The sequence below is a fragment of the Protopterus annectens genome, chromosome 2.part1 (assembly GCF_019279795.1).
Source record: "Protopterus annectens isolate FY-2018-M chromosome 2.part1, PAN1.0, whole genome shotgun sequence".
NCBI classification, from domain to species: Eukaryota; Metazoa; Chordata; order Ceratodontiformes; family Protopteridae; genus Protopterus; species Protopterus annectens.
This window is the reverse complement of record NC_056729.1, coordinates 1,613,109,174-1,613,181,262: the sequence shown is the minus strand read 5'-3', so window position 1 is coordinate 1,613,181,262 and position 72,089 is coordinate 1,613,109,174.

The window sequence follows — 72,089 nt, the reverse complement described above, 5'->3', positions numbered from 1 at the left end:
AAGAACCGTTGGGCAAAGGTGCTGGTACATGAATTGTTTTCCCAGTTAATGGTAGGGTAGTTGAAATCACCCAGTATTAGGGTGTTTGGTTGTATCTTAATATTTTCCAGTATATTTAGAAAGGTGTAGTGAGAATCTTTGGGCATGGTGGGGGGTCTGTAGCAAGCTAAAGTTTGGATTTCAGTCTTACCTAGTGTTAGTTGCACCTGGAGAATTTCAGATGCATTGTGTTGGGAAACTAGCCTGGTGGTGTGAATATCCTTGGTGAATATGGACACTCCTCCACCTTTACTGTTTCGGTCCTGGTTTGGTGGCTGAAAAGTGTGGTAAGAGTTGTAGCCTGGTATTGCAGGGGTGCTCTCTGGAGCCTTGAACAAGGTCTCAGTTACTGCACAGATATCTATGTTCTCTATTTTAGGAGTGCCTTGAGAGAGTGCATTTTGAGGTTTAAACTTCTAGCATTGAGTAGCATTACCTTCAGATTTTGCATGCTTGTACCTGTTACGGTGGTGATTTTGTCCTTTGAACTTTGCCTAAAAAAGGCACTATATGGGGTGGCAAGAGCCTTAGCCAGTAACCAGAATCCCAGGGGTGACAGGTGCAGACCATCTCTGGCAAAGCAATGTGGTCTGTCTATCATGTCGTCCCAGGCAGACAGATACTGGATCCCCTTTGAAAGACACCAGAAGCTTAGCCAATTGTTGAAGTCAATAATTTTGTCTTTATACTGTGGTATCATTCTGGGTGAAGGCAGGATGCTACTCAGGGCTAGGGTCATACCTGCCTGAGCCACATGATCTGAGAGCTCCTCCATGTCTCTTTTTATGTAGTCCAGTGAGGTGGGTCTCAAGTCATTCACTCCAACATGGATAATGACAGAGTCATATTTGTATTTGTTGTGGAGTGACTTGAGTGCATGCGTTAGGTGGCGGATCCTGGCACCCGATAGGTAGCTGACTGTAATTTTCTCCTTGTTCACCCTGGAGGGTGGGACATCAGTGTGCCTGACTATAGAGTCACCTATGACTAAAGTGTTGGGTACGTTGTCTTGCCTCAGGGTCTGTTGTTGGGTGGCACACTGGTGTTGTGACACTTTGGTTGTGATTGGTGTTTGTTTACGTTTCAGCTTTGGAGGTCCTTGTTGCTTGGGCAGGTTACGGTTAAGGGCCTCCACATATGAGAGTTTAGTGTTGCTATGTGAGGGTGTTGATGGTGTGGGTTTAGAAGGGCTGTGTGTTGCTTGAGGTGTAGCGTGGGTGTTAACCTTCTCCTCTTGACTGTCTAGCACAATCTTGGGTGGAGAGAGCTTTGCTTCCAGTTTGGCTATGTAAGTGCATCTCTCACAGATTGTAGTGCTGGGTGGTAGGAGGAGAGGGTTCTCTGTGTACATAAGGCAATTGCTGCATTGCCCCAGTATGCCCAGATTCACCAGGTGAACAGGAGAAATCACCGGAAGCTGACCCTTGGACATGCCTGGTTTGGTGCTTTTTTTTTTTGTAAAGTACAACAGCTGTTCAAGTCCATGCATCCAGTAGGGGTAAAAACTACTGGATCTGGTCCTCACTAACATGCGTGAATGTTGCACTGCCCCTTGTGTAATGCCCTCTCTGGTAGTCAGACCATAAAGCTGTCTGCCTTGAAATAAAAATAAAACCCAGCATTCCAGCTTACTGTGGAACATTTAGGAACTATTCTAAGACAAGTATTAAGTGATAACATGCAACATTTCAAGTCGCCCCCAAACCCTGACAACACTGATGCCAGTTCAGAGTTGTTCACAGGAACACTGTGCAATCATGTTAACAGATGCAAAGAGGTAATGTGCCTTCTAGGAATAAACACAGAACCAGACCAATAAACAAGCCATCCTGGTGGAATCCTAACATCATTAGGTTGTATAACAAAAGGGAGAAAGTTATGGCAAAACTTAGTAAGTGCAATGCCCAGAAGGATAAAAACTCTCTCATCAATATAACCAAGAAACTCAGATGACAAACCGTCTACCAAGGCCAAATTTGAGGTACAAATATCCTCCCAGATCAAGGATAATCATAAGACTTGTTTAACTATGTCTGTAGCCTCAAAGGCACTACACAACAATGTGCAGAACTAATTATAAATACAGTCACCAACACCGATTTGGAAGCTTTAGCAAATCTACTGGCTGACAAATTCAGCTCCAGTTCTACCCTTCACCCTTCTCCCAGCCACCTCTGAGGAAATACCATCAAACATAATTCCCATAACTGTCACTAGGGAGCAAGTCCTCAATGCGCTCTTCAAGGCCAAAAACACTGCACTGAAAGGCCCCATTAATATTACTTATCAGAACCACTAGAGTCACTATTTAACCATAACCTCCAGACAGGCTTCATACCACATGAATGCTGAACTGCAACAGTTATCCCTCTGCACAAGAGTTAGTCATCTATGGACCCCAGTAACTACAGACCTATACGTCTGATTAGTCTCATATGCAAAGCCATGGAAAGAATTATCATGAAAACGATTCACAATGACATAGAAAACCATTAGACTGTAGATCCTTGACAGTTTGGTTTCATCAAGGGCAGCTCACACCTAGTCAACCTGGTGAACTTCTTCAAGTTCACCAAAGAAGTGGACAAGGGCAAAATGCTGCATACAGCCTACCTTGACCTAGCCAAGGCATTTGATACAACTTACCTCATGGTCATTTTAGACAGAGTCACAGAATTAGATATAGACCCCTATGTCACCAACTGGATAGCCAGCTGGCTTAAAGATAGGACCCAAAAAGTTTGAGAAGTCCACCACCACAAAGATGCCAGTTAATAGCGGAGTCACTCAGGGCTCTATGCTGGGTCCACTCCATTTTGGCATCTACTTCTCTGAAGTCAAGACCAATACCAGGGGCCCCTGGCTGACTAAGTTTGCAGATGATTGCAAACTAGATGCAGACATAGCATCCTCAAGACACTAATATCCTCCAAGAAGGGCTGACACAGACAAACAAAATGTGCCAGAGAAAATGGTTTAAAACTTAACATCAAGAAATGCATAATGATATCCTTTGGGAAGTCAAATAGCCTTAGAAAACTACCTCATTGATAAAACAGCCTTAAGAATAGACCTAGTTGTCAACGATTTGAGGACACATATAGACAATAATCTGGCCATCAACCATTATGTAGAAAAATACGTTATTGCATAGACTCCATTTTGCGGTTCTAGCAGGAAACAATCTCAAAAAAATACAAAAAAGCTATTAAAATATTTGGTTTTAGTGCTTTCATTTTAATAAATGCAAAACTTCTTCAGATAAAACAGTAAAAATCTGAATACGTTTGAAATGGACCTTATGTAACATCCTAGGTCACATGAAAACCAAGCCCTCTTTCCTTCATGAAATTTAAAGCTATACACCCCTATTAAAATCTTTACCCCATAGCTTAAATTACATAGGGTTCCATGAGTATTAAGTATTGTAAAAAGATGTAATCTAAACTTAGCTTAACATAACAAACGCTAGACAAATCACGAAAGGCATAATAAAAGCATAAAAACATACAAAAAAACTTGCTCCCAAAATTTTCTATTACACAACAAAAAGATTCAAAGAAATATCCAAAATTATTCATTTAGACCTTCCCACAGCACCACAACTGCACTACTATCATTCACCAACACAGTTAACCACCACAGAAACAAGGGTCTGTTCGTATCTTCTATATTCTTAGATTTTTCAAAAGCCTTTGATATGGTAAATCACAGTATGCTACATGAAACTCTAACTACCCTAAATATAAGTTCCCCCTCTATATCATGGTTCAACAGCTACTTATCAGACCATCAACAAGCAGTCCTCTGGCATGACCAGCTGTCCCCCCTGTTACCAGTAACCATAGGAGTCCCTCAAGGGTCTGTTCTTGGCCCTATGCTATTCTCTCTATTTACTAACCAGATCTGCTTATCCTCACCCTCTGCATCAGTAGTACAATACGCAGATGACACCACCCTTATTTGTGCCACCCCCACCCTAGACGAACTGCAATCCCTACCCCAAAATAACTTCATCCAAGCTGAAACTTGGTTCACAAACATCAAACTTCTTAATCCCAAAAAAAAACAAACTCATTCTTTTTGGCCCAGGCAGACAACCTCCCCTTAATAATAATTTTCATATCAACTCCAAAGTTAACATTCAAATCAGCCCAACCACACACACCAAGCTACTAGGGGTAGTAATAAACAATAACCTGAGATTCGACATCCACATTGCACAGACCATCAAAAAAGTAAACAAAAATACTCGGACTCCTTTACAGGAACAAACATTTAATTACTAAATCTACCAAAGCAACCATTGCAAAGACCCATTTTCTATCCATCCACCTGTATGCCTCTCCCATCTTAACTAATCTCCGACAAACAGATTTAAATAAAATGTAATCTTGCTATAACAAGATCGCCAAGTTTGCTACTGAAGCCTCATATAGGTCCCACCACTGTATATCCCTTAAGGAACTCAACTGGCTGGAATTGCCTCACATCCTACTACTCAACTATCTATAGCACACAAACTTTACTACTTTCCTGATAGAACCCCAGCACTTCGACAACTAATACAACCCCACTTACCTTCCAGAGCCTTATGCACCTCATAACTATCATCAAACATAAAAACAATGCTGGGAAATCTCTTTTTGCCAGTAACATTGCCAACAATTGGAACTCACTACCAAATGAAATAACTTATACCACTTCCACTTCTCACTTCAAAAAACTCCTAAAAACCCACTATCTAAATAACTGGCTATGTTCATGTAACTCCCCAGGATAATCCACGCCAAGAAATAGTTTCAGAACTTCAGCTACATATACATAGTATTACATGGATTACTGTATAACTTGAGAATCTCTGCTACATTGTTTTTACTGCTGTATGTAAAAGCTATTAAGGCTCTCTCCTATAGTATAATGCATTGTATAATATTGTTACTGTTGTTGTTTTGTACTGTATTATATTCAGATTTTTGTATTTCTCTTGGAGCTTTTCTCCCCGGGCCTCTGCTGAAAATGTACCTGTGTCCAGTCGGACTTTCCCAGTAAACAAATGTAAAATAAATAAATAATAATTAAAAAAAAAAACATTTTTTATTTTATCTTTTTAAAGCATTAAGTTTGAATAAACAACCAATAGAAGTGTGATTGTTAAGTCCAGGCCAACTGTTGGCATGGAGATTGAGTTGTCAAAATTGCTCACATTTTTCTAGATACAGCTGCCATGGACCCCTGCATTCATCTTGTGTTATTTTCTCAATGATCACAAATTTGAAAAAATGACCTTGAACATCGGCAGCACGTTTGGCTAAAGCATTTGTTCCCTTGTTAATTCTGATGTCATTTATATGTTCACAGATACAGTCTTTTAATTTAGGTTCAGTTTTACCGATGTAAAATGCTGGACAATTTTGGCACAGAGCAGCATATACAATGCCACTAGTGAGACAGTTAAATGAGCCTTTTAATTTGAAAGTCTGGTTACTGACCTTGAATTCTTCACATACCATTATACATTTGCAAATAGAACAGAAGCCACATTTTGCCATTTTACAATTCTTTGTGGGAAAACAATTTCCAGTACCAAAATGTTCCACTATTTTCTTTAAGTTACGGCCACGCTTATACACTATATTTGGTTTCTCACCAACCTTATTCACTATATTTGTGTCCTCCTTGAACAGAGCCCAGTTCTTCTCCAAAATTCTCTTTATAGTTTCATAGGTGTTTACTAGGCTAATGACCACAAGGTCCTTTTTAAGCCTAGCCATGCATCCCAAATCTCTGAAAAGTTCTGCTACCCTTGATAAGTGTAAGCATGGGCCTGGGAGATGAACCATTTACAAGTTACCTGTGTCCATTAGAGACATAGGTGACAAACCAAGGATGAATTTCCGGTTTCTCATCCAATTGTCCAAGTTGCCATTGAATTGGATTAGGGAGGAACTCTGCTTTACATGGATGGGGGGCCTGATCCATAGACAGGGCAGTCTCTGGAATACATACCTATGTCTCCAGCAGGTCCTATTTATATGACAGGCAAGGTTTAAATCTTTAGAATGGGTAATTCTGGTGCTGTTTTATTTTGTGGATATGCAGGAGGTCCATCAGAGTGGGGTCTGACAATGCCATGTATGCCAGGCATAGATCTCCCCTCAAAAGCCTCTAGCAGACAGAACACAGGGATAGGGCCTTGAGGCAGTCTGCAAAGGACATTGTACTTATGCCATGTATTAATTTAGTGAGGAACCTATGTGGATGTTCCAATTGTTGGATATTCCTTGTTAGGTACATACCAAAGGGGGCATTGTACTCAATGATAGGTCTGATAAATGCCGAATACAGTGGAATAATGACTTTCTTGGACTTGGATGCCATACCTTTATTTATAAGTTGCGCAACATAGAATAATTTCTTTACCACCGTAAGACACGTGATTATCAAAGTCTAGATTACTATCTATGTGTGTCTCTAAGTCCCTGACTACTGGATCGGCTCTAAGGGGTATGTTGTCAATATGATAGTTACCAGGGATAGAGGACTTCCCAAAGGATACTATTATGCATTTCTTGGCCTTTAGGTTTAGTCCATGGGTCTGACACCAGTTGTTTGTCTGTGTCAGCCCCTCCTGTAGAACATTTATGTCAGTATGAGATTCAATGACAGCTCTTAATTTGCAATACTCTGCAAACTTAGTCAGCCAGAGACTGCTGACATTGGCCTTGACTTCTGAGAAGTAAATGTCAAAAAGGAGCAGTACAAGGACTGATCCCTGAGGGACTCCACTTGTGACTGGCCTCTTTGTAGAGGTGGACTCCCCAATTCTAACTTCCTGGGTCCTATCTGTGAACCAGTTGGATATCCACCGGGTGACATATGGGTTTGTACCTAACCTCTTGAGTTTGTCAACAATGCTCGAGGTGGGTATTGTGTCAAATGCCTTGGCCAGGTCAAGGTAGGCAGTGTGAACAATTTTGCCCTCATCCATTGCTTTGGTGACCTTCTCAAAGAAGTCCACCAGATTGAGTAGGCATAATCTGCCCTTGAGGAATCCAAACTGGGTTGAGTCCAGTGTCTGTAGGTTTACTATATCTTTATTGATCATCTCCATGATAATTCTTTTCATGGCTTTACATATAAGACTAGTGAGACTTATGGGAATGTAGTTTCCAGGGTCGGTAGATGGCCCACCTTTGTGCAGAGGGATGACTGTTGCGGTTCGCCATTCATGAGGCATGTAATTCTAGAGGACCTGATAGGTCATGTTTCATGCTATTTAGAAGGCATCCTGGGATATTGTCTGGGCCCATTGATGAAGTGTTATTGATCTTAGAGAGAGCATTAAGGACCTGTTTCCTAGTGATAGCAGGGGGAGCTATATTCAATGATATTTCCTGTATAACTCCATTATCACACTGTATGGGGTAATAAAGGCTTCACTGTAATTGAAGCTTGTAGAACGTATGCCCATACTCCCCCCTCTGCTTCGAGTATGGGAGAGGGGGAAAGAGGTGGTTCTATTGTGGAATGCTGAAGAGCGATATGTGTTATTCTGGGTTCATCATCAATAACAGGTGCAAAAAAGTTCCTCTTACATTAATTGATGACTTCATATATCAACTCATTGACCAGACTAGACAGATAATCTCTGGTCAGGAACATGGACCAGATGTGTTCACATTCGTCCAAAAAATCTTCAAGTTGTGATACTATGCATGCAGCTCTTGCAAACTGACTTTTGTCCACTGTATACTTCTGATATCCTTTAGATGAGCTATACCATACTCAAATCACATCTTTCTCTTTCTTACCTACTATACTTTCCACCCCCTCTCACTCTTCTCATACCTGGCTTTCTTTCACTTTCTTTGCCTCCCCTAAACTTTCCTCCCCACCCCTCTACTTCTACCCTTATTCTTAATTCTCCATTTTTTTCTCTCGCTCTACCAACTTGGTTTAGTTGTTAAAGATGTTTAACAACTTTTTTTCTGATGCCCTAATTGTAATTCTATGTCTTTACTACAAACTTCCACCTCTTCTATTTTTTTAGTTCTGGTTCTTGATTCATTTATACTGCGTTAATTTTTCTACTACCATGTGAACAATATGTTGCTATGTACCAACTTTCATCTATAGCATGAATACATGTAGCTATGTATACATATTCACTTTACTTGTAATGCAAACATTTGCCGCTGTTGTCATTATTATTATTGTATTGTTACTGTTCAATTGTTACTGTTTAATTTTTATTGATGGAGCTTTTCTCCTGTGGTCTCCACTGAAAAGGGGCCACCAGCCCAGTGGACTAACCTGGGTAACAAAGGAAGGATGGACAAATAAATAAATAAATAAATAAACAGATAAAAATGAAAGGGGTGGGAGCTGGAATAATGTAAATAGGTATTGGAAAAAGTTTGCAGTGAATTTTAGATACAAATCTTTTTTTTGTTGGACATCTATGATCAAGGAGATGTCCAAATAAGCAATAGTGGAAACGTTGGTTTCAAAAGTGAATTTAAAATCAGTTGTTTGGTTTAGGTACTCAAAGAATTTTGAGAAATTGTTTAAATCTCCTTCCCATATAAGAAAAATATCATCCAAATAGCGTGTGTACATTTTACAGAAGTTCATGTATTCTGACTTGAAAAGGTATGTTTCTTCGCATTTCAACATAACAGTATTTGCCATGAGCCCACCACACACAAAACCTGTTAGCAACCCCTGTAGATTGCAACAAATACACATGGTCAAACATGAAGTAATTTTTCTTTAAGACGATTTCATTTTTTAGTTCTCTTCTTATAGCCCCTTATTACTATATTTTGCTCTCCATATGAATATTTTTTTGATATTTCTTTGAATCTTTTTGTTGTGTAATAACACAAAATTTGGGGAGCAGGTTGTTTATGTTTTTTATGCTTTTATTATGCCTTTTATGGTTTCCTCTGGGTGCTCCTGTTTCCTCTCACATCCCAAAGACATGCTGTAGGTGGATTGGACACTCTAAATTGGCCCTAGGCATGAGTGCATGCATGTGTGTGCCTTCTGTGGAAGATTGGGCGCCGGGCTGGCAACTCGACACTGTAAAACTCCACTGCCAATCATGAGCGAACAGGTGATCCACTGTGGCGACCCCGTAAGCGGGAAAAGCTGAAAGAAGAAGAAGATTATGCCTTTTATGATTTGTCTATGGTTTGTTATATTAAACTAAGTTTAGGTGAAGTCTTTTTGCAATACTTAATACTCATGGAACACTATGTCATTTAAACTATGGGGTAAAGTTTTTAATAGGGGTGTATAGCTTTAAATTTCATGAATGAAAGAGGGCTTGGTTCTCATGTGATGTAGGATGTTATATAAGATCCATTTCAAATGTGTTTGGATTTTTACTGTTTTATTTTATTTATTTATTATTTATTTAACATTTGTTTACCAGGATAATCCAACTGGATCACTGGTGTCCGTTTTCAGCTGAGTTCTGGAGAGAAAAGCTCCAGATATTACAGAAAGTAAAGTAATGACAATAATTAGTTACAAAGTATAATATAGTATAAAAGAAAATAAAAATAATTTATACAGTAGTATAATAAGAAACATGAAGTTATACAGAAGAAGATTTATCTGAAGACGTTTCTCATTTATTAAAATAAAAGCACTAAAACCAAATGTTTCAGCAGCTTTTGAGTGTTTTTTTGAGATTGTTTCCTGCTGGAACCATGAACTGGAGTATTTGTAGTAACATATTTTTCTTCTTGGTTTGTAAACTTTGTTTTGGAGTCTTCAACCATTATGTGTCTATGGTCATAAGAAAATCATTCTATTTTACACAACGTAAAAGCAACGGTATGACATCTAGGCCCAAGGAAGCCATTGTTCCACTGTATTTATCCCTCATCAGGCAAAATATTACATACAATGTCCCCTTCAATATGTACCTGACCAGACACGAGCAACAACTGGAAAGTCCACAGAGATTCCTCACAAAAATGATAGCGTAAACAGCATGTCCTACACTGATTGCCTCAAAGCCCTGTGATGCCCACTCTGATGGAACTTTTGCACATCTGTAAAACAAGTAGCATCAGAAATACCTGATCCAGAGACTTAGACCTTGCTTGCAACATAAATAGGACATGTTGGGGTCAAATGTATATGTTTCAGTAAATACACCTTCTCTGGAACATGCTTACCAGCCATGTGAAGCAGAGTTCTTCCTTAACCCTATTCAAGCATAACCTGGAGTAGTGGATGAGAAAATTGAAATTCACCCCTTTTCTGGCACCTGCTACTCTAAAGGACAGAGGTGTCCTGTAAATGCTTGACCCACCCAAGCCCTAGCCTACATGTATCCCTTAAAATAACCTTAGGGTACCAAAATGTATCTGATGTATTTGAGATGCATGGATAGGCTTAAAAAGGCCCATGTAGTCATCAGCCTAGTATACACCTATGAATCTGTGACTCAGATAACACAGGTTCATTCAGTGGCCTGGGTGTTGGAGAAAGAGACACAGGGTACATTTGAATGATGAGGTTAGAGACTGTTTTCCTCTGTCAGGAGGTTGGGTGAGGCATACAATATTGTGTTCACTTGAATGCTGGCTTTGTTTGCTGGAGCTCTAGAGCAGAGAAATTGCTATTGCAAGACTAGGAATATAGGTAGAATAGAGTGTGGCATCCTTTGAAGATGTGAGGGTAAGGCCACTGGCCATGTCTCATGACATAGCATACAGTAGTTACATAATATGCCTGCATGTTTGGAGGAAGGGCTACCATACATCAGCTCAATAACTAACTGCAGTGTGATAACTTAATCCTACCCACTCCATATCCGTGGTTGTGAGACAGACTTGATGAGAGGTCATAGTGGGGTAGGCCCCAGAATGTGACGGCTCTACAGATAGATTGATTTATGATAACAAGAAAGAGGACTGCAGTGTATTGTGGCTGACCCCCACATGAACTGAAATAACATCTGAATAAGGAGGCATGGAGCTGCTGTGTGAAATGTGCAGAAAAAAAATACTCAAATGCTGAATTATCTTTTCGAGTTTGCCTAGAAACTTTATTTATTTATTTATTTATATATTTATCTAGCTATCCTTTGTTGACCAGGTCAGTTCTACTAGGCTAGTGGCCTAATACAGGGAGATTTAATTCTACCCAGGTGACTGTCATTCATTTGCCCTCCCAAATGAAATTCAACAGTGCAGTTTTCAGTTTGAGTCCAGGCACAAATAGAAGGCATCTGTTGTCAAAACTGCCTTGTGAAGAATGAAGGAAGGAAATGCTTGGGGCTGATTGTTGAGGTATATGGCAATCAGGTCAACTTTTGTGAGTCTCCATCTCTGATCAGTGCTTTGGAAGATCTACGATTGTAGGTCTATGCCTAACCTATACGGCACTCAGAAATACAGTCCTGATGGAACTGTTACACATTCACAAGACTCAATCTAAGGATCTAAACCTGTTCTGTGACATGAACAAAGCATACTGGAGAAACAGATATGTGTTTCAGAAATGACTCCTTCTGTGGAACAGGCTTCCTATTTTGGTTCATGTTAAATGATCAAACGACTAAAACATTGAATGTCAGTTCACTGAAACGAAAGCATCGAACATTTTAATCATCAAAAGCCGACATCATCAAATCTCAACACATCGAATCACAATAGTTGGCCAAAAGCTGCATGTAAGAGTTAGAAGGAATATAAATATTTACTACCATCACGTTATACATCCCAAAAGTAACTATTTTGAATCGATGCATTGAGGTTCGACGAAGTCAGCTTTCAATGATAAAAATATTAAGTGCTTTCATCTCGAACTGACGTTCAGTGTTTTAGTTGTTTGATCATTTAACATAGAACCTCCTATTCATGTAAAGCTGAGCCCTTCCTTGACCTTCTTCAAATGCAGTTTGGATTAATGGATGAGGAATCATAAATTCACTTCTGGGGTGGTACCCATGTCCCTTATGGACAGGGGAAATCTGTAAAATACTCAAAGGCACAGGCAGAAATGTAACCATACTCAACACTTAGGGATCAAAAATCAGGTAAAATGACTAGGCTTGTAAGGGCTCTTGAGCTGTTCGCCTAGTAATCTCCTACGAATATGAACCTACAGGCCTTATTTTTCACTCTGTGCTGAAGTGATCCTTCTGCTTAAGGAGTTTACTACCTGATTCTGCAAACTGCTGGACACACTGCTGGTAGTTATAGATTGTGATGTCTAGCCGACTTTCAAATACATACTGATTCTTTGCAAAGCTTGAATTATCTGGTTTCCTCTTGCCTGTTTATTACCATTACTATACACTGCCTATTTTGCCTGTATTGGCCAGAATGTAGACTTGGGAAAAGGTTTCTAAAATAAGCTGTTGATGCCCTTGCCTGTATTGGCCAGAATGTAGACTTGGGGAAAGGTTTCTAAAAAAAGCTGTTAATGCCCTGAAGATTGCTTTTACTCTTCAAATTGCTGACGTGTTTTCCCTCAGCCAAATCTGAACCATGTTTTTTCGACATTGCATCTCTGTTGGAGATAATATAGTCATTATTATGGTCTCGTAGTTTAAATCTATCCACTACAGTTATTCTTCTTTGCATATTGGTGAAGAGAAATCAATCTCTGCCTAAGAAATCAGTAGATTGATTCCAGACTGAGACAGCATTTTGTCTGTCATGTGCAGCCTTGTTTAAGAGACTAGATGTAAGATGGCATCTACTAGAGGCCTTTTAGCAAATATGTTGCCACCATAGTTCTCAACTGTCCAGATTTTTGTATCCCATATTTGGTGTGTTCTTCAAAAAAAAAATGTCTTTTTCTGGCAAATCATTGAGGAATGAAGTAACTAAATAATAACAGACATTTGAGTTTCGGACTTCATACCTTTCAGAAAATGCATGCTAATAAAAAACATATTATTCTATCAATGTTTTAAGTTTATAAGAGCAAAATTTAGAAATTGTCCCTATTTGTGAACTTTTGTCCCCCCATAATTTTTGGCTTTGTCCAAAATTGTGCTAAGAGGTTGAAAGGAATGTCTTGCTGCAGTGACCTGTGACTTAGAAAAATCTAATAGGGTTACTTGAATCTCTGTCTGCTTATCCTTAGTAGGAAGTACTTTCATGTGCACAAAGTCTATTCCTTCTAAAAACGTTGCTGATATCGAAGACATCAGCAATGATTTATTATAGCTTACTGTAATGCTCAGAGGCTGTATCAGACTAATGCTCTGACTTTGCATGAAGAAACCTATTGCTTTTAGTGTTATTCTGTCTCCTTAAGCTCATTGTCAGTTAAATGTAAATGACTTCAGTTACCTTAACCTCATTGTTTTATCATATTTCAAGTAGAAAAATACCCACATTCTGTTGGACATTATCAATAGACACTGGAATATACTTCTGGCCAACCACACATTATCACAAATTCTTCAGGATAGATGTCTTTTCACGTATCAGAGAGGCAAAACTCTTGGAGCACACTTCAGCCATTGCAAACATGGGCCTAATAAGACAGTCCTACAATCCCAAACCACTATGACAGGGAATTTTCTGCATGGATGCGTCCCATGTGGACATTGCACACATTGTGTCAGGTTGGTCAAAACCAAACAATTCAGCAGCAGAAACACGGGCATGGTCTATGACATCAAATGTTTAGCTAATTGCAGTACGGAATGTGTCATATATTTGGCAACCTGTTCATGCTCAGCCTTTTACGTTGGACAAACCTCTCAACCTGTCAGACTTCGCATAGCTGAACACATGAGTGACATCAGACACAAAAGAATGAGCAATGCCTTATATAAGCATTCTTTGGTGCACCCAACGGCAAGCTTCAGGTTCACCATTATTGATAAAATCAGTAGTGACGAGTCTAATAAATTTGGTTGGCATAATATCTCAAATAACAAAGAAAAAAGTGGATCATTAAGCTTGGGGGTTTGTTCCCACCAGGGCTTAATGAACAATTGTAGCTAGCCAATCAACAGAAGCTTCTCATTGAGTTTTTGTTATTTAACGGCAATGATGTGTTTTCATTACACTGATGAAGGCTTATTAAATCTGCCGAAACCAGTCTGTTTTGTCATGATTTAAGAATGGTATAGTTTCTATTGGATTTCTACACCACTATGTGCTGGCTTTCATTTTTTCTACTATTTATTATATTTCAAACAAAGCTCCCAAGACTCCATATTATAATCAGTCCCCATGATCCAGATATGAGAAGGAATAAGTGCAGAAATCCTTAGTGGCAACTTGTCTACCAAGTACACTTGTTTACTCAGTCAGACGGCATAGCCTTCTGATAAGAAAAATCTTCTTGATGATGATGGCAGACCAGATCTATTCGAATCAATAAAAAAGAATAGCTGCTGTCATATTGATGTATGCCAACACTACATATGGGTGGAAAATGTAGCCGTCATCTCTCATGATTTTATAACTAGAAGAATAAATAAATGAGGTGTGTGTCACTTTTTGTATCAGGGGATCCTTGTACCACCAAATGTCAGTATCTGACTGGCACAAGACTAGCTTTGACCTTTGCAAAGCATTAGAAAATAGTTATGAAAATTAACCAGTTTAACAGAGCTTTTCTGGTCAGTAGGCTCATGTATTACAATTTCATGCAGTTATCCTTCCAAGAGTAATACATAATATGATACAGAGGCAAGTGGTATATGGTTCTGATTAAAGGCTGGCTAGCCAGATAACCTTGAAAATATATCTAACTTGTCATTAATATCACCAGTGCCCATAGTCCCTTCAGTTACCAATGAATGTTTTTCCTGATTGCCATTATAAGTTATTTTTTATGACTGGCCTGATGGTGCAAACAGACAAATCCCATAAGTGATGCCAATGAGATGGGTTTAGTTAATGATCCAAATACCAGAGGGTTACTTCATAGGGAGGGGTGAGTGACCCCTGACCATATCATCTCTCTTCAAGGTGCATTCAGGTGTTACACTGCCTGTTAACACTAGACAGAAACTCAAGGCCATATAGCAAGCAGCAATACTACATTTCCAGCCGAAACTCGTCTCAGCCAACTAACAAAACAAAAAAGGCACTGCATAGGTAACCAGGATAAAATACTTCAAAGTAGCCGAGGAATCGAAAAGAAGACTTTAATAGCAAAAATACAAGTACCAATATATCCATGAACCACCATGGTTCGTGGAAGTATTGGTACTCGTATTTTTACTATAAAAGTATTCGTTTTGATTCCTGGCTACTTTGAAGTATTTTATTCTGGTTAAATCTGCAGGGAATTTTTTGTCCTATAGCAAGCAGACAACAGAGATTGCAGATTTTATTTATTTATTTATTTATTAACATTTGTTAACCGGGTTTGTCCAGCTGGGCTTGTGGCCCATTTTCAGTGGAGACCCGAGGAGAAAAGCTCCAGTAGTACATTTTTAAACAAGTACAATTTTAAACAATATTGATATAATAGCAGTTGTAGCAAAAAGATTCACATATGTTGGGTTACATGCATAAAGTTAAAGTTGCATTAAAAAGAAGCTTAGTAACAATTTTACATTGATACAGTTCAATAGGGCAACAATAAAATTATGTTGTTTGTATAAAATGATGCAAGTGCATAGTAGACACATTGGAGAGAGAGGTGTAATGGACCTTTTGAGGGTACATAAAGGGAAGGAAGACTAGGTGGGGTCATGGCAAGGGCAGGTCCTGAAATTCAGAAAATAAGCTTTTAGTTCATTTTTAAAGTGTGAGGTGTGGGAGATTGAACGTAAGTCAAAGGGAAGTTTGTTCCAAGCATGGGCAAGGGAATGTTTGTAGAGTAGTTTGCCTACTGACCTTTTTGGGTGGTAGACATCAAGGTCAGTAGTCAGATGCTCACAGAAAGGCAGGCATGTGGACATATGCATTTGCTATACACAATTGAGTCATTGCATATCAAGCTTTGAGGAGGGTACAACAAAACAAAAAATGCCACTTCTCTATGGTGTGGCAGTTCTAGGACCTTCCTTCACTCTCCTTATTTAGGATAAACAACTAAGTACGTAGAGAAACTATAAGAATCCCAGAGGTCTAAATGTAATGGATAAAATCCCCAAAGAAATACAAATAAAATTAACCCGTGACTCACTTTTTAAGCATGTAAAAAACCTCATATAATAAAAAGCAGACTATGTAGTCATTTGCATTCAAAAGTATGCCTGGTTACACCCTTCACTGAGGGAGAACTGTGTAGAGGGATAAAAAGTAGCACCTGTCCTCATCAGTCAGTTACTGATGGTACTTCAGTATCACTGATTTAATGTATCATCTACCCTCTTCCTCTAATGAAACAGGACCCTTGCTAACAAAGGATAAATTATGTGAAGGCAGTAAAAATCTAGACTTACAAGTATATAATATTAATTTTTAAATGGCTTGTAAAAGTTCTTTAAATCATTTCATGGTACTAGAGTAAGTCTGAGTTTCAGAATTTAGTCATGGCGACTGCTTTAAAGACAGGGAAATAAACAGAATTGTTTTCCATAATGAAAATGTGTTTATGCTCCAGCAATACTTCCCTAATGTTTGCTGCATTTATTACTAGTCTTACCTGGACAGTGCATTCAGATAGAAATGACATTGCCTTTTATCCATCACTTTGACTTCAATTACCTGAATTCTTAGCATGAAAGAACATTTTTTCAAGGCTGTGATCATGGGTGCTGCTCCCATGGGCCAAATACCTGTCAGCTGTGCTACTTCTCTGGCCTTACCTGCTGTCATAAACCTGAAGATGTAAGTGTTTCTGTCAGGCCATATTCTTTCTGCTCCAAGCTTGTCAGTTTCAAGGTTGAGTTCATTTAAGGCAGCTGTGACATAAAATCAGTTTTAAGCAGCTGCAAGTGGTTGAATAATTAAAACACAAAGTTTAAATAGATAAAAATATAATGCATTTTCTTATGGTATCTGGGATAAATGGTCATGAACACCTGAGACATTTCTGTGATTGACATTTATGAATAGATTTTTCTCTTGAGTTATTTTGCATGCTGAATTTAAAGTTTTATTACCACTTTTTCCTCAGTTAATGAAATATGTGTTTTGACAGTGAACTTTTTAGGTGTTGTGATGATGTTTTCTGTTTATCCCTTCTACCACAATACTGGAACTTCCTGACTGAATAACTTACATCTAAACAAAATATCAAGAATATTACATCTTTTCATGCTGTTCGTTCATAAATTTCCTAAGGGATTAGCTTTTCTTTCCATCAGTTCTTCAAAAGTTCATCGGCATCCATGGGTCAGAATCACTATAGCTTATACATTAACTGGCAGTGAAGCTAACGATAAAAGTATCAACTTTATGCAAGATAAATACAAGGGGGAATGGAGAAAAGGGGAAATACGTTATAATGCAGCAGCTGTTTTGTAGTTTTCAGACCTATAATAGTGCAAAAGTGAAGTCAAAGTTCTGTGGACATACCCTGCTGTAAGTTAAAAACATTTCATGTTTTCTCAATAGCAGATTATTTCATTTAATGATATTTTCTTCAAGTGTAACAACAGTACATATCAGGAAAGTTATTACATACCTATGTACAACACAACCAGAAGCAAACAAGAGAAGAGCAAACTACTGCTGTAAATCATGCTACAGAATTCATGTATACCAATATGACTGTCCAAACAAATATGACTTATTTCAGCCCAAAAAAGGTCTGTATTATATGCACAGCCTGATAACAGTACATATTTTTAAAAAGCAACAGACATAAAATCAGCTTGAACACAAATGAAATAAAGGTAGAAATCTTTATTAACTAAATAATGTGAAGACTTTCTTGTTAAGTGACTCAAAAGTGTTAATTGGCTCTAATTTGTGTCTTTGCAGTGTACTGTTTTCTTTTGTTTATTTATACTTAACATACAGAATAATCTGTTACAGAGTAACTGCACACCTATTTGTGTGCATGTGTATGCCTGTATGTGTGTGACTGTATATGCACACACACACACACACACACACACACACACACACACACACACACACACACACACACACACACACACACATATATATATATAGATATAGATTGATATATTCTATGTATATATATATATATATATATATATATATATATATATATATATATATATATACACACCCACACACACACACACACACACACACACACACACACACACACACACACACACACACACACACACACACACACACACACACACACACACACTCACACACATACACACACACACATATATAAAAACACAAAAAATAAATATATGACCAAAGGCACTGTTAATGGGGGTGAAGGGGCCCAAAATAAGTACCTCTTGTAATTACTGATATCATCCCCTCCTCGACAATTGATGAGATCTGCCTTGCAACACAATAACCAACACTTGCAAGTCTCATACTCAGGACCCTACACAACATAGCCACAACAAGTTAAAAGTAATCCATCTCAGTTGTACAATGTCAGGATGATATCAATAACATATCATGCAGAACAATCTGTGTACCATAGGGAATGTACAATGTGGAAGCAGTAAACATTCCAATGATACATATACACACACGCACACATATATACAAGTGTATATATATATATATATATATATATATATATATATATATATATACATATATATATATATAAATATATATATATATATATATATACATATATATAGATATATATGTATATACACATGCATCATACACATATACATATATTACTACTTATAGATATGTATAAGAAGATATATACTTAGAGGGTGCACAGCATATCGAACAGCCAGTACTCTTACAGTTGCCACCTTTTAAAATGGCCAGTGTTTGATTCTTTCATACAAAAGACAATTATTGCATGAAACATATACCCACAGACAAGTCAAAGGATATGACACCACACACAAGTATGTATACATATAAATGTTTATTTGTGTACTATTTCAGTTGTATATGCCATTTCATATAGCATTTAGGTGTTTGAAATACATAATATACCCCTATATTGCCTTTTTTAGGCAAAGTTCAAAGGACAAAACCACCACCGTAACAGGTACAAGCATGCAAAATCTGAAGGTAATGCTACTCAATGCTAGAAGTCTAAACCTCAAAATGCACTCTCGAGGCACTCCTAAAAATGGAGCATATCGATATCTGTGCAGTAACTGAGACCTGGTTAAAGGCTCCAGAGAGCACCCCTGCAATACCAGGCTACAACTCTTACCACACTTTTCAGCCACCAAACCAGGATTGAAACACTACAGGTGGAGGAGTATCCATATTCACCAAGGATATTCACACCACTAGGTTAGTTGCCCAACACAATGCGTCTGAAATTCTCCAGGTGCAACTAACACTAGGTAAGACTGCAATCCAAATTGTAGCTTGCTACAGATCCCCCACCATGCTGCAAGATTCTCACTACACCTTTCTAAACATACTGGAAAATATTAATATACAACCAAACACCCTAATACTGGGTGATTTCAACTGCCCTGCCATTAACTGGGAAAACTACTCGTGTACCAACACCTTTGCCCAACGGTTCTTGGAATTCATAAATTCCAATGCCCTGGATCAAACAATCCATAGTCTCACTAGGGGCTCCAATATCCTAGACCTGGTCATTACCAACATGGGAAATCGATGCTCCACACCTATGGTCACCCCCTCGTTGGTCAGGTCAGACCATAAGCTAATCACCATTAACATCCAAATTCCACCCCCACCCCCCAGTAAGGAAACCTCCATAAAAAAACTTCTCCAAAGCCAACTTCATGCTACTCAAGTCAGAAGTTACAAACTTCATGACATCCATGCAGACGTGAACTGAAAGTTCGACTGCTGAGTCCTACACTAAGGCACTGTACGAGGACATCCACTCATGCATGAATCGTGCCATCCCAAACAGAACCAAGATGCTCTCCTCCAAAAAAAAGGAAGCAAATCTGGTGGTCCCCTGCCATAAACAAACTTTACAACAAAAGGAAGAAACTGTTGCAGAAAAGAGGAAAATCCCAGGATGCAAAAACCTCCCTTACCAGCCTAAGTAAGAAGCTGAGATCCCTCATAAAATCCTCCAAAGCTAGTTACAAAAATAAAATTGCCAAAGATTCCAAAGACAACCACAAGGCATTCTATAACTATGTCAAGAATCTAAATGGCAATGCTCAGATCTGCTCTGAGCTACAACAGAATGGCATTAAATATACTGATCCCAAGGATATTGCCAATATCCTGGCAGATTGATTCAGTGCCAACTTCACCCCCGTCTCACCCCCTAAATGGCCCATCTCAATACCGGAAGATTGCCAAATTCCAGTAATAACGGCCACACAGGTAAAAAACGCACTCTCCAAAGCTAAGAATACAGCATCCATGGAACCAGATGACATCCCAGGCTGTGTACTACATGAACTACAAAATGAACTGGCACCTCACCTAAGTGTCATGTTTAATCATACCCTCACCTCAAGCTTTGTGCCTACTGAGTGGCGCACAGCTACAGTTATCCCACTCCACAAGGGGGACCCACCTTGGATCCTGGGAACTACTACCCCATCAGTCTGATGAGCCTGATCTGCAAGGCCATGGAACGTATTATCATGGAACTTATAAACAAAGACATTGGCAACCTTCAAACCCTGGACCCCACCCAGTTTGGGTTCGTGAAGGGCTGATCTTGTCTCCTGAACCTGATTGACTTCTTCGAATCAGTCTCCAGAGCCGTGGACGAGGGAAAGGCAGTCCACACAGCCTATCTGGACCTTGCCAAGGCCTTTGACACCATCCCCCACTCTGGAATCATAGATAAACTTACTAAGCTGGGCATTAATCCCTACATCACTCGATGGGTTGCCAACTGGCTTACTGACAGAACCCACACTGTAAAAGTAGCTGACTCCAAATCCAGCTCCAGATGAGTGACAAGTGGAGTACCTCAGGGTTCAGTCCTGGGACCTCTCTTGTTTGGCATCTACTTATCTGAAGTACATGCCAACACTAAGGGACTCTGGCTAACAAAGTTTGCAGCTGACTGCAAACTGGGAGCCATTATTGAATCCCCAAATGATGTGGATACTCTACAAAAGGGCTTTACAGAAACAGATGCTTGATGCCAGAGCCATGGGCTCAGGCTCAATGCCAAGAAATGTATAGTTATCCCCTTTGGGAAAAAACAAGCACCCATGAATTACCACATAGGTGGCAGTACACTAAACACCGAAAGTGTGATAAGGGACTTAGGGACACAGGTGGACAGTGGTCTCACCTTCAATAACCACATCACCACAACAGTCAGGAAATCCTTCTATGTGGCACACCTCATCACTAAGGGCTTTCATCCAGAAAAAAGGAGGTCATTGTCCCACTGTACTCATCCCTCATTAGACCCATTATAGAATACAATGCCCCATTTGGTATGTACCTCTCAAGACATCTGCAACAACTGGAAAGGCCACAGAAATACCTCACTAAAAGTATCACAGGCCTAAAGCAGATGCCCTATGCTGACTGCCTTAAAAAACTCCAGCTATACTCTGTGGCATATTGTCTACTACGAGGTGATCTCTGCTTAACATACAAGGCCTTGTCAAGCCTAGAGCTGTTGGACATGCTACACTTAAAGAAATCCCAATCCCTCAGAGCCACACACTACAAGGATCTAAACCTTGTCATGACAAAAAACAAAACATGTTGGAGGTATAGGTTCCTGACCCAGAGACTCCGCAGACTCTGGAATAGATTGCCCATACATGTCAAGCAGAGCGCCTCTTTGGCCCTCTTCAAAAGGAACCTTGATGACTGGATGGGAGAAAGGAAATTCACCCCGGGGATCACGTCAGTCGTTCTGCTAGACAGGGGTTCAGGGAAATAAATAGTGTGGGAAGAAATAGCCAGGGAGTTGTTATGGCTAGACTTGTATAGGCCTTAGGGCCGATAGCCTAGTACCAACCTATGATACCTATGAACCTATGAATAACTGAGTAATGCAACTCTCAAATAAAACATTTGCTACAGTAATCTGAAAGCATAACATATGTTGCTGTCCAGGCCAAGGCCTTCAAGTGGTACAACAGTAAAGAAAAACACTTACCTGGAAGATAAGAATCAATCAACACAAATTATTACAGATGTAGTTCAGCAGCCTCCAATTACACTCTGTACTCAACCTCTAGGTGGGAAATAATTATGTTGTCACAATGAAAATGTATCTGTTACATAACAATGCTTAACGTAAAACATCACTATCACACTGACAAGCAGAACTGTCTGTAAGACAATAAGCTCTAGCCCACCACTGTTCCCATGGTTAAATGTATGAAAATTTACAGCCATATACCTTAAGGTAACCACAAATCCAACCACAGAAAACTTGAGCAGTCCAAACACTGGAACTTATGCTGCTCTTTTAGAAAAACTGACAAGTTTATTGCACCAAAACAGTACACATATTAGTGTACTGTTTTGGTGCAATAAACTTGTCAGTTTGTCTAAAAGAACAGCGTAAGTTCCAGTGTTTGGACTGCTCAAGTTTTCCGTGGTTGGATTTGTATATACCTTAAGGTGTCTTACTACTGATATTCCTCACAAGTTGTAACAGCCTAGGTTAAAAACGGTGCATACCCCTCCCTCATAGAATGACTTACAAGAGCATATAACAGTGTTACATACATTGACCTCTGGACTGTACAACATCACACATGTTTTGTCCAACTGTAGCCCTCATATATATGGACCCTACCCCACAATTTGTGTGGGAGTCCACAACATCACTGGAGTGATAGCAGGAATGCCAGCACTAAATAATGATGGGCCACTATGTAACAACCTCTTACTGCATGACATATGGACACAGCCTGCTATATAGGTGGAGGACAGAGGCTGGAACACAGGGCCATATTTGCAATGTTACTGTTATACACTGTGAAAGTTGCTGGTGTTACAGGATTGGTTGCAACATATGCTTACTCAAGAATATGAAGTCAGAAACACAAGTGGATGTAGCCATGCACTGATAGCACTCATCAGAGAGAATGCCACTGATATATCAGAGACAAGACCTGTGTGGTGAACAGACAAAACATAACAGCCAATCCTCTGGCCATCATGTGGATAGGCCCACAGTTGAGAGCTATGCAGACAGTCTGCATTCCCTGCAAAACTAGCATGTAGACACAAACCCTGTAAAACTAGCGGTATTCAATGCATATAACAACAATACTCACACAGTCTGTTGGTCTGGAACCTTATACAAATATGTAGTTGGCCCGTGTCTGCAAGTCCTGTTGTAAGAGGTATTGCTACCTGCTGTCTATAACACTGCTGCCCACACACAGGAAGGATGTCTCCCATACAGGAAAAGTAAAGGGACAATGCCCACATGATGTTGTAATTTATAGTAGTGGGTTGCCATGACAGTGGTAATTGGAAGTACTACACAGCTGGCTACATGCAGTTAGCAAGTGGTGAACACTGATTGGTGCAGAGGCCATCACCTGATCATGAGCATCACCTACAAAATCCATGCTGCAACCTATTCAAAGCAGCTCAATCCCTGTAGTGGAGAGACAGACAGAGAAATTAAAACTACAAATCAAACCAAAACAAAACTATATAACACAAGGGACACATAAAAGTGTACCTAGAAGAGAGGACAATACTACAACAGATATGTGAAACATATATGCATGTAATTGAATGTAGTACTTGGTCTTTAATAATGGGATAGATGATGTGGAAAGATTTATATCTGCCATCAAGACTTGCTGTAATGATGTCCTGCTGAACAACTGCTATGGACATTGCATCTGGTCCTGTGGGCAGTGGGCCATACCTGTCAACTGTGCAGATCAGCAATGAATGACAGGATGTAAGCCATCATAGTGTGTGCTCTGTACCTCAAGACATGTATATTAGTGTGGCAAATAGCTGGTGGTGGAAGTAATGAAGTTATGATAAACACATGAGTTTCAGACCCCACCACCTGCAGGACAGTCATGTTAACATGAAATGTATCATGCACAAACGTCATATGTTTGTAATAGGCTTATCTGCAATCTGTCCCTATATATACCCCCTAATGTTAGGCTGTGTCCACATGTGGCACCCTTCTGTTTTGTAGCAAGGCAGAACAGTGCAGCTATGGAGGAAGGAGAGTTAGAGAGTGTGGACCTGATGTTTGAATGCACTCCATATATATATATATATATATATATATATATATATATATATATATATATATATATATATATATATTTACATGCACACGTGTATGCATACACACACACACATATATATATATATATATATATATATATATATATATATATATATATATATATATATGTGTTTGTATGTGTATATATATGTATATATATATATATATATATATATATATAGTTCCCCTACTATACATATATAGATAGATAGATAGATAGATAGATAGATAGATAGATAGTAGTAAGCAGGTGTGAAATGGACAGTTATGTCTGATGTGAAATCCTTGTTGGGAATACATTGCCCTTGTTTGTGAAGGTGAGATTGGTATGTTGGGGAAGAATAGTAGGTATATTTGGGGAGGTAGGTTGGGTTGGAAGACAGACAAGACAGCATACAGGGGCGGTATATGACACATGTGGTGGGTAAACACCTTGGATGGGGAGTGGTGTTTGGAAAGTGGAAGCCCATGAGCCCCCAAATGGAATCAGTGGACCAAGGTCCCCACCCATGAGCAGTCACAACTGCACCTTCATGGCCCTGAAGGTGCCTGAGCTGGGGGCTGAGCAGGAGGAGCATGCAGACCCTGTAATGGTGAACGGAAGGCCTCAAGATGGTGTAGCACATCCCCCAAGTCTCTGTGGAGCTCCCTATGCACCAGACCCTGGACCTGACTTCAGGTGACAGGATCCTATCAGTGTGTGCTCCCGGGGGGGAATGAACACCATCCCCTGAGGTGGTTCCACCTGAAGGTAGTGCAGGACCAGCAGATGATAAGGTCCTGGGGTAGGTCCCAGATGTGCTTTGGCCTGGTAACATAGCCAGATGAGGTGGGAGAGGTGGTTCTGCTGGGAACAGGCTTCCCAAACATGCTATTGTGTCACAATTATAGAACATATGTGGGTAGTAATAGTCCACACAATCCAGGATTACTTCTAACAGCATGCATAGATATCTCCATTAACACAAAACACCAGATTGGGAGCAGTCACATAGCAAACAGAACACATGCATATATGGAAACATAGTGGCCCTTACAATGGCATGCAGCTGACATTTTTAGCAACAGGCCACCAATGATAGTGTTTCAACATGGAACATGACTAGAAACACATTGCACTATTTGGCGTACAATACGATATATGTCCCAACAGTAGGTTTGCTGTAAACATACCCCTTGAGTTGTGTGTTCAGATTATTATTGCAGATATGGTGGGGGGGAGACAGAAATGTCAATTAGCAACTATTATATCCTTGCAGTATGAGGTCCTCAGACCTTTTTTCCTCTTTATATCTTTCAGGCACCATGTCTAGAGAGCGTTTGCCAGTTATGTCCCAACAGTAGGTTTGCTGAAACATACCCATTGAGTTGTGTGTTCAGATTATCATTGCAGATATGGTGGGGGCGGGGGAGACAGAAATGTCAATTAACAACTATTATATCCTTGCAGTATGAGGTCCTCAGACCTTTCTTCCTCTTTATATCTTTCAGGCACCATGTCTAGAGAGCGTTTGCCAGTTTATTCCCCCCAAGAAAATTATGTCATAATCAACTACCTGGTGCAGCACCACCACCACACCCTCTTTGGCCATACAGCCCATGATCTGCAGGAGAGGATCACCCTGTGGAATGAGCTCATCCACACGGTAAACGATGTTGGTCTGCATAACCCCAGTTATGAGCAGGTCCGACTTTGGTGCACTGACCTCATCTGCCACGCCTGTCAGCATGCTGCTGCAGTTAGGAGGGACCAGCTAGCCACGGGGGGGGGGGTCATGCCATCCAACCCCCCCTGACACATGCTGAGGATCTCCTCGCCAGCCTCGGAGCACCTGCCCACCAGCAAAGACAAGACCCAGCGGATAGCATTGTGGAGGTGGGTGCTACCCACACAATGGATGAGGAGCATGCAGATAAGGCCACAGGGCACATCAGTAGACCACTGTTGCTTATCCATCTGCATCTATAGAGTTTAGTCATGCATATGTGAGATAAAATATATATAGTCTTTTGCTGCATTGTAGTAATGAACAGATGTGCATAATCTGTAGTATTGTGGGTTTGCACTGTTGATGTACTGAAATGCTGCTCCCACCCTGTACCAGTGTCACAGATGTGGCTACTGACATCATATCTCTCACACAATTATGTAGGTCACTCTGGTATACCTCTGAGGCAACAGCCTGTAGCTGGTGAGTATGGTGTTATTTGTTCAGGCTTGCCAATACACCGGCCATGTTATGGCCATGGTATCTGCCATGCACACATTTAACACACCTATCCATAATGCATGCTGTACATGTTCATAGGTTCATAGGTAGGTACTAGGCTATCAGCCCAAGGGCCTACGTAAGCCTAGCCAACAAGGTTCCCTGGCTTACGCCACACAAGAAAGTTATTTTCCTGTGCCACTGTCAAGCAGAGACACAGAAGTGATCCCCGGGGTGTATTTCCTATTTCCCATCCACTCATCAAGATTTTTCTTGAATAGTGCTAATGAAGAACTTTGCTTGACATAGATGGGTAGCCTGTTCCAGAGTACATGCTGGAGGGAATCTATCCCTCCAGCATGTCCTGTTTATTGTGGTGACAAGGTTTAGGTCCCTAGAGTATGTAGCTCGGAGGGATTGGGATTTCTTTAGGTGTAGCATGTCCAACAGCTCTGGATTTGACATAGCTTTATATTTTAGGCAGAGATCACCTCGGAGCAGGCGATATGCTACGATGATATGTTCACTTATTGTTGCTGTTAACTGCACTGCATCACAGTGGTCACCATGGTGGCATATCTGAAGGGTATGTAAGAGTCCTGCAATATAACAAACAACCTGTCATTGCAAGAAGTGTGCACAGAGATTAACATAATGGTGGGACAAATGGCCTACAGTAGGAACAAGTCTGAAACATCACCCTTATACAGTGCTAGATCTGCACAATGGCATATCACAATACCACATTCCACAACCCTTACAACCTGTAATGTGGTCCTAGCATGAGCAATGAATGTGTAATATGGAATCCTATGTTAGGACAGCAAATATGGGGAATACATACCTTAACTCATTCACTTCGGAGCAGCTCAGGAAAAAGCTGCCTGCTTAATTCCACCATAGGAACAACAGTGCAGCCTGAGCTCATTTTCAGAAAATCCTTTTGTAATACCATACAGAAAACAAATGTTTATAACTCTTTAACTATAAGAGCTAGACTAAAAATGTAAATGCGAAAGTTGTTCAGCAGACACTGACCTTTCCAACAGTGTAAATGTTGATAGTGCATATCAAAGTCATTATTAAATATTTGGAAAGGAATGTTGGTATTGTGCATATTTTTTACCTTTTTGGAAAAGCAAAGCACAATATCTTAGTCAATGTACCATGTAGACCCATACAATTTGTATTTAATTTGTTAGTATGAATGTCAGCTTTAAAATTATACCTTAACCATTACTGTGTGATGCTCCTTTATGGAGATAGTCACAGAAATATGATTAATATAATATTTCTCATAATTGATAATTAAACAAAGCATAATATCTCATCACCTGTAATAGACAGAAACTATATATCAGTGTAGAAGTTGTGCGTCTGAATGTCAGCTTCAAAATGATGCATCATTTGTGTCATCACCATGCTCCCTTGCAAAGATATGGGCATAATAATGAGAAGGGTTGGGAGGGTGGCCTAATGGTTAAGATGTTTGTCTTACAAACACAAGGTGCTGGGTTTGAGTCTCACAAGGGATAATTGGCTAGGCTTAAAATGGCTCACAAGGACAGTTAGCCTAGTACTAATCTATGAACCTATGAAGTATTGGAAATGTATAATTTTCATAATCGTACAAGACTAAACAAACTGTGATATCTGTACATGTGTACAGTGCACAGACACAGTTCATTTACCATGTTGTAAGGAGTAACACTGTCTTCAAAATGAGGTATTACTTGACACACTGACATGCTCCCTTGCAAAGTTATTTACCAAAATATGAAAAAATCATAATTTCCATAACCTAACTCCAAAACAAACTTTGATATCTGCACATGTCTACAAGATACAGGCACAATTCTTTAACCATGTTGAAACCAGCAATACTGTCTTCAAAATTAGGTATTACTTAGCACACTCAGATTCTCCCTTGCAAAGTTATTTACCAAAATATGAAAACAATCATAATTTCCATAACCTAAGTCCAAAAGAAAATTTGATATTTGTACATGTGTTCAACGTATAGGCACATTTATTTTACCATGTTGGAACTGTCAATACTGTCTTCAAACTGAGGGATTACTTAGCACATTCAGATTCTCCCTTGCAATTTTTTTTTACCAAAATATGAAAAAAAATCATAATTTCCATAACCTAAGTTCAAAACAAACTGTGATATCTGTACATGTGTACAGCCCAGGGACACAGTTCTTTTACCATGTTGTAAGGACTAACACTGTCTTTAAAATGAGATATTATTTAGCACAATTACTTGCTTCTTAGCAAAGTTATTTACCAAAATATGAAAAAAATCATAAGTTCCATAACCAAAGTCCAGAATTCCATGCAGAAAATTACTACATGATACGATGTTCAATTGCAGTAATTCAGAAAAATATTAAGCATATAACCACAATGTGGACTTTACTATGTATAAAACAAATTGTAAAATGACATAAATAAACTGGTTGGGGGTTTATTGAAATGACTACATGTAGACAAAAACTCACATCTGGCTTGTGCATTCATCAATGTGATAACGACTTCTACTTATGTGAATAACAGTGACAGCTGCTGAGAGTTTTACCTGAAAAGTGATGACTCATTGCTATATTGTAACTGCACTTATTGTTAATGTGACAATGACTTGCAGTACATTACTGCAAAGTTATGCATGCTGAGACACAGGTGATAATTGCTGCACATAACATGTTGAGTAGGCATTCATTATATGACCTTGTGCAGCTGTTATGTAACATAAACCCATTATCATCTGTTAGGAGAAGACCTGAGTAATTCAGTAAAAATAGTATAACAGTTCTATATTATTGAGCCCTTCCTCCCATCTAAATTCCACACATGACTGACAAAGCCAGGAATATTGCCCAAAGTATATGGTAGCTCCCTGCTGATAGTAGACCTTCCATAGGCTCAAGCTTCCTAATCACAGTAGATAATACACACTCAAAATGTCCAAGGTAGTGCATATGAAGAAAATGACAAATAAAACAATACGAGTTTATTAATAATTTGTATATGAAAATAGCTAGATCAGTCATAGATGTTAGAATACAAACACACAAAGTACATTTTCAATCTATAAATAACAGACCATTACATTTTACCATAGGTCAGCATGTGAATACAACAGACTGAATAAGTGACAAATGACAACCCAGGTAATGTTCCAACAACTGGTCTTCAAATGCAGTGTTGATATGGTACATGGTAACTTAGAAAGGCACATAAGCCAGTAATGGGTGTCCCACAAACAGACTGTCGCTCATTGCTAGGCAAATGAGTATAAAAGAAACAGCTGACAAGAAAGTTTATACCACAGAAATAAACTCTGCCACATAGCCCATGTAGCAAAACTAACCTTCTACAACTGTAACCCAAATGGATAGCTGAACAGATCAACTGAGGAAGGATGAATAGCTAATAGAATGTCTAGATGGAAATGATCCACCACTTTATCAGGGATGAAAGATGAAAACTTTGACCTCAGAGGTGTGGACAATGCTGAAGTCTATGTTACACAACAATTGAGCTATATGGGTAGAAACCCAGAATAGAATTACTAAACTGTAGACTGAATGTTCTCTTTTCTATGGTTTATATCGATCCAAAAAATGTGCTCATATCTAATACAGCTGCACGAAAGACACTTTTCATGGAATAAAATTATCTTGAAGAAAATTCTAGTTGAGTTTGGATATTACCCCCTTTTCTGCAGTTCAGTTTGCAGAATGATATGGTATCAGCTTTTATTGTAGTTGATTTCTAAACTCTGACAATTTTTACTATTGGTCTCTGTGTTTAAAATGATAAACATTTTCTTTAGTCCCATTGCAACTTCATTATAAAAAACTTTTTATGTGGCTGGAATGCTTCATGGGTATGTTCTGATGCTCACCAGTTGCATATATAAATGACAAAGAAACATAGGTTCTTAGTGATGGAAAGAGACTCAGAATTATATATTGTGCCCTTTTATTGTGCAGTTAACCTTGTTACAGTCGGTCCTCCTTACTTTCACCTGCCCTCCTTGAATATATATCTGGTAAGGTATTTTATTTCTGAGTGGCAGGAGTTCCATTACTCTACTACCGCTACTGCAAAGAAAGCTGGAATATTATGCTAGCATTAAATAAAAAAGCCTCAAGTTATTTACAAATAGCTGCCCTGCAACTACAGACTATAAGGGTCAAACCTGGATAGTTTTTGGCCTAGTGGTTAAAGCAGTGCCAAATTAAGCTGGCTGTTTACCTTATGAGAGATGAAAGAAAACGAAACACATTCACTTTTTAAATAAACAGATACTTCCAGGACTTTTACTCAAAGTACTAGGCAAAAGAGTATGGTAAACAAGACTGAGGCAATTTGCAGGGTTGAAGATTTCCTGTACTCTACAGTAGTTATGGTACATTTAGAAGGATCGCTCGGCTTTATCAAATGCCGCTACATGGGGTCACAATGAAAACAATGTTAGACTCCAGCCCTTTTCTACAGGCCCTCCAAACACTTGTCATTCTGTCTAGCACATCACTATCTTCCTCTTTTCCCATGTCAAAGGGTACTCCCTCAGGGCTGTTTGTTATCCTCCAGCCTGTTACTTTTGGCCACAGAGCTCTCGCAAAATATATCTGTACAACATTTAAACAATCAGAATTCACAGAAGCTGATACAAAAATGTATCTCTCTGCAGATAACTGCCTGGTTCTGACAGACAATAATCTAGCACATGATCTTAACCATCTAAATGAAATGTTGCACATAACAGAATGCTGGACTGATACTGGGTTAAGGACCAGCAAAGCTTAAAACTGAAATAATGTCAGTAAAGTCTTTTCTCACTTGGCTCCTGGTGTGCGTGCACAAAGTAATGTTTAATGTTAACAGTTTCCACACCCCCCCAGAGCTACGCTACTGCCGAGGATACGATTTGGTACATGTTAGCAATGATCACTATATGCTGATGGTGGATATGATATGACTATAGGGACCACTGATTGTGATTACTTCTTATTTTATGCACCACAGTCCACTCAAGGAACAGAGAACCGCCATGACAAGGACCTTCCTCTGAATTTTGTACCTCTCAGTGCTTTTGATATTTCTCCATGCAATGCGTTACTCAAAAGTAACTGCTTTAGTGCACTTTGGTTATCTCCAACTTCATAATTGCACAGTTTTGTGAGGTAAAATTTTATTTTATTTTTATTTTTTGTTTAAGATTGCAGTCTGTTCTGGGGGTAAACTTGTTTTTGTAAAAAAAAATGTGCAAGGGCAGGATGCATGGCTCTGGTGTTCTGCAAGCGCGGAAGTTTTGGACTGAATTGATAGCTGATTGTATTTTACTTTTTTATGAACCTGTGTTTAGCTGTTTTTTATATGATTTTTGTGTGGAGGCAAGCAGTCTGTTGTAATTATATTGCCTGTTATTTATCCTAAAAGGAAATCGTTCATCTTTTGGGAACATTATTAACAAAAGGTGATAAACCATGTTTCCAAATGAGCTATGTGTGTATGCTTTTATTGGTTCATAGGTTCATAGATTAGTACTAGGCTAAGTGCCCTTGTGGGCCATTTTAAGCCTAGACAATTACCCCATCTGAGAAACCCTGCACCTTAACCATTCTGCCATCCATCCACCCCATCACCACCTGCAGGGGCCAGAGGGCCATTTTTAAAGTGGACTTGCCTCTGAAAGACTTATCTGAAGGATACCCACCATTTCTCAGTCCTTCTGATTAAGCTCTGGAACAGATTTGAAGCGGACATCTTCCTGGCATTAGGCCAGACCAGGAATTTCTCTCTACAGTGGCTGGTTTGAATTGCTACCACTTTATTCCACATCCTGCCCCTCTCCCAGAAGTAGACATAATGTCTGGATTGGTTGTGGCTCTTCATCTGTCAGCTACACTGACACAGATTTGTTTTCAGGCAATGAAATGGGAGCCTTTACTGACATGCATTAAGATCAAGACTGGAACTTTGTCAATGTAAAAACCTGTGGACTTAAAAAGTCTATGCCTGATCTTATAACTCTGTGAATAATATCAAGGCATGCTTCAGTACAGGGAGATCATGCTCCTAAGCACTGCATCTTCAAGGAAAGACATGCTGAACAGGAACAGAATAGAGGTGAAACCAGGTAGACAGATATCAATCAAGGAGAGTCTAAATGTTACATCCACAGACTGTCAGGGGAATCATGATATCCATTCTTTAACTCCAGTGTAGCCACAGTGATTGTATGAAAGTATGTCAAACAACAGTAGCAATTTTCAGTGATATCTGTAATATCAGAGCAAAAACACCAAAGATCAGTCATCATCCTTCATCTCAGAGATAACCAATTCCATCTCTACAGACAAGAAGAGTCTTGACTGGGAATGGGTCCCAAATTCCCCACTACCTCCAGTGACAAGCCAATTGAAATGGAATGAGTTTGTGACAGGCATACATACAGAAGTGGTGAGACAGATTCTGCTCTCAAGAATGCACATTCCAAGGGTGGAATGGATACATGGGAGGCCTATGTGATGGTAGTAATTGTAGGATGTTACACCTGAGTGTCTTCCACAAGCACATGAAACTTTACAGTCATAGTGTTGCTCCACTGTGAAAAAAAAAGTTGAAAAAGTACCTGAACTTTGTCAGTTACTTTCTCACCTTTGTTTTCACAGTGGAGTTATGTGATGCTTATATTTAATAAATTACAAAATCAGTACTGTGCTGTACTGATTTTGTGATGTATTCAGTAGTTTTAACTTCAGGAACGTCACTATTCTAAAAGGGAGAGTTAAGCTTACAAGTTAGGAAGTACAGAAGCAAATAAAAAAAAAAGTTTAGATGCCGAAGATACTTTGAGAATTGGCTTGCTGTGATAAGAAGTGTATAGTGTGCATGGTGAGCCAATTTTCTCCTAAAAGTCAAATATAAACATCACATAACTCCACTGTGAAAACAAAGGTGAGAAAGTAACTGACAAAGTTCAGGTACTTTTTCAACTTTTTTTTTCACAGTGAAGCAACACTATGACTGTAAAGTTTCACGTGCTTGTGGAAGAAACTCGAGTGTAACATCCTACAATTACTACCATCACATAGCACACTCGGGTTTAAGCACAGAGACGCTGTGTGACGGTACTCAGAGTTAATGAGTTAACAGACACTGGAAGCATATGTGTGCACACACTCCAAATAACATATTGTGGAAGCAGCATTTGAGGTACTCACAGCATTCACTCTTCATGAGTATGCACATTCCAGCAAGTACAGGTCCTCAGTGTCACACCAAGAAATGGTCTGCTGTCCAAGACATATGTCCATCACATTTGCCCACTCATCTGCAACAGATGCAGCCATGGCTTGCACACATCTTACAAGCCATGGAATGGATACCATACCCAACAGGTAGCATGCAGGAGTGGGACATGTAGCCTTACCTCACCATTGCATATACCATGGCAAACAGTGCAGTCATGTATGTGACGAGGAAGTATGGGACAACATTAATGTAGAAAATAAACAGATGGCCATCCAAGACAGATAACGACACCTGTTGCAAACTGGTCATGGAGGTTGCCTGGAAACATGCCGCAACACTGAGGGAGTTGCAGAAATGTCTAGCAAGTACTGGCTGTGCAATACCTGTGTCGACAATCACCTGGACTCTGCATAAGTGTGGCCTATGGGTTAGGGTAATCAGATGGGACAGTTGCTCCACAGGAAGCATCAGCCAGGGCTCTCTACAGGTAGCATATGCATAACATCAAAAGTCCCCCAAAGGCATGTGTTGCAATGTGTAATGGTGTACCAAGACCAAGTTCGAAATCTACAGACAGTATCAATTAAGATACATATGCTGCACAAGCAACACCTCACTCCACCTCAAGTCCACCATCCCCATCTGTACCTTGCTGGTGCCAGTGTACACCTGTATGTTTGCCGTTCATTATCAGGGACTAGGCTGGTACACATGGTGTTCTGAATTTGGGACACTACAAAATGACACTCGTGTAGCTCATAGTTGTCAAGCATCTGTAAAAAGGCTAAGGATGGGGAGGGGGTGTCATCCTGAAACACAACAGTGAACTGAAGCAGACATCCAAAGCTCACTAAGAATGGCTGTATCTGCACACAGTCAAGGTCATGAATTGTGGCAGACATAATCCTGACTCCACAGCAATAGTAAAGGCAGTGTGTGACCTCCAAGGGCTGCGCACATGAGTTGACCTTGCAATCTTGCAGAGTTGGGGGACATTTGTAGGGCAGAGTGACCAAATACTGGCAAGTGCAGATGGGCCATGCTAGTATACCCTTTCCAGGAATAGTGACTGATGTAGTACACTTAACACTTTGTGCAACAAACCATCATGTTAAGGGTGTGCACACTTATGCACCCATATATTGTATGCATCTCAATCAGCATCTGCACAGCTAACATATTTGTTCGATACTGCATTTGATTGTACAGGTCATATGTCACATATCAGGTTTGTGTAATGTTAACATATGCAGTATTGTGGCCCCATGGCATATCAGGGAAGAGGGTGCCATGTCAATAAGGGTGTGTACACTCCCCAAGGCCACAGTAAGGTTTGAAGATTGTCAGTGTAATTATATTTTATTGGTCATACATGCACCGCTAATGATGAAATCTGCAAATCAGACATCAGGCATTCACTATTGACATCTGTTCACATATCATCCCAGGTATGTGTCGGACAAGCACATAAGGGCTGTGAGCAGCAGAGCAAACATAACTGACACATATATACACATTCAGCAATGGCGTGTACACCTGTGAGGTATGGTGCACAGTATATGCCAGGGTGCTGAACAGGTGCACAGCAATACTGTGTACATGGGTGTAGTGTGTTCCAGGGGAAGGGGCATCACCTACTAACACAACTCATGCATCACAGAGATGTATAATGTTGGTAACAGGGATTGAGTATAGTTGCAGTGCATGCTGTTGAGTGCCATATGTCATGCATGTTGCCAGATGGGTAATGAGAGGTCTGTGTGTAATATCTTTGTGCAACCTCACCTGTAAGTGTGTGTGTGTGTGTGTGTGTGTGTGTGTGTGTGTGTGTGTGTGTGTGTGTGTGTGTACAGTTAAGCAATGATGTACAGGTCTTAAAGTGCATTTATTGTTTTCCCCTCACAGGTGGCAAGGTGGGTCAGGGTCCCTCCTGCAGGCAAACTGATGTTAGTGTCCATACAGACTCTGACAATGATGATAGGTGGGGTGAGGCACAGACAGGGTTGTCAGGGGCTGAATCTGTGCCATCATTTGACATCCTACTGTTGTCCACCCCATCCCAGCACACAGTCACAATGCCTATACATACCCCATCACCAGTGGCCATAGATGAGGGCAGTTGGCAGGTAGTGGCATGGGACAGGACAGTGTGACTATGGCACATGTGTCTGGACACAGCAGACATAGCCAGATGCCCGGCGAGGTACCACACAGGCAGATGTACAGGGGTGCTCATAGGAGGTCTGCTGGTCATCAAGCCCCTGGCAGAAGTGCCACAGCTGGTGTCACCAAATGCATGTTTCAGGCCGTCATGGAGGCGCAGGCACATATGGAATGTTATACCAGACAGGGTCTGAGGCTCCAGAGGGCTACTCATTCTGTTGTTATTGATGACATCCGTGATCTTGCAGGTGCCCACCATTGTTTTGCAGAGGTCCTGGATAGACAGTTGGTTGAGATGGTGGGTATCCTCGACTGTGGAATGCCTGTGCTTGAGCATATGGTGGGAGTAGTGCGATGGCCACATGGACGTAGGCTAGCAACACCAATAAGTGGAGGTCAATGTGGACGTGCAACAAGTCAGAGCCGCTCCCGTAGTGGCAGTTCCAGCACCAGCACTGCAGGGGGGGTACTGTCCACACCACAACATAGCAGGCCACGTGCACATGGCCCTGGCTAGTCCCAAGAGAGACCCGTATCCAGCGGACATATGTCATCAGGGGAGAGTACCATATCTTGGCTTGTACCTGGTAGTGCCCGTAGAATCACTGGCCTGCACAGTTCTTGTGTCCGTGGCCAGAGATGGTGAACTGCACACCCTGCCAGGTACAGTCTGCAGCTGTCCAACAAACCCCTGTATAGGGCAGCCACATGGCAGAATTGTGTGCTAGGGCAACCTCATACCTATACACACCACATCTGCACAGCCCAATTAATAATGAAACTCCCTAACACACACACATGATGTCAAACAAGTGGCTCAGCCTAGGTCTCTGGCAAACCCACAGCACACCCTGTGCATATGATGATACCTGTGCCACATCCCTGTCATCCATAACACTGATGCAGGGACAGGCAAATATGGTTCTGATGCACAGGGTGACTATACCACAGTGTACCAATGTACTGCTGTATAACATGTTGTCAGCAGTAACATTTAATGCTTACATGTCAGGCTGTGTAGCTGTCCAGCCATGATGCATTATAGCTGTTATTAACACTGAATGATTGTGGTCTCCATAATGTATTCCATTTGTGTTTTAGGTGTCTACGTGTCAGCAGGATGTTGGTCTGCTGTTGTTTCCTACAAGGGGTATGACACTGTGGTGACGCCTTGACTGTGCCATATCCTGGGTACAGCTGAACACAAGTCACAGGTCTGTATAACAATTACTGCATGTGCCACATGCCTGATAGGTCTGAGGGGTGTATACAGGTGAATGCATGGTGGCTGATGTCAGCAGCCCTCCTACAGTGGACATTGGTAAGTGTACTGGGTGGTACACTCCACATATTTGTGTATAACACACACACGCACACACACACACACACACACACACACACACACACACACACACACACACACACACACACACACACACACACACACACACACACAGGCTTTGGTGTAGATGCAATACACAGAGAATACTGTACACATGGATGTATGTACTTTTGCAAGGAACCCATTTTACCCTATGTAATTCCACCAAGACAGAATAGGCACAGCATCACATTAGGAAATAATCAGTCTGCTAGTTTAATGTAATTGACGATGGTACTGGCAGGGTATATGTCCCCTTCCCCAATGTAGTGCAGTCCTCACCTTGGTAAACATAGGTGTGCTGGTGTGGGTGGCACAGCCCTACCCTTTGGAGGGTGTGGGGTGGTGTAGAACCACAGATAGTGTGATTGACAACTACTTAACCTGTTAACATAAACTGTACAGTATTGCAGCCGACTAAGAGGGGGATACACTCAACAATAACAATAACCACAATAATGGTGGCTGTGTCCACAAGATCCACACCCAACTAAATATACCAACCCCAGTATCGCTGTACAGATATACAGTGGGGAAAATGGCATTTACACATCTACTACTAGTTTTGATGGAATGAATTTCCACAAGATGATACCTGTGAAATGTTAGCATTTGTCAGACAGATGATCTCCTGGGACATGTATTTTCTGCAAACTGAAGTAGATCCCTTCACATACACACACAATCTTACTTGGCAATACTGAGACTAGAACCCCTACCTGGGTACTTATTGCTACTAATGTGTGTGGACTTAATTGCATACACCACAAAGCTTTTAGGATGAGGTGTGTCCCAGGTTACTTGTTAAGTGAAGAACATCACCAGGCCTTGTACAATATGGTAATGTGGGATGTACTGGTTGTTTATGAACAATACATAGTGTGACATACTGTCATATACACATTGACAAACAGATAACAGTCATACACACATCTGAGAGACCTGAGTTTATCAGTACTAACTACCTTGTCAGTGTGTCCATTCTGTTACAGATAAGTTGCACACAGCACATGCATCATTGGGCTGGATAGTGTATTCAGTTACCTGTATGGTTGATCGTGACAGTGGTCCCCATACAGTGGACCTTGGGACATGTACTGGGGGTACCATGGTGTGAAGACAGTATACCCAGCACCCACACCCCACATTGGATATTGCACTCACTGAAACCCATGATAATACTCTGACATACCCACCATCACACATTGACCAGGACTGCAATACAACCCCTTGTCTATCTCAAGAGTACTACTACAGGGATATGCATCTATTGCACATGCCACAGGGATAGTAGGGTGATGCTTTGTCATGGCTCTCCTATGGTTAGCAACATCACTATCCCTTATACTGTGTGGCAAGGTGTATTGTATTTGGAGAATGTGGCCTCAGAATGCTGTATCCTACAAATATACATGCTTGCACACATACACACACTTGCCAGGACTCAGAGGGTAACCCATGCCTATCTACCCATTTGTACAACAGTGTTGTGCTGGTACTGCAAGCTCCAGGTAGCCCATAGGGTGAAGAGTGTAACAAGGTACATGTAATGTCCATTACACCAGCAGTCATATCTAACTATGGCAATGGGGGGTGAAGTGGGAGTGAAGGGCCTCAGGGTATTATCAACTACAGGTTTACAAACACACAGACACTGTTATTCTCAGTAATGCACACTGGCACATTTGTCTGTACTGGGGTCCATAGGTGCAGGTGTTCATAGCTGTGTTCCAGGATATTGTCCATGGAGAGATGGGAAGAGGAGGGGATGTGGGTATAGTGGTATCATGCCACCTGCCATTTGCCAGCAGACCATCTATCACCTGATGCCACAGGAGTAATCCTCAGGGTGAAAATTAAATGCAACATCCAATCATCTGGTTTCCTCTTGCAGAGGGCCAGTGGGGTGCTCCAATTGACATATATGCAACATGTATTATATAACATGGTCAGTATCTGTCTTGGAGACCTGTACCCAAGCATGTTCTGTTGACTGTGGTAATGTAGTTGAGGTATCCATGGCATGTGGTGCATACAGGGTGGGGGTTCCTAACTGTGGCATTCATAACACAGCTGGGCAGACATGTCAGTTTCACTGAAACATAGATTGCCTGTAAGCAGCCAAGATGGATACCTGACATCTGCACATCTGTACAGAGGACAGACAGACATCAGCTAGCCATCTGGTTATACATTAGGATGAATGTGTTGACAGATAGATGTCTGACACTGATAGGTATGCCATTACTACATGACAGCAGCCCTCAATGACATGTCCTATATGCACAGTAGTCTACAATTAATATCCACATGTCAGATCAATATCCAGTAGCAAATACTTAATGACACACAGCTCACACACCAAGAACATGATATTGAGGACTCAGAATCCATCTTTGCATGCAGGGGTGTTTGGTTCCAGTACTACAATCTGCAATCTATTCTTACTTGTGAAAGCTGTCAGGGGTGGGAGGTTGGTGTGATGGTTAAGGTACTTGCCTTAGGAACACAAGGTGCAGAGTTTGATTCTCACATGAGGTAATTGGCTAGGCCTAAAAAAATGGCCCATGAGGGCAGTTAGCCTAGTACTAATCTATGATCCTATGATCCTATGAACAGTAGTAACATAATGATACACTACATGCCAGTGTGACTGCATATAACCTAGAACAATACCCATGTATGAAATATATTCAAATGGAAGAGTGTTGTATAAACCATATATACTCAGGTGTCCCAGACAGTAGACTCATACCCCTTACTACTGTAATGACAGCACATAGATGCAAGTTATGCACATGGAATTAAATACACTTATTAAAGATGTCATTACCTTGTTATTTTATCAGATTGGAATGTGATCACTGGTTGCCAGGGCTAAGCTGTGCTTAGCAGGTGTAAGTGTTGCTTAAATGTAAATGCTAAGCACATTTGCACACTGGTAAGCGAAGCAAAAACGGTGTAAGCGTCTATACGTTTAACCATACGTTAGCAGCACTTACCGTCATATAAATCCAATTAAAGCTGCTCAAAACTGCCTTAACCACTCTGTATCCAACAGCCCTTGTTCTGCCTAGCAGCAAAATAAACAGCCCTTTCAGGTCTTGAACCGAGGACCCTGTGCACTATAGTCACAACAGTTAACCACTAAGCCATCCCAACTGTGAAGATGGTTGTTGTTTTTTCCAGTATATCTGTCAGTATACATACTGAATAGTATTGAACAACTGCTTTGATGTCTACAATTGTGTAGTACTTGCTAGTGATATTAGTGTTGAATCAAGTATGTTATATCTAAATCTACATATAGCAGATAAATATGGTGTGATACATCTGGGAAGGTATATACAACAGTCATGTTTACACATAACAAAGATATGGATATATATATATATATATATATATATATATATATATATATATATATATACATATGTAGATATATGTATACATGTACATACACATATATATTTATATATAACTAAGAAATGAACTTCGTCACAATAACAGCATTCAAAGAATAGTAAATCACACCAACTCTTGTAGTACTTTAACGGTTTTGTCTTATTTATTATCAAGACTTCTTCAGAAAGACATGTTTCATAACCAGTTATGTTTTTCTTTTTTTTTTTTCCAATCGAAGTATGACAACTTCGAACTTATGGTTTCGACCGTATCACGTTCAGAGTTGTCATACTTCGACTATGTAATATAGACCCTATATATATATATATATATATATATATATATATATATATTATATATATATTTTTGTATGTATATGTGTGTATATATATATATATATATATATATATATATATATATATATATATATATATATAAATCTATATATGCATGTATATATGTATACGTGTGTGTGTGTGTGTGTGTGTGTGTGTGTGTGTGTGTGTGTGTATATATATATATATATATATATATATATATATATATATGTGTGTGTGTGTGTGTGTGTGTTTGTGTGTGTGCATATACATATATGTATAACATATGTCCGTAACATGTAGTGGAGTCATACTTCAGCACTAATAGTCACAACCTCTTAGTGCAAGGAGATGTCATGTAAGTATTGCAGGTATAAATGTAGACTGTTGCTACTGTAACAGGGGTTGACTTAAAAATGTTGTGTGGGAAGTCACATCTGATATTGACATGCACGCCATCAGTTACTGACAGACATTCTAAGATCATCATAGTGCAGTACCACACAAATCACAGTAATGATCCTGTGGAATACAGCAGAAATATGACCAATAAATGTAGACAGTCTGATACACTCTGTTCAGTTCAGAGGTATACACAGAATCCCTTAGTGCAAGACGTGTGGACCAAGCCTGACAAAGTGGATGTTTACAGCCATGTAAATGGGGATATCATGAAAATACTGGAATAGATAAGTTCACACAGTTTATGCATTCCCATACTCCTGTCTGTCCTGACACATAATAACCGGAGGAGCAGAGGTCACAAGCCCACATACTACCCACTAGTTAGTGACATACATCTGTACAGCATCCCACTGCTTTGTCAGAAATACACAACAGTTATGGTGGCAACAGTACATCTGACAAATATCTGGACATAACATCACACTGGGTAAATACACTGAGCTGCTAGGCATGTCACAAAGCACTGTGCAAACTACAGGCAGACTGCCACAACACTGGCCTACATTTCTTATGGGGGAATACACATGTACCTGCAAATATAGCAGGCTCTACAGGCATGTAACAGCATGGAGTAACAGACACCTGTGTGAAAGTGCATACCCACAACCAATCTGAACACAGCCACAGTTAAATATGGTAAGCGTACTTAATATTACAGTATATGGACTGTGTGAACAACACCATCCTCATATGTGCCACTCACTCACTAATCCTACATGTACTGGGCTAATACACAGTGTATTCCACTGCCTGACTGTGGTATGGGACATGTGTCGGTCTGGCCCTACAAACCTGTATGCCGATAGGGTACCATACACTGGAGCAGCATGCAACATCAGATAAAACAGGACCAAGAACAATGACATCTACCACAGCCTGTACCTAGGCCAAGGTACATATTCACAGTACACACTCTATCAACAATCACCATAAGTACACAGACCTCACTACTGTACACACCACAACAGAATATCCAGGTTTTGTCCTCATATATAAGGCCTACTATACATAACATGTCTAGCAGTCTAATATCTCACTGCCTTGTTATCAGGTATGATGTCAGTAAATGATGTACTGAACATATACACCTCTTACTGCATGACATATGTACAAAGGTTGACAGAGTTGTGGCTGGAGGCACAAACACAGGGCCAATACTGACATGTTGTTGTGATGAACCCATATATTTACTGGTGTAACAGGGTTTGCTGTGACATATGTCTTCTGAGGGATATGAAGTCAGTAACTCACATGGCTGTCACCATGTACTGACTGCAATCCTCAGAGTATGCTACTGCATTTCTAAAGATAGGAAACATGTGAGTAACACAACACATTTAAGATTCCAAACACTGGCCAGTCTGCAGATAGCCCTACAGGTGGGAGTTTCCTCAACCACATAACACTGTCATGACAGATATTAAATCATGTAGAGCAGCCATATCTACACAAACCCTGTTAAACCAACATTATTTCAAATCTAGAAGAGTAATACTTACATTCTGTCTTCATGTCTGGAACATCCCCCTCCTGTTTGTTGGCCTGTCTCCACAGTGTATGTTGTAAGAGGTATATCCAACTACTCTCTGATACTGTTTGTCAAATACCCACATGACGTCCTGGTCACAGTGAAGGAAAAGGGCCAACACCCACATGAAGTGCTTAGTTATAGGAGTATGTTTCCATGCAATTGGCTGTAGGAATGATACCACAGCTGTTCCACATGCAATCAGCTAGTGGGGGACTGCAGTTCGTGCACAGGCCACCAGCTGATCATGAGCATCACTTACAAAACTCAAGCTGCTGCCTAAGCAAAGCAGGTGTACTTTTCCACATCCACCAGAGAGTGAGTGAGAGACAGACAGAGAGAAAGTAAGAAAGGAAGGGAACAGGAGAGTAAGAGCCAAGCATGTTTGTGTATGATCCATGGGTGGAGAGTGGTATCTGGGCATTATGACAGTTGCCTATATTGTGTACTAATCCATACTGTCACATGGTAATTGCACATGGCTGTTCACATGTATGGCCGAGGATTGTCGACAACAATCTCTACAATGTTTGGAAAATGTTGGCCTTGTAATGTTGACAATGGGACGTGCAGCTCCTCAATATAATGATGTGGCAAAACCCACACTGCAATGGACCCTGTCATTACACAATCACCCCAACACCCACACAGGACACACGCACACACGCACACACGCACACATGCACACACACACACACACACACACACACACACACACACACACACACACACACACACACACATACACACTTGCCAGTACTGACATGCATGGTTTCATTGCTTTACAGGTGTGTAGTAGTTGACTGTGCCAGAAGGCTGTACAAGGCTAGGCAAAGGGAATACCTTGGCATCAGGCTACATGACAATGGTCCCCAGTGTGGCTCAGGGGTGTAGGCCCTGGATTGGCCCACACAGGTGGGTATTGTATTCACCATCCACTCATCTGGGTTACTATTGCGGGTGGCCAGTGGTGTGCAATGCTTGCCATGTATGTGATCTATATTCCATAACATGGACAGTGTCTGGGTTGTGCACGTCCCACATGCATGTTCTGTGATGTGTGGAAGTGTACTTGGGGTCTCTGGGGCATGTTGTGTGGACAGATTGTTATCATCTGATGTGGCATTCCTGACCTCATGTGGTCAGACCTGGGTATGGAACTGAGGTCATGCCTGCACCTACATTGACAGCATGATGCAAGTATTCAGTGGAGTTAGTGGCATCTGTCCATACAGGGGATGTATAAGGCATGGTATTCCCTTTGTGGGTTACATTTGCAGACTCTACAGTTGTTGCAGGCGTCCGGTGGGGAACATAGCAAAGGACCACTGTAAGCATTTATTTGCCTATTGTAAGGATGGAACAGGGTGCCATGTCCTTTTACTTGCTAGATAACACACACTCAGTCAGGAGATGTTGCACATCACAGTACATTCTGATGTCAGTGGCAGTGTTGTGGCCAACAGGCATGTAGTCCACTGCAATCACACAGTGGTTGCTATCTGTGGGCAATATGCAGGGAACTACCAATATAGTGGTTGTTGCCTAGACAAGTGTGTTGTGTATGAGACATGCATGGAGAATGTTCTCTGAATAATAGAAGGGTTGTCTATATTGATCACCGATCCATAATGTCACATGTAGGGTATGGATTGTCTACATCAGCCTCTCTGCTGTTTGACAACTGTTGTCCTTGTAAGGTGGACATTGTGACATATAGTAGGTCCTCAATATAATAATTTAGCAAAACCCACTCCACAATGCATCCTTTCATTACACGATCACAGCAACCTCCACATAGGGTACTCAAGAAAAACACACACTTGCCAGTACTGAGATTCAACCCCCTACCTAGCTATGTATTGCTATTACAGTGTACCACATTTATCGCACACGCCACGGACCTTATTGGATGGATGTTGTCCCAAGGTACTTCTAAGGTAAGGAACATCACCAGCCCTTGTAAATACTGGCATTGGGTGATGTAGTGGGTGAGAGATCCCAAAAATAATTTTACCCTAATCACACATTTACCTTTGCCAGGGGTGAGGTTCAAACCTCTATCTAACAACCTTTACGGACCATTATGTTACACATTTACCACATGCACTACTGACCTGATATGGTATAGGTTTTGCAACAGATACTTGTAAGGTGGATGATATCTGCAGGACTGCTAAAGTCAGGCTCTGAGATGTGTACTGGCTGTAAATGGTTCATAGGTTCATAGGTAGGTACTAGGCTATCTGTCCTGGGGCCTATACAAGCCCAGCCAAAAAGGTACCCGGAGTCCATCTTTGCATGCAGGTACTTTTTCTTGAAGAGTGCTAATGAGGAGCTTTGTTTGATATAGATAGGTAGTTTATTCCAGAGTATGGGAAGTCTCTGGGACAGGAATCTATCCCTCTGGCATGTTCTGTTTATTGCGGTGACAAAGTTTAGGTCCCTAGACCGTGTAGCTCGGAGGGATTGGGATTTCTTTAAGTGGAGCATGTCCAACAGCTCTGGGTTTGACATAGCTTTGTATGTTAGGCAGAGATCACCTCTGAGTAGGCGATATGCGATGGAGTAAAGCTGGAGTTTTTTGAGACGGTCTGCGTAGGGCATCTGTTTCAGGCCAGTAATCCTCATTGTGAGGTATTTATGTGGCCTTTCCAGTTGTTGTAGATGTCTTGTGAGGTACATACCAAAAGGGATGCTGTACTCTATAATGGGTCTAATGAGTGATGAGTAGAGGTAAGCAATGACCTCTTTTTTTCTGGATGAGAACCCTTTTGTGATGAGGTGTGCCACATAGAAGGATTTCCTGACTACTGTGGTGATGTGATTATCAAAGGAGAGACTACTGTCCACCTGTGTCCCAAGGTCTCTTATCAGACTTTCAGTGTTAAGTATACTACCGCCTATGTTGTAGTTCATGGGTACAGAGTTTTTACCAAAGGGGATGACAACGCACTTTTTGGCATTGAGCTTGAGGCCATGGCTTTGACACCAGGCATCTGTCTCAGTGAGGCCCTTTTGTAGGATGTCCACATTGTTAGGAGTTTCGATTATGGCTCCTAGTTTGCAGTCATCTGCGAACTTCATTAGCCAAAGACCTTCTGTGTTAGCCTGTACTTCAGGGAAGTAGATATCAAACAGGAGAGGACCCAGGACTGAACCCTGTGGTACTCCACTTGTCACTGGTCCGAAGTTGGATTTGGAGTCTGCTACTTTCACATGGGGACAAAATCTTTGAGGTACACACACAAACACTTGCCACAGATGAGATTCAAACTCACAGCTGTGCACTTACTGCTACTACATTGTTCAGCATTTATGGCATGCACCACGGAGCTTATAGAGCTAGCCCTTCTCCAAAGGTATATTTCAGTGTAGATGACATCAGCAGGTTTGCTAAAGTAGGGGAATGGGAAGTGTAGTGTCTATAAATGGCCTCAAAATCAGTGATCCCTACACACACGAACACAGTTTCCTTGTCTGGGTTTACAACTCCTACCTAACTAGTACATCACACTATAGCATTACACAGTTATTGCACATGCCACACAGCTTACAGGGCTGAATCCTGTCCAAGGAGGTACTTCAAGGTGTCTGACATCTGCAGGCTTGCTAAAGTAGGGCAGTGGGAGGTGTAGTGACTGTAAATGGCATCAAAAGCATTACTCTCTATACACACACTAACACACATGCAAAGAGTTTCACAGTTGCCATGTCTGGGATTAGAACTCCTACCTAAGTAGTATGTTACACTATAGCATTACACAGTTATCACATGTGCCACAGAGCTTATAGGACTAACCCTTATCTAAAGGTGTATTTCAAGGTGAATGACATCAGCAGGCTTGCTAAATTAAGTAATGGGAGGTGTAGTGTCTATAAATGGCCTCAAAATCATTGACCTCTACACACATACACAGAGTTTTACAGTTGCCATGTCTGGGATTAGAACTCCTACCTAGCTAGTACATCACACTATAGCATTACACAGTTATTGCACACACCACAGAGCTTACAGGCATAGACCTTCTCCAAAGGGGTATTTCATGGTGACTGACATCAGCAGGCTAGCTAAACTAGGGCAATGGGGAGTGCAGTGTGTGTGAAGGGGTCATAAACCATTCCTCTGGAAACACACACACAACACAAAGTCACACACAGCTTTACATTTGACAGGACTGTGTATACGACTGCTAGATGAATAATGGCTTGTACTGTCATGTTACACAGTTATCAAAAGCACCACAGACACTATAGTGCTGAGGGCTACCAGAAGCAAATGTTCACAGTGATAGACATTGGCACATCATGTGATACTGGCTGATTGGATGTGTGGTGGGTGGGAAAGGCCTCATGATGGGAAGCTCTTTGTTACTGTCTGTCTCTCTCTTTCCCACATCTCTGTTTGTGCATGTTTTACCTATTATAGTGTGTTGTCCTTGGATATATGTGTGTATTCCAATCCAATGTGTGTGCAAAGCATGACTGGTGTGCAATGTGGTGTGTGTGCACAGACATCTGCGACTGACATATATATATATATATATATATATATATATATATATATATATATATATATATATATATATATATATATATATATAGTCCACTGTTGTTGTCAGACATGGGCTTCATTTCTGTAAGTGTGGGAGCATGCCAGTATGACCTTCTGTACTGAATGTGTGAATCCATTCCAGATAGGTTGTACTCCAGTGCAGGGATTTGTGTTCTACACCTACAGCTAGCAACCTGTTTCTGCAGGATATCTGTAGATAGGTTGACAATATGTTGTCACAATGGGCAAAGGATAGTGGGATACTATAACTGTGTCTGTGCTGCTTCTGCTACATGGTTTTGATGTTAGCAGAGATATTCAGACACATGTACTGTTTTACACTATGATGTTTTATGTCATCAACTACTGACAGGTATACGTATTTGCTCGCAGTAATTTCCTGGGGAACACAGGGTGAATGAAGCTGTGTCCAGTACTCTTGCACAATCATGCCATTCTGGAGGGGGAGCTGCAGACACTTGCTGATGGGTCTATGTAAATGGTTCAGCACCTTGGTACTGTGGTGGCTGAGGATCCCATGCTTGTACAGCTATCGATATGACAGAATGGCCGTATCTTGCTGTGGCCATACCTCTCATCTGTACAGATTCACACAGGTTGCCCAGAGGCAGGGCTCATATATCTGGTAATTTCCCATTCACATTGTGGTTCAGAAGCAGTTTTGTAGCCACCCATTCCTGGGTTTGCAGGCAGGGATAGTATGGGCACACATCAGAGTTTCAGACTTCACACACTCCATTGCGTCCATGCTTCTACCCTCCCCCATTATTCTATCCTCTTCCTAACATTATGCAAGCAATATCTGATAAGTATCCCTATAGTTATCACTTCATCCCAGCAGTATTTAGGGGTTGGTCCACAGTTCATGCAGTAGGACATGGTGGACATGCTACTGGGATTTGTCAACATGGCCTAGCATTTGTGTTTTGTGGACTGTGTTATGTTGTTATTTAGGACTCCATGAGATAACATACATTGGCAGTACAGGTGAGACACAGGGCCTTTGACAGAGGACTGTAGGGCATTTGGTAGTGATGGAAGCCATCTGTAGCAGGCCAGTGCATTCTGTCACTCTTACAGTCCCAGTCTGCAAGCCACTGGATTCCCCTGGGGTGACAGGGTAGTTGTGCAAGGTGTTAATGGCAATAGTTTCTGTCCTTATTAATCCATTGGTGTGGATGCTGGCAGGGTGCTGCTTACAGCTAGGGACACACCTGCATGGGACACCTCTTCAGCATGCTGCATTCTGTGGGTATTGCCATACAGAAGTGGGAGGCATATTGTACTCATTCCCAACAGCAGGGATATGACCTGTGATTAATCTGTGGCTGATGGGGTGAGCTGAGTGCATGTGTGCTATGGAAGCTTCTTGCAGCTGACTCACAGATATACATGGGGCATTCCCCTTATGCTGGGCTTGTGAGTGGACATCATCAGCAGTTTCTCAGTACTTCAGAACTGTGCCTTTTGTGGTCTGCCAATGTTTGGCCAGACTACATCAGTATTCCATACTACACAGACAACTAATGTGCTGCTAACCTGTATGTACAATTCCAAAAGTGTGTCCATTTGACAGTAACATTTTATACACTCTCTGTCTAGCGTACTTCCACCTGTGTACTGTGAGTATGTCTGGGCCCACATTCATGCTATGTCCATCTTTCAGATGGTGACAGAAGATATTACATCCGAACAATTAGTATGGATTACTGCTGGATTGGGTCTTGCTGGATGCATTGTGTTTGGCACTGCAGTTGTCAGAACTTGGCCCTGTCATCAACAGTACTGGCCATAGGCCACCAGGACACAACCCTCCATGCCTACATGCTGACCATTTCCACACAATATACAACACACAACAACCTAACACACAGAGCCCTGCATCATGTAATCTGTGCTCCACTGTTATTATACCCAGACGTACATGTTGCTACATTTCTACATAGGATTGTGGGGGAAGCACACCTGACAACTGTAAACATTTGCTATGACTGTACTGGTATTTCAGGTACTCTGTTGGCTTCAATTTCACTCTATATTCTGACCTATCATGCAGACTAGAGGCATAACAGTGTAGTACAGATCTTAGGTTTTATTGGCCTACATTTCAGTTTCAGACTTCTTACTCTTCAGAACTAACATACAACTGCCTGACCTGTTGTAGCCTATCTGTGTAAGTCTGGAGGGGGGCTGATCTCCATTGTCATCAATCAGAGGCCTTAGCACAGCTTTTTTTTTGTGGTCATCTACACCTGTCCTGCTGGCTGAGGCTGGTGTTAGGTAATGTGAGCCTAACATGCATGTGTGTGTCCTATGGACACACATTTGGCCCACCACGTCCTGCAGTGGGATTTGTCACCTTGTCTAGTACTACCTACTTTGTTGACAGCAGTATTTGTTATGGATTTCATGCTGCCCATGTAGGTGTCTACTATCTGCTGCCATCCCATTCAGCCACCCAATACCCTTGCATGCTCACATCCATACCATAGTTACAGGTAGCAGAACATACTACTACATTCAGCAATTGATAGTGAGAGTGACTTACCTTGTTGCTGTGCCAGTATTGAGGATGTTGCTGAATGGCTGACTATGTCGGATGCACATAGTACACTCCCTATACATGGTTAAGCACAGGTAGTGTCATATTTGGCATCCCTTTTACTGTATGTGTGAGTCAGAGAGATGTGTCATTCCCTGGGTTTCTACCATGTCAGTGTATGTGCTATGAGTTGTCTCTTTGCCAGGACCTGGGCATACTGGGCATGCCTCCTTCTGCCTACAGGGGCAGGCTCAGGTTGCTCCACCTCTGAGTCAGTCTGTGCCTTTGCTGGCCTTGGAAATGGTGGGGAGCTGTGTGTCCCTGCCCCGTGCTGTTCCTGCTGCAGCTGTTTCCACAGGATCATATTGTGTATCATGGCACATACAATGACAATTTGGGTACATGTAGCAAGCCTTCACCAGATATCTCCAGGCATCGTTATTGTGACTTGAGCATCCCAAACACACGCTCTATTATGATTCTGGTTTGTGTGTGTGCCTCATTATGGAGTTCTTGTTTGAGTGTGTGTGCATTTCTGATGGCTGTCATCAGCCACGGCTCCAGTGCGTAACCAGCATCCCCCACTAGGTGCCCATATGGAATGTCCACATTGGCAAATCTCTGGTACAGCTGCATCATATGCCAGATGTGGGCGTCATGATAACTTCCAGGGCTGCCAGCACACACATTCATTATAATGCCCTGGGCATCGCACACAACCTGGCAGTTGATGGACAGGAAGCCCTTGCGGTTTATGTAGACCCTACCCTGCTCGCCAGGTGGTGCTTTGATGTGTATGTGCGTGCAGTCTATAGCACCCACTACCTCAGGGTATTCTGCTGTTTGGTGGAAGAGATGCATATTGCTGGTCAGTGCCTCACAGGTGTTGTGGAAATATATGTGCTCACCGGCATCCAGGAACTGGTGGAGTACCCTGGATGCTGATACCTGTGAGATCCCCATGATATCCCCAGTTGGCCTTTGGAAGGTACCTGTGGCTAGTATTCTTAAGCCTACACATACCTTGGTATCCACTGGGATGGGTTCCCCTCTGTTGGTTCTGTGTGTGAGGCGTGGCCGGCACAGCTCAACAATTTGCTGTAGGAGGTCCCTGTCCACCCTATAGTGTTCCACTATCTCCAGCTCATGTAGCCTGGTAGGTTACCCTGGGTCGGTACACTCTTCTCCTTCTCCTCACTGTGGGTTGGCCATCAGCATTCTCATCCTCACCACCCTCAGCCTCTTCCACATATTGATTTATGAGTGCAAAAGCAGCCCCTATCATTTTGTTGCTTTTGTTAGGTAAAATTTCCCCATTTGTGTACACCGGTGGTGTAGAGTTTGTGGGAAAAAACAGAGGGAAAGGTGTTTGCATAGTTTATAGTAGTGTGCTGGGCTAGGCTGGGCTGCTGCCTGTGTAATTGGCTGATTCTGATACATTTCACCTGCCAGCTATGCTAGTTCTCCTTGATTACCTTTCTACTACTGTTTTTCCTTCCCACTGCCTTCCTGTTTAAGCCCCAAGGCACGCTGCGCAAACACAGTGCTCAGATGTGAATGGACCTATTTCCTGGTTTATTTTATTTTATTTTTTTGTTTAAAACCCAGTGTGCAGCGAGCACACTCGTTTAGGCAATGTAAACACTGCTAGGCAGCCTCAGACACACCCCCTTCCTTAGCTGTGCTTAGCTAAGGGCAAACAAGGGCCACAGAGCTCCAGTAAGCTCACAGCATGCATGACCCACCCCCTTATGAAGTCATCTAGCTCTTAGGCTTACACCATGGTATTACTGGACCTACACGGTTGGGTGAAAGCTAGCACTGAGGGGAAATCTGTGATTCAGTATCATTCCCCTCATTTTCATAGAATTGAATGCTAATGCATGGTTACAAAACCTACACTCAGCCTTCCCCCTTAGCAACCATTATTCCATGGTCTTGTTGTGTTATGCATGCCATTGACTATTATGGCAAAATGATGATTTTTGTTTAAAAGCTTATTTCCAGCTTTTTTTATTATTTTTGGGCCGATCCCTATGCTTAAATGTCCAAAATCAGCCATAAAAAAAGTTATTTTTTTATCATTTTGAAACTAATTTTCATGCCTATGGTCATATATTTGGCCTTTGGCATGCCTAACCCTTATAATACATGCTTTTTATGAGCTGGCATGCTTCCGTTTTGTAGTTTGCAGAAATGTATTCAGCTACTGGCTGAATACATTTCTGCAGTCTACACTATTCCTGCACGGATGCCTGCCTGCTTCCTGGATCACTAATTCACCTCATTTGCATGGTTTTCACCAGCAAATGAGGTAATTAGCATACAGGAGCTGTGTCCATGCAGGAATAGTGCAGGAGCGCTCATGCACATCCCGGGAGCTCATTCCTGGATCGCACGTCAGCCATATTGCCTGCAGCAGCTCTTGCACTATTCCTGCACGCCGTGCAGACCTTGCTGAATCCTGGGGTATGACTATTCAGTTTTTCCTCACATATTTTTTCCAACTCATTTTATTGTTTTTCAGTGCACTCTACTATGAAAAGTATGTTCTATGTTTTTCTCATTACAACATTTTGCACTCTTACATTTTGTAGTGTAACATGATACTTTGTGATTTAAAATATTTGTACTTGATGTTTTGTAATGTAACATGATACTTTGTGATTTGAACTATTTGTACTTGATTTTTGAAAGATTGTGATTGTGGAGCTTTTCTGACCAGACCTCCACAGAAAATGTGCACTTTCTGGCCCTGTTAGACTTTCCCGGTAAACAAATGTCAAGCAAACAAACAAATAAACTAACTAACTAACTAACTAACTAACTAACTAACTAACTAACTAACTAACTAACTAACTAACTAAAAGTGTGCAAGCATCCCAACATGAAGTAGGAGGAAAGTTTGATTGATAACCCACTGGTTTACATCTGCAGATTTCCTTGGCATCCCATATTGTGAAACATGTCAGTGTCCCTCCTCACAGTAATGCAATGTACATGAAGAAATGTATCTAAATGTTAACAGAGAAGTATAATGACACGGAGAAATCATAGTGATTTTACACTGTCCTGTGCACACATATGCATTTGTTGCACAACCTGTTTGCACAGTACCATCTGTTCCAAACACTGGATTTTCAAGAAGTACAGATGTGCTTTTTCACATCCTTATCTTGTTCACTCCAATGGAGCTCAGGAAGATTGCACTGTAACTTCCAGTGGGCACAGCCTAAACCTTTTGACAGAATCAAATGATGTCCTCACATTTCAAACAAATATTCACATCTCTGGAATCATAGGGGGTAGGAAAGAAGTAAAAATGGCAAACCCCTCAGCACAAACTGTTTTTATAGTGGTAGTATTCTTTAGGTTCTAGGCCATAAACAGAATTTTATAAGTCACAGTAAACATGGTAACTATTACATTTGTAACAATTTGTAAACAACTTACAATATCTCAGCAACCACTCAAGTTACACACATACTGTCAGCAGCATTTTATCCATGTAGCTGAGAGCTTTCATATGAGGCTATGGAGTTCTATCTGTGTTACTTGGTTGTTAAGATGTTTAGATAAATATGAAAATTATATCTGTATAAATTAATATCATAAAAACAACAGTTTGTAGGTTCATAGGTAGGTACTAGGCTATCCGCCCAATAGCCTAAGTAAGCCTAGCAAACAAAGTTCCCTGGCTTACGCAAACCCAAGAAAGTTAATTTCCTGTGCCCCTGTCGAGCAGAGCCACAGAAGTGATCCTCGGGGTGTATTTCCTATTTCCCATCCACTCATCAAGATTTTTCTTGAACAGTGTTAATGAGGAACATTGCTTGACATAGATGGGTAGCTTGTTCCAGAGTATGAGAAGTCTCTGGGACAGGAATCTATCCCTCCAGCAAGTCCTGTTTATTGTGGTGATAAGGTTTAGGTCCCTAGAGCATGTAGCTCGGAGGGATTGGGATTTCTTTAGGTGTAGCATGTCCAGCAACTCTGGGTTTGACATAGCTTTATATGTCAGGCAGAGATCAACTCGGAGTAGGCAATATGCTATGGAGTAAAGCTGGAGTTTTTTGAGATGATCAGTGTAGGGCATCTGTTTGAGACCAGTAATTCTCTTTGTGAGGTACTGCTGTGACCTTTCCAGCTGCTGCAGATGTCTTGTGAGGTACATTCCAAAAGGGGCATTGTACTCTATAATGGGTCTAATGAGTGTCGAGTAGAGGGGAACAATTACCTCTTTTTTCCTGGATGAGAACCCTTTTGTGATGAGGTGTGCCATGTAGAAGGATTTCCTGAGTACTGTGGCAATGTGATTATCAAAGGAGAGACTACTATCTACCTGGGTCCCAAGGTCTCTTATCACACATTTGGTGTTAAGAAGACTGCTGCCTATGTGGTAGTTCATGGGTACAGAGTTTTTACCAAAGGAGATAACAATGCACTTTTTGGCATTGAGCTTGAGGCCATGGCTCTGACACCAGGCATCTGTCTCAGTGAGGCCCTTCTGTAGGATGTCCACATCATTTGGGGACTCAACTATAGCTCCTAGTTTGCAGTCATCTGCAAACTTTGTTAGCCAGAGGCCTTCTGTGTTAGCCTGTACTTCAGAGAAGTAGATACCAAACAGGAGAGGTCCCAGGACTGCAGTTAATATCTCTTTACCTGTACCAGACAGAGGCTGAATATTAATGTAGCTGAATTTGCCATTATGTAAGCTTTAAGGTGAAATCTTTTAAAACCTTATACATAGCATGGTTTTGGAATTATTGATGCAAATATGAACAAGCAATATTTGATGCCTAGAGGAGTCTGTAGGAGTTAACTGCAGATGTACCTGGAGGCGTCACTCGGATGTAATGAGTTTAGTCAGTTTTCTTCTGTTGTGCTTGTGACTAATACTGTGCTTTGTAGATTGCATAACTAGATAAGTAGGAGGTTTGATGCTCAACATGAGAAATGTGTGTGTGTGTATGTGTGTGTGTGTGTGTGTGCGTGTGTGTGTGTGTGTGTGTGTGTGTGTGTGTGTGTGTGTGTGTGTGTGTGTGTAAAATGCATGGTGCTGCATCCATTTCAGCTGAGGAGAATGCATTTAAATTTGCACACAGCTCCCTTATCCCACTTTTTACAGGAACATCCATTCTGCAACACACTGATCAGGTCAACCTGACAAAAGTGCACTCTCTCCTCTTAAGAGTTAGACTTCTGTGGTGCTTGTGACTAATACTGTGCACTCTAGATTGCATAACTAGGTAGGTTCGATGCTCAACATGGGAAATGTGTGTGTGTTTGTGTGTGTGTGTGTGTGTGTGTGTGTGTGTGTGTGTGTGTGTGTGTGTGCGCGCGCGCGCGCGCGCGCACGCGCGTGTGTATCACTTGGTGCTGTATTCACTTACCCTGAGGAGAATGCATTTAAATTTGCACAGCTCCATTATCCCGCTTTTTATATAAATATCCTCTCTGCAACTGACTGATGAAATCATCCTGACAAAAGTGGACTCTCTCCCCTTAAAAGTCAAACTTCTCCTTTGGTGCTTGTGACTAATACTGTGGTCTGTATATTGTGTAACTAGATAGGTAGGAAGCTTGAGGCTCAATATGAGGAACTTTTGTGAGGGGAATGAGGTGTTTACAGTTTGGTGAGTAAGTCCACCACGACAGACCTTCTACTCTAGAGAAATGTTTTAAACTGCTAGATAACTTCACAATCCCCCTTATCCCACCTTTCACAACCACAACTTCTTTGTAACACAAGGGTGTAGCTAGGCACACTCATTGTACTCTACAGATTAAACTTTTCTGTACATTTCTTAGAGAACCTGTGGCTTTTCTAGGCTATACTATGTCCACAGATGTCTAAATTAATGCATCTGATAAGAGTTTCACACATTTAAAAAATATCTACTTAATGGTTTTAGAGGGAAAGTGATGCAAGCATTTATTAAATGCTGGGGGGACATTTCAATTTTTTTAAATGGCAGTTAGGTTGGAGGGCAGGAGCAACAGCACACAATTATGAAATTATATTTTCTGGCTACACCCCTGGTGCAACAAACTGATGAGGTCATTATTTCTAAAGTGCACTTTCACAATTTAAATGTCAGACTTATCCTATGGGGCTTGCATTTCTTACACTATTTTCTAGATTATGTAACTAAATAGATATGAGATTTGAATACAGTAGTGCTTAACTTCTACAAGTATGTGTATGTGATTGGAAGTGAATTCAAGATTAGTTTACACACATTTGCAGTGGCAACTTTAACAACCCCAGATGGCTGTAAAAGTCATTTTACCAGACACTTCTCCTTGGTGACTCACTGTTGAGTCACTTCATACCTTCTTTGAAGATGTATGCATAAAATTGTACTCGGCATTCCCTTGTGGCCCTGGTTGCTGATAATGTGCTGTATAGATTGTGTTAACTAGATATTAGGTGGTTCAAGTCCATCCCTGCTTAAATAGTGTGACTACGATTACTGTTATATACCATTGGCAACCTCACCACCACCTTTATATGCACTTCTATTTATGAGATGGATTTACAGTGGCACACTAATACACTAGTAAATCCTGACATCCCCAGGGGAAACACATTTTTGACCACACAGTGATAACATGCTTCTACCATAACTGCAGTATCTCACAGCTGGAGTGCAAATTCTACTGTGTTGTGTAACTTTAATGCCGTGCTGTGTTGTGTATATTGTGTAACTACATGTATAGAATTTTTGAGGTGAGCGATGAGTGTGTCTTTCACCTTCATACTGTGTATACTACTCTTCAATAAACACACAATGTGTAGCTGTACAGTTTTAGTGTGCACTTTGTCCAAATTTTAGAATAAACATCCAGATAATAAACAGTGGTGATATCATCCATTCAACTGTGCACTGTCCCACTTGTATCGCAACATGTCATGTGGCACTTGCAGTTCAGGCATTAATCTGTAGCTTGTGGTCTTAGCTAAGTAGCTCAAATCCAGCCACGACTGCTCAGACTACATTGTGTCAGTCTTATTGTGACTGACATGTTGCTAACCCTTTTGTCTAACACATGGGATGTATACATGTATAGATGTTGATTCCTCTTTCAAAAAGCTATGATAATTTTTCACTTAGCAATGCTTTTATTCAGAGTAATGATCAATTGTATTTATTTATTTATTTTACATTTGTTAACTGGGAAATTCCGACTGGACCAGGTCCATTTTCAGCAGAGGCCCGGGGAGAAAAGCTCCAACATCAAGTTATACAAATACAGTACATCCAGCATAATACACAAAACAGCTTATATCATGTATGCTGAGCATAGTAATATAACAATAAATTAATAAAAACACTCCAGGTAAAAGAAGATATAGAACATGGATAAAAAGAAAAAAACAAACAGGCAGCTGGATGTAGAAAACGTAGGTTTATTTAGAAAAATTATCCTTAAAACCAGTAATACAGGATATCATTCCACCAACAATACCAGAACTTCATCAGATAAATTCAAAGAACCAATACACACCCTTAAATAAAAAGAAAAACAATCAAAAATTCAATTAAAATACACACCTCTTCTTAGGGACCAATCAATAACTAGCCTCATGACACCCCCCCGGTGCACAATCTTCACTTGCAAAGCAACTTGTTTCAGATTTACCTACACAATGTAGCAAAACATGTTTCATTTAAATATTTTGTGCTCTATTCAAAGTAACATGTTGCAAATACGTCTAGCATCTATCTCAAGCAAGCTTTTAATTTTAACAGACATGCCAGAGATTCTGCTTTGTTTAAACCTGGCCAAAAATGTTCTCCAAGTTGGATTTGCAGGCAGAGTTCAGCTTTTTCAAGCAGGAGAGGCCATGCTCCACCTCTACCTGTAATTTGCAGCGAATCCAACACAGTAATTTAAAATAATGTTCATTATTAGCATTAATGTGTCTGGCCAATGCATTTCCTATTTTGTTGTTATGGATGTCACATAAATGTTGGCTAATTCTATATTTAAGCTTGTGCTCTGTCTTGTCCACATAAAAACTTGGGCAGGACTGACACACAGCACAATACACTACTTTTGTAGAATTGCAATCATTTTTACCATAAACAATGATGGTCATGTTGTTTATACATACTTGTCCAATATATCAAATATGTTTACACAAAATGCATGCACCACACTTTCTCATATGTCCTGTATTTTTGTCTGTTTTACTATGCTCTATTAGCTGCTTAAAGTTACAGCCTCTTCTAAAAACTATAACAGGTCTCTCCCCATTTTTTCTCTAATGAAGCTGTCATTCATTAAAACCTTCCAATTCTTTGTTAAAATGTCTTTTAAAACTTTACTGTCAGTATAAAAGGTAGTTATAAAAGCTCTGTTAAAATTCCCAACCACATTAAAGTTGCTTGTCTCTAAATTAAAAACTCCACCATTACCATTGATAGAAAATTCATTAGACATTGTCAAGTGGGGAAGGGCATTAAGTAAAGGTGTAAAATATCCAATTTCTCTTTTATGCCGTACTTCACTGAGAAGCTCATTTACTAACCAAATGGGATAGCCTCTATTAATGAACATATTTTTCTTTAGTTCACATTCTTCCTGAAATCTGTCCCATTTAGTAGTCATATGGGCCACTCGCACCAGCTGACCCTTCACGATAGCTCATTTCTGGGCAAAAGGGTGATTGCTTTCTAAGTGCAAATTTGTGTTAGAAAAAGTTGGTTTGCGAAATATTTCAGCAATAAAACACCCATTTTCCACATCCTTCTTAACCAACACATCTAAGTAGGAAATTTGGTCCTGACTATAAGTGTGAGTAAAACAAAGGAAATCAGTAGTTTGATTAATGAACTCAATAAACAATTATATAGCACCTACAGACCCTGACCAAAGAATAAAAATATCATCCTGAAAACAAAGTTATAAATCACAGTTGGAAAAATGTGTGGAGGAAAATAAGAACTTGTGTTCCCACATTAACATCACAATGTTAGCATACAAAGCCCCACAACAAGAACCCATGGCTATGCCTTCTTTCTGGAGATAAAGCTTTTTCTCAAACCAAATAATGTTTGATTTTAACACTAGGTCTAATAAGAGCTCATAAGTGTTAATCTTTTCCTGCTCAAGACCTTTGAAGGTCAGGTAGTCACAAAACCACTCTTCTCCAATAGCATGTGGTATAACTGTGCATAGATCTTTTATTTCAATTATAATTAACACATTTACCATTATACCCTACACCATTAAGCCTTTTCAAAAAAATCCCACGAATCAATGCAGATGTGTGTTTCTGCAAACACATATTTTTTAAGTTCAATGTCTAACATTTTAGCAACAGGATGTGTAATCGACCCCCTTGCATCCACAATTGGGCACATAGGGGGGTTGATTCACATCCTTATGGATTTTGGGAAGCCCAAAAATGGAGGAGGTGATAGGAAACTCAACTGTAAGGTAATTATACTGATGTATGTCAATTGAAGCCTGGATAAATAAATCATGTAAAAAAATTAATCCTGATTCCTCCATACACAGTATTCATTTCACTTAGTGAACTTTCTTCATATGTGATCGAGTGTAATAAACACTCCATTTTATTGATGTAATCACACTCATCCATTACAATCAAACCCCACCCTTATCAGGCTTAATGAATCTAACACCTGATATTCCTTTCAAAAAATCTAACAATTGTTTTTCATCATAGGTTAGATTATTCACACTAGGCTTCCTAGGGCCAGAATTACATAAAGCTCTAATATCCAGTTCACATATATTCTGAAACACCATTAGAGAATTATGCAATTGTGGATTGTAAGTACTAGCCACTCTCAAAGAATTTTCCACATATACATTATTCAAAAATAATAAAGATTTAATTTTCGTGTATATAATTTCAAATCAATGAGAGTTTCAACCAAATTCATTTTCCTTGCAGGAACAAAAGTTAATCCTTTGGAAAGCAAATCACATAACTCAATTGGAATGTCCAAAGAAGAAAAATTATTTATTTGAAAGTCTTTAGCAGTGTTAAACACAATGTTCAAAGGAGGTAGTAGAAATGTAGGAAGTAGTCTCTCATCACATTCATTATTTATTGAAACCATTGTTTCCCCCTCCATGAATTCTGACCATTCCCCCAAAAGGTCCCCTCTGTTGGCTTGAGGGGGTGCATAGTACCTGGACATTTGGCCTTTCTGGTTGTAATTCTGATTTTTCAGCTGCTCCGAGCACCTGGGCCCATTCCCATTCCCCTGGTCTAAAATATCACCATTGTCAGTTGTAGTTAATACACAGTCAGCATCATTAACGTTCTCTTTCAAAGATTCATCCACATTTATACGCTGATGCCAGTCTTGGGAATTGGGGGTGGGGGTACACTTTGTTGTCTCTATATGCATCAATGTCTCTAGTTAGCTTTTTAAGCTTTCTGGGTTGAATAAATCCCATCTGTTCTTCTATGAAATGTAGAATACACGTGTATTCGAATTTATTATCACTAAAAGAAATGTCCTGAGTGATATTCCTATTTAATGCTACCACTTCTTTGGTAAGAGACTCAATAGTTAGGTTGTGTTTAATAACAACTTTCATGTACTCTATCCCATGTTTGTCGAAAATCTGCAACAATTCAAGGTGAAGATTAGAATTATTAATCAATCCGGTGGGAAAGTACTATACTTGCAAAACTTTAGGCACTATCCCTCTGTTTATGCATTCTCTAAAATAGTCAACATCCTTTTGTAATTTCTTAATCTTTAACAAGCATCGATCAAATTCACTAAGCTTGTCACATAAGCTACTCTTGTCTCTTACTGTATTATTATTAAACACATTACATTTAAACATGTAGTTCAAACATAAACAGTCAGGGGCACTAGGCCCCTTAGTAAAATTAGGGCTAGGATTAGAGACACTTTGTCTCTCACCTGTAGTGGTATTCTTATTTGCAGATAAAATGGGAGATATATTTAAATCATCAGTAGTTCCCCTTCTTGGCTCCTGGGTTGAAGAACTAGGCATGGGGTGCACAGAAAGTTGAGATATATCCAAGGTTTGGGATGAGAATAGTGATTGTTCAATCCTTTCCATTCTTTTATTTAATTGCTGTATTAAGACAGTTAGTTCTCCAATAGACTGTTCAAGTGCATTCGCACAACCCACAGATGTTCCCTCCATTCTCGCTGCTGAATCCAACAAACCAGCAACAGCAAAACACAGCAAACTCAATCAAAAAACAAACAGGTAGCTGGATGTAGAAAATGCAGATTTATTTAGGCAATTATCCTTAAAAATAGTAGTACAGGATTTCGTCCCACCCACAATACTGGAACTTCATCAGATAAATTCAAAGAACCAATACTCACTCTTAAATAAAAAAAAAATCAAAAATTCAATTAAAATGCACACCTCTTCTTACAGACTAATTAGTAACTAGCCTCATGACACACCACCAGTACACAGTCTTCACTCGCAAAGCAACTTGTTTCAAATTTACGTACACAATTTAGCAAAACATAGTTCATTGAAACATTTTGTGTTCTATTCAAAGTAACATGTTGCAAATACACCTAGCATCTATCTCAAGCAAGCTTTTAATTTTAACAGACATGCCAGAGATTCTGCTTCGTTTAAACCTGGCCAAAAATGTGCTCCAAGTCGGATTTACCAGCAGAGTTCAGCTTTTTCAAGCAGGAGCAGCCATGCTCCACCTCTACCTGTAATTTGCAGTGAATCCAACACAATAAATTAAAAATAATGTTCATTATTAGCATTAATGTGTCTGACCAATGCATTTGTTATTTTGTTGTTATGGATGTCACATAAATGTTCACTAATTCTACATTTAAGCTGGCGCTCTGTCTTGCCCACATAAAAACATGGGCAGGACTGACACAGAGCAGAATACACTACTTTTGTAGAATTGCAATCGTTTTTACCATAAACAATGATATTCATCTTGCTTATACATACTTGTCCAACATCTAGAATAGGTTTCACAAAGTGCATGCACCACATTTTCTCATATGTCTTGTATTTTTGTCTATTTTACTATGCTCTATTAGCTGCTTAAAGTTACAGCCTCTTCTAAAAACTATAACAGGTCTCTCCCCATTTTTTCTCTAATGAAGCTGTCATTCATTAAAACTTCCCAATTCTTTGTTAAAATTTATTTTACAACTTTACTATCAGAACAAAAAGTAGTTATTAAAGCTCTATTAAAATTCCCAACCATATTAAAGTTGCTTGTCTCTAAATTAAAAACTCAATCATTACCATTGACAGAGAATTCATTAGACATTGTCAAGTGGGGAAGGGCATTATTAAGTAAAAGTGTAACATATCAAATTTCTCTTTTATGCCGTACTTCACTGAGGTCATATACTAACCATACAGGATAGCCTCTATTAATGAACATATTTTTCTTTAGTTCACATTCTTCCTGAAATCTGTTCCATTTAGTAGTCATACGGGCCACTCGCACCAGCTGACCCTTCACAATAGCCCGTTTCTGGGCAAAAGGGTGATTGCTTTCAAAGTGCAAATATGCGTTAGAAAAAGTTGGTTTGTGAAATATTTCAGCAATAAAACACCCATTTTCCACATCCTTCTTAACCAACACATCTAAATAGGAAATTTGTTCCTGACTATAAGTGTGAATAAAACAAAAGAAATCAGTAGTTTGATTAATGAACTCAATAAACAATTGTATAGCACCTACAGACCCTGACCAAAGAATAAAGATATCATCCTGAAAACAAAGGTATAAATCTCAGTTGGAAAAATGTGTGGAGGAAAATACAAACTTGTGTTCCTACATTAACATCACAATGTTAGCATACAAACCCCCACAACAAGAACCCATGGCTATGCCTTCTTTCTGGAGATAAAGCTTTTTGTCAAACCAAATAAAGTTCGATTTTAACACTAGGTCTAGTAAGAGCTCATAAGTGTTAATCTTTTCCTGCTCAAGACCTTTGAAGGTCAGGTATTTGCAAAACCACTCTTCTCCAATCGCATGTGGTATAACTGTGTATAGCTCTTTTATGTCATTTATAATTAACACATGTTTATTGTTATACCCTACATCATTAAGCCTTTTCAAAAGAATCCCATGAATCAATGCAGATATGTGTTTCTGCAAACACATATTTTTTTAAGTTCAATGTCTAACATTTTAGCAAGAGGATGTGTAATCGACCCCCTTGCGTCCACAGTTGGGCACATAGGGGGTTGATTCACATCCTTATGGATTTTGGGAAGCCCAAAAATGGGGGGGGGGGGTGAGAGGAAATTCAACTGTAGGGTAATTATACTGATGTATGTCAATTGAACCCTGGACAAATAAATCATGTAAAAATCCTGATTCTTCCATACACAGTATTCATTTCACTTAGCAAACTTTCTTCATATGTGGTCGAGTGTAATAAACACTCCATTTTATTGATGTAATCACACTCATCCATCGCAATCAAACCCCCACCCTTATCAGGCTTAATGAATCTACCACCTGATATTCCTTTCAAAAAATCTAACACTTGTTTATCATCATAGGTTACATTATTCACACTAGGCTTCCTATGGCCAGAATTATATAAAGCTCTAATATCCAGTTCACATATATTCTGAAACACCATTAGAGAATTATGCAATGGTGGATTATAAGTACTAGCCACTCTCAAAGAATTTTCCACATAAAAAGCTGCGGTGGTACAGCAGTAGCATTGTCGCCTCACAGCAAGAGGTTCTTCTATTTGATTCTCAGCTGGGGCGCCTTCTGTGTGGAGTCTGCATGTCCTCCCCATGGTTGAGTAGTGTTCGAAAGACATGCGTGCATGGGCATGCCTTCCTTGAAGGTTGGGCATCGAGCTGGCACTTTGGCACCGTAAAAATCTACTGCCAATCATTAGCGGACCGGAGTTCCGCTGTGGCGACCCCTAACTGGGAAAAGCCGAAAGAAAAACAACAACAACAACATTATTCAAAAATAATAAATAAAGACTTAATTTTCATGTATATAATTTCAAATCAATGAGAGTTTCAGCCAAATTAATTTTCCTTGTAGGAACAAAAGTTAATCCTTTGGAAAGAAAATCACATACCTCAATTGGAATGTCCAAAGAAGAAAATTATATATTTTAAAGTCTTTAGCAGTGTTAAACACAATGATCAAAGGAGGTAGTAGAAATGTAGGAAGTAGTCTCTCATCACATTCTTTATTTATTAAAACCGTTGCTTCCCCTTCCATGAATTCCAACCATTCCTCCGAAAGTTCCCTCTGTTAGCTTGAGGGGTTGCATAGTACCTGGACATTTGGCCATTCTGGTTGTAATTCTGATTTTTCAGCTGCTCCGAGCACCTAGGCCCATTCCCATTCCCCTGGTCTAAAATATCACCATTATCAGTTGTAGTTAATACACAGTCAGCATCATTAATGTTTTCATTCAAAGATTCATCCACATTTATACACTGATGCCAGCCTTGGGAATTGGGGGTGGGGGTACGCTTTGTTGTCCCTATATGCATCAGTGTCGCTAGTTAGCTACTTTAACGTGGTTGGGAATTTTAATAGAGCTTTTATAACTACTTTTTGTACTGATAGTGAAGTTTTAAAAGAAATTTTAACAAAGAATTGGAAGGTTTTAATGAATGACAGCTTCATTAGAGAAAAAATGGGGAGAGATCTGTTATAGTTTTTAGAAGAGGCTGTAACTTTAAGCAGCTAATAGAGCATAGTAAAATAGACAAAAATACAGGACATATGAGAAAGTGTGGTGCATGCACTTTGTGAAACATATTCTAGATGTTGGACAAGTAGGTATAAACAACACGAACATCATTGTTTATAGTAAAAATGATTGCAATTCTACAAAGGTAGTGTATTGAGTTCTGTGTCAGTCCTACCCATGGTTTTAAGTGGGCAAGACAGAGCACAAGCTTAAATGTAGACTTAGCAAACATTTATGTGACATCCGTAACAATAAAATAAGAAATGCATTGGCCAGACACATTAATGCTAATAATGAACATTATTTTAAATTTATTGTGTTGGATTCACTGCAAATTACAGGTAGAGGTGGAGCATAGCCACTCCTGCTTGAAAAAGCTGAGCTCTGCTGGCAAATCTGACTTAGAGCACATTTTTGGCCAGATTTAAACGAAGCAGAATCTCTGGCATGTCTGTTAAAATTAAAAGCTTGCTTGAGATAGATGCTAGGCGTATTTGCAACATGTTACTTTGAAAAGAACACAAAATGTGTAAATGAACCATGTTTTGCTGCATTGTGTACGTAAATTTGAAACAAGTTGCTTTGCAAGTGAAGATTGTTTACTGGGGGTGTGTCATGAAACTAGTTACTGATTGGTCTCTAAGAAGAGGTGTGTATTTTAATTGGATTTTTGATTGGTTTTCTTTTTATTTAAGGGTGTGTATTGGTTCTTTGAATTTATCTGATGAAGTTCCAGTATTGTTGGTGGGACGAAATCCTGTACTACTGGTTTTAAGGATACTTTTCTAAATAAACCTGCTTTTTCTACATCCAGCTGCCTATTTGTTTTTTGATCGAGTTTGCTGTCTTTTGCTGTTGCTGGTTTGTTGGATTCAGCAGCGAGGATGGAGGGAATACCTGCGGGTTGTGCGAATGCACTTGAACAGTCTATTGGAGCACTGACTGTCTTAATACAGCAATTAAATAAAAGAATGGAAAGGATTGAACAATCACCATTCTTATCTCAAACCTTGGATATATCTCAACTTTCTGTGCACCCCATGCCTAGTTCTTCAACCCAGGAGCTGAGAATGGGAACTACTGACGATTTAAATGTATCTCCCATTTTATCTGCAAATAAGAATACCACTGCAGGTGAGAGACAAATTGTATCTAATCCTGGCCGTAATTATACTAATGGGCCTAGTGCCCCTGACTGTTTATGTTTGAACGACATGTTTAAATGTCGTAATGTGTTTAATGATAATACACTAAGAGACAAGAGTAGCTTATGTGACAAGCTTAGTGAATTTGATTGGTACTTGTTAAAGATTAAGAAATTACAAATGGATACTGACTATTTTAGAGAATGCATAAACAGAGGGATAGTGCCTAAAAATTTGCGAGTATGGCGCTTTCCAACTGGATTGATTAATAATGCTAATCTTCACCATGAATTGTTGCAGATGTTCGACAAACATGAGATAGAGTACATAGAAGTTGTTATTAAACACAACAACCTAACCATTGAGTCTCTTACCAAAGAAGTGGTGGAATTAGATAGGAATATCACTCAGGACATTTCTTTTAGTGATAATAAATTCAAATACATGCATATTCCATGTTCCATTGAAGAACAGATGGAATCTCTTAAATCTAGGAAGCTTAAAAAGCTAACTAGAGACACTGATGCATATAGAGACAACAAAGTGTACCCCCACCTCCAATTCCCAAGGCTGGCATCAGCGTATAAATGTGGATGAATCTTTGAATGAAAACATTAATAATGCTGACTGTGTATTAACTACAACTGATAATGGTGGTATTTTAGACCAGGGGAATGGGAATGGGCCCAGGCACTCGGAGCGTCTGAAAAATCAGAATTACAACCAGAAAGGGCAAATGTCCAGGTACTATGCAACCCCTCAAGCCAACAGAGGGAACTTTCAGGGGAATGGTCGGAATTCATGGAGGGGGAAGCAACAGTTTCAATAAATAATGAATGTGATGAGAGAATACTTCCTACATTTCTACTACCGCCTTTTAACATTGTGTTTAACACTGCTAAAGGCTTTGAAGTATATCATTGTTTTTCTTTGGACATTCCAATTGGGTTATGTGATTTGCTTTCCAAAGGATTAACTTTTGTTCCTACAAGGAAAATGAATTTGGTTGAAACTCTCATTGATTTGAAATTATATACACGAAAATTAAATCTTTATTTATTATTTTTGAATAATGTATATGTGGAAAATTCTTTGAGAGTGGCTAGTACTTACAGTCCACCATTGCATAATTCTCTAATGGTGTTTCAGAATATATGTGAACTGGATATTAGAGCTTTATGTAATTCTAGCCCTAGGAAGCTAGTGTGAATAATCTAACTTATGATGAAAAACAAGTGTTAGATTTTTTGAAAGGAATATCAGGTGTTAGATTTATTAAGCCTGATAAGGGTGGGGGATTGATTGCAATGGATGAGTGTGATTACATCAATAAAATGGATTGTTTATTACACTCGACCACATATGAAGAAAGTTTACTAAGTGAAATGAATACTGTGTATGGAAGAATCAGGATTTTTTTTTACATGATTTATTTATCCAGGCTTCAATTGACATACATCAGTATAATTACCTTACTGTTGAATTTCCTATCACCCCCACCATTTTTGGGCTTCCCAAAATCCATAAGCATGTGAATCAACCCCCTATGTGCCCAATTGTGGATGCAAGGGGGGTGATTACACATCCTCTTGCTAAAATGTTAGACACTGAACTTAAAAAAATATGTGTTTGCAGAAACACACATCTGCATTGATTTGTGGGATTTTTTGAAAAGGCTTAATGGTGTAGGGTATAATGATAAACGTGTTAATTATAATTGACATAAAAGATCTATGCACAGTTATACCGCATTCTATTGGAGAAGAGTGGTTTTGCAAATACCTGACCTTCAAAGGTATTGAGCAGGAAAAAATTAACACTTATGAGCTCTTACTAGACCTAGTGTTAAAATCAACCTTTATTTGGTTTGACAAAAAGCTTTTTTTCCAGAAAGAAGGCATAGCCATGGGTTCTTGTTGTGGGGGTTTGTATGTTAACATTGTGATGTTAATGTGGGAACACAAGTTCTTATTTTCCTCCACACATTTTTCTAACTGTGATTTATACCTTCGTTTTCAGGATGATATCTTTATTCTTTGGTCAGGGTCTGTAGGTGCTATACAATTGTTTATTGAGTTCATTAATCAAACTACTGATTTCCTTTGTTTTACCCACAGTTATAGTCAGGAACAAATTTCCTACTTCGATGTGTTGGTTAAGAAGGATGTGGAAAATGGATGTTTTATTGCTGAAATATTTTGCAAACCAACTTTTTCTAACACATATTTGCACTTTGAAAGCAATCACCCTTTTGCCCAGAAACAAGCTATTGTGAGGGGTCAGCTGGTGTGAGTGGCCCATATGACTACTAAGTGGGACAGATTTCAGGAAGAATGTGAACTAAAGAAAAATATGTTCATTAATAGAGGCTATCCCGTTTGGTTAGTAAATGAGCTTCTCAGTGAAGTACGGCATAAAAGAGAAATTGGATATTTTACACCTTTACTTAATGCCCTTCCACACTTGACAATGTCTAATGCATTTTCTATCAATGGTAATGATGGAGTTTTTAATTTAGAGACAAGCAACTTTAATGTGGTTGGGAATTTTAACAGAGCTTTTTTAACTACCTTTTATACTGACAGTAATGTTTTAAAAGACATTTTAACAAAGAATTGGAAGGTTTTAATAAATGACAGTTTCATTAGAGAAAAAATGGGGAGAGACCTGTTATAGTTTTTAGAAGAGGCTGTAACTTTAAGCAGCTGATAGAGTGTAGTAAGATAAACAAAAATGCAGGACTTATGAGAAAATGTGGTGCATGTACTTTGTGTAAACATATTCTAAATGTTGGACAAGTATGTATAAGCAACACGAATATCATTGTTTATGGTAAAAATGATTGTAATTCTGCAAAAGTAGTGTGTTCTGCTCTGTGTCAGTCCTGCCCATGTTTTTATGTGGGCAAGACAGAGTGCAAGCTTAAATGTAGAATTAGCGAACATTTATGTGACATCCGTAACAATAAAATAACAAATGCATTGGCCAGACACATTAATGCTAATAATGAACATTATTTTAAATTTATTGTGTTGGATTCGCTGCAAATTACAGGTAGAGGTGGAGCATGGCTGCTCCTGCTTGAAAAAGCTGAACTCTGCTGGCAAATCCGACTTGGAGCACATTTTTGGCCAGGTTTAAACGAAGCAGAATTTCTGGCATGTCTGTTAAAAGCTTGCTTGAGATAGATGCTAGGAGTAGTTGCAACATGTTACTTTGAATAGAACACAAAATGTTTCAATGCACCATGTTTTGCTACATTGTGTACATAAATTTGAAACAAGTTGCTTTGTGAGTGAAGATTGTGTACTGGGGGTGTGTCATGAGACTAGTTACTGATTGGTCTGTAAGAAGAGGTGTGTATTTTAATTGAATTTTTGATTGGTTTTCTTTTTATTTAAGGGTGAGTATTGGTTCTTTGAATTTATCTGATGAAGTTCCGGTATTGTTGGTGGGACAAAATCCTGTACTACTGGTTTTAAGGATAATTTTCTAAATAAACCTGTGTTTTCTACATCCAGCTGCCTATTTGTTTTTTTTTTATTCAGAGTAATGATAGCATGTGATTACATTTTCCTTACATAACATATGTAAACATTATCCTCTGACATGAGGGAATGAGACAACATTCTGTATGTTGTTGCTTTAATACAGCTGTTCCAGTCACACATATCCTTTGAAGCAATAACATAAGGCCTTCACATACTGATGTATCTCACAGTTGAGGTGATGCCTCTACTATGGTGCACTCATTCTCTACAACATCATGTATTTTCTGTTGTCAAATGCCCAGGTGTTGAAAATCCACATTCAGTGACTGCTAGTTTTGTGTGGTTTTATAGTGTTATGCATGAATGTCATCCACCACAGTTATAACATGTACATTTACAGGGGAAGAGGCTTCCACCATCTCTTTTGGCTCAAAGAAATTGTTTAAGATGCACACATATGATGTAGTAAGTTAGCATAAATGGAGTGTCACAATTGTGTTAAAATTTTCACTGTGGCGCTTGTGGTTCTTCCACATGTCATTAGTCGGTAGAGTTGCATAGCTTGTTGTTCAATTCCTGAAATAGCAACATTATATGAATGTAACAATACTACACAAACACCATTTTATCTAGGTATTCATATCCATTTTTATGTTGGACAGTGATATATCATCACAGGTTGTGATTGCATGGCATTGAAATGGTTATTCAGGAATGCTGTGCTTGAGTGCTCCTATGGCACATGCATTGATTACTGGTTTGTATATCATACCTACACAGATAGACTGTGGTTTAATTCTGGGACAACATGTGCACCACACAATGGAAACACCTTCCTTGTCAAAGAAGCATTGATACTGTACTGCACACTGTTGTGTGGAGAGCAACATGTGTAGCTCCTTTTCAGCATTCTGACTAAATCTGGTTGTTCATATTATATTTGTAACTCCTTTCTTACTGCATACATTGAATTATTTTTTTTGCAACAGCCTCCATTGATATCTGTTGTGGCACATGCAATCAATATAGAGGTCTGTAGGAAGCCTAGTATCACAGGCAAGGGTTTGAATCTGGTAACATCAGTCTGTCAGACAACTGCATTAGACAGCAGTGGCTTACACACAAACAATATTTATTGTGCAGTCAGAAGGCCACCTTTTTCAGGCCTTGTCCTGCAAGGTAGGGCATCCATATTCATTATGATAGGAAGGTGATGTAAGCCCCTCAGGGGTGTTCTTCATACGGGTCTATATCAAAATCGTGAAACGTCACTTACGCAAATACAGAAACGTCGATGCATATATAGCGAACCGTGAAAACATGAACGTCCTGAAGAGCGAAATTCAAAATGTCGATTCGTCATAGTTGGCCCTTATCTGGTATAGCTCCCTAATGTAAGTGTGCAATAGTTATGGACCTTAGGGTTAGGGTGCGGGTTAAGGTAAGTGCATACATAGTAATGCATGCAACCTTTATTTTAGGGTTAGAAGTAGGGTTATATTAAGTGTATGTATAGTAATATAGTTGTGTAGCTGAATGTATACATAATTTATACTTTTCCTGTAGTTGGGTGTTGTTTGTTTATAGTTAGATACATTTGTGTGTAGGGAATGTTTGATTATGATAAGGGATATATGGGTGAAGTGTAGATATGGGAAAGTGTGGATTTTTTATTTTGTTTGGGTAGGTAGTATGTAGCGGGCAGTGGGGTTGGCCAACTATGATGATTCAACATTTCAAATTTCGCGCTTCAGGACGTTCGGTGTTTTCACAGTTTGCTATATATGTATCAACGTTTCCGTATTCACATAAGTGACGTTTCACAATTTTAATATAGACCCCTTCATACATAATAGATACATACATTTCTGTGGTGTCCATAATTGGTATGCATCTCTTTGATATCTGTTCTGTCATGTGTTCACAAATGACATGACACAAATACTTATTATGTCATTCATTGCTCACAGGCATTACCTATTTCTGTAATAATTACACTCTGTATTGCATTTTTTCATTCAGACATTTCTTTATTACTGCAATTGTTTTTGTCACAGTACACAGCTTAATAGCAGATAAGGACTTCCATAAATGTGTTTCCTGTATGGCATGCTGCCCAACCATCAGAAACGTTCCCATAATGTATCTTCTGTCCTTGCTAAGTGTTATCTCATCTCAACATTATGTTAACATGTATATCACATTTTAACTACCTTTTGTTAAACTGCAGCTTTATATCCCTATCACATCCTTTGTTACCATGTTCATTTTATTTATGTGCATAACTAGTATTGTCACTGACATTAATTAGCATTACATCCACATTGTAGGATTTTTTGGTAGAAATGTTTCTTACAGCACATTTGCCTGCAGCTATATACGTACACATTACCAATTTATCCTTCCCTATTATTTATTTTTGCTGTATAAACCATTATTATTTGTGTACAATTCCCTTATTTCACTTCTCTGCCTTCAGAATGATTTCATTGCACTTGCCCTTAATATTTCAGGGCTACAGCACATGCTTGTATCTTATGTTTGCCTAGAGGCAAGCCATTTTGTTTGCATTCTGTGCTTGTG